This window comes from Prosopis cineraria, unplaced genomic scaffold, assembly GCF_029017545.1.
Source record: "Prosopis cineraria cultivar Desert tree isolate PC_DT_omini unplaced genomic scaffold, ASM2901754v1 PC10, whole genome shotgun sequence".
NCBI classification, from domain to species: domain Eukaryota; kingdom Viridiplantae; phylum Streptophyta; class Magnoliopsida; order Fabales; family Fabaceae; genus Prosopis; species Prosopis cineraria.
This window is the reverse complement of record NW_026555341.1, coordinates 9,072,469-9,130,168: the sequence shown is the minus strand read 5'-3', so window position 1 is coordinate 9,130,168 and position 57,700 is coordinate 9,072,469. Positions and strand designations below refer to the sequence as shown.

At 32.3% G+C, this 57,700-nt stretch overlaps 7 protein-coding genes across 8 annotated transcripts; 4 read left to right on the top strand and 3 right to left on the bottom strand.

Moving 5' to 3' along the window:
• Positions 1-10,528: 10,528 nt before the first annotated feature.
• LOC129322695 (60S ribosomal protein L13-1-like) lies at positions 10,529-13,132 on the top strand. The gene is made up of 5 exons (XM_054969031.1): positions 10,529-10,599; positions 11,593-11,708; positions 11,830-11,963; positions 12,470-12,628; positions 12,757-13,132. The coding sequence occupies exons 2-5, from the start codon at positions 11,600-11,602 to the stop codon at positions 12,976-12,978; spliced, it is 624 nt and encodes a 207-aa protein (XP_054825006.1). The 5' UTR covers positions 10,529-10,599; positions 11,593-11,599; the 3' UTR covers positions 12,979-13,132.
• Positions 13,133-15,334: 2,202 nt separating this feature from the next.
• LOC129323027 (acyl-CoA-binding protein) lies at positions 15,335-17,045 on the top strand. Its single transcript, XM_054969554.1, has 4 exons — positions 15,335-15,467; positions 16,317-16,434; positions 16,533-16,595; positions 16,687-17,045. Exons 1-4 carry the CDS (start codon positions 15,456-15,458, stop codon positions 16,764-16,766), a joined length of 273 nt encoding a protein of 90 aa, XP_054825529.1. The 5' UTR covers positions 15,335-15,455; the 3' UTR covers positions 16,767-17,045.
• A 5,535-nt stretch (positions 17,046-22,580) lies between these two features.
• LOC129284646 (RING-H2 finger protein ATL52-like) lies at positions 22,581-23,608 on the bottom strand. The gene has a single exon (XM_054920170.1). The coding sequence runs from the start codon at positions 23,312-23,314 to the stop codon at positions 22,763-22,765; it is 552 nt and encodes a 183-aa protein (XP_054776145.1). The 5' UTR covers positions 23,315-23,608; the 3' UTR covers positions 22,581-22,762.
• A 1,679-nt stretch (positions 23,609-25,287) lies between these two features.
• Positions 25,288-29,284, bottom strand: LOC129321590 (uncharacterized). Of its 2 annotated transcripts, none has more exons than XM_054967425.1 (4): positions 28,404-29,284; positions 27,336-27,391; positions 27,054-27,246; positions 25,288-25,790 (listed from the first exon to the last, which is right to left on the bottom strand). In XM_054967425.1, exons 1-4 carry the CDS (start codon positions 29,073-29,075, stop codon positions 25,455-25,457), a joined length of 1,257 nt encoding a protein of 418 aa, XP_054823400.1. In that variant the 5' UTR covers positions 29,076-29,284; the 3' UTR covers positions 25,288-25,454. The 2 variants fall into 2 exon arrangements, with proteins under 2 accessions (XP_054823400.1, XP_054823399.1); XM_054967424.1 differs by having other exon boundaries at positions 25,288-25,793; positions 28,404-29,283.
• A 2,122-nt stretch (positions 29,285-31,406) lies between these two features.
• LOC129321640 (urea-proton symporter DUR3-like) lies at positions 31,407-34,893 on the bottom strand. The gene is given in 10 exon segments (XM_054967482.1): positions 31,407-31,918; positions 32,002-32,651; positions 32,803-32,893; positions 32,896-33,040; positions 33,169-33,431; positions 33,532-33,752; positions 33,825-33,907; positions 33,994-34,089; positions 34,326-34,433; positions 34,624-34,893. Coding segments are annotated over 10 exon segments (2,139 nt in total). The 5' UTR covers positions 34,810-34,893; the 3' UTR covers positions 31,407-31,622.
• Positions 34,894-47,571: 12,678 nt separating this feature from the next.
• Positions 47,572-51,178, top strand: LOC129284320 (ubiquinol oxidase 1, mitochondrial-like). Its single transcript, XM_054919745.1, has 4 exons — positions 47,572-48,094; positions 48,195-48,323; positions 50,036-50,524; positions 50,852-51,178. The coding sequence occupies exons 1-4, from the start codon at positions 47,711-47,713 to the stop codon at positions 50,909-50,911; spliced, it is 1,062 nt and encodes a 353-aa protein (XP_054775720.1). The 5' UTR covers positions 47,572-47,710; the 3' UTR covers positions 50,912-51,178.
• Positions 51,179-54,186: 3,008 nt separating this feature from the next.
• On the top strand, positions 54,187-55,469 carry LOC129321430 (ubiquinol oxidase 1a, mitochondrial-like). The gene is made up of 3 exons (XM_054967191.1): positions 54,187-54,674; positions 54,788-54,916; positions 55,386-55,469. The coding sequence occupies exons 1-3, from the start codon at positions 54,405-54,407 to the stop codon at positions 55,419-55,421; spliced, it is 435 nt and encodes a 144-aa protein (XP_054823166.1). The 5' UTR covers positions 54,187-54,404; the 3' UTR covers positions 55,422-55,469.
• The last annotated feature ends 2,231 nt before the right edge of the window (positions 55,470-57,700 follow it).

The following is a 57,700-nucleotide window of genomic DNA, read 5'->3' as shown; positions in this document are numbered from 1 at the left end:
ACAAATATCCAATACAGAAGTTGAAATTAAATTTCTCTTCGCAGAAGGTACATAAACTACATTATTTAAATGTAAAACATAACCAGAATTTGAATACAAAGAAATAGTTCCAATGCATTCAATTGATGCCTTGCTCCCTGCTATATCAAAAATTGACCTCTGTGCCTCACTTGAAACCTTCTGGTTTTGTAGCCCCTGTAGAGAATTCACAACATGTACAATGGTGCCAGAATCTAGCCAATATGAGTCAAAAAAAATTTCAATAATGTTAGATTCAAAACAAACTAGAGCTACAGGGATAGTTTGAAGAATTGTGCCTTCACTTTCTTGTTTGTTCTTCAGTTTAAAGCAATTAGCTTTAATGTGACCCAATTTCTTACAATAATTGCATAACCCCTTAAAGAGTTTCTTCCTTGACTTCTCACTCTTATCACCATCCTTCTTAAAAGTTGGATTATTAGGCCTAAAGGCCTCATGCTTCTTTTCCTTTTTCTTATACAACCCTCCAGATTTGTTGCTAGATCCATGAGAAACATAGTTCACTGAGTGAGATGAATTCTTCTTTATAGCTTCCTCTTCTAGAGTAACTATTGATATCATCTGGTCAACAGACCATTCAGCTTCTTGTGAGTTGTATGAAGTCCTCAAGAATACATACTCTAATGGCAGTGATTGAAGAACACGATAAACTAAGGTATTTTCATCCAAATCAATCCTATATGACTTAAACTTGTTATAGTAATGAACAAACTTTAGAATGTGCTCCCTGACACCAGAAACTCTATCATATCGAGTATTATCAAGAAGTGACAAATAGTAATTCTTTTGAGTTTTGTCAATCTTCTTGTATTTATTGCCAATAACTTTCAAGTATTCCACTGCAATATCCTTCTCAGGAATGCTGTCCCTAATTTTATTTTTAATTGTGTACTTGATGATCGTTAGACAAATCCAGTTAAACTCACTCCATTATTTATGGAAGGATATTTCAGAAGCACTGGATTAGAAAGAGAGATCCTCAGGCTTGGGTTCTCTCAAAGCTAAATCTTTTTCAGAAATGATCAGATACATATTCAAAGACTCTTTTTAGTCATCATAGTTAGTCCCATTGAGAGTATTCTTAAAGGATAGTTGCGCAAAAGCGGAAACTAAAATTGCAAAATAGAAAATAGGAAATATTAATTATGTGTGCACAACATAATTATAAAATAGAATTTTCTAACAAGCGATTATCAATTATGCAGCTATAATCATGCACCAAGAAGGCTCAAATACCATAAAGATTTAGCTTATACAAAGGTCCATATAAAATAATGCATTAAACATTTAAATACCTATAGGGTAAAACAAATATCTAATATATTAAAGGAGTACTATTAACCTATCCTCAAAACCAACCATCAGAATCACACTAATAATGTCACACCTATAGGGCATGTCTATTATCAATGCTACAAGATCCTAAATATCATCAATAATTCACAAAGTCACAAATTTTATAATCTTAGGAGAAAACAAAATTATTTTAAAGTCCTTAAGGTCTTTTGGGAATTAGAGAACAAATTTAGGATTTAAGTAAAATTTTAAAAAGGTGTTTAGGGGTAAATAGGTAATTCTGGAAGAGATTTGGGTTCAAAATGTAACTCTAGAATTTAAAGGAATAAATGTAATTTCCAAAAATTTATTGGGGTCACGGAGTAAATATGATAAATTATGGGAAAAAGGAGGTAATTCTAGTTTTGGGCCAAAACGTAATTAACAAAAACAACAACTTTTTTTTGACATTGATCTAGGCTAATATGTTTTGGGCCCAAATTAGTTTCTTTAAGTGAATGTGAGTTTACTTGCCCCACTTTCCCTTTCCCCCTTTTTTTTTAAATCAGGCCTAGATTTCATCTGGGCCCAACATAATGAAACTGGATCCCTAGGACCCAGTTTCTAACCCGTTTCGTGCTTCTAGCTTCCCCTTTTTTTATCCAGAGGAAATCTAGGTCTATGAAACCAAATCCGCAGGATTCAATTTTTGATCCAACTCGTCCTTCTTCAGTGATGCGAGCTACAAAAGCCATGGGAGAGGGTACGTCGTTAACGGCATCGTGAACTAGTCGACAACCACAATGCCAGCGATCATGCAATGGCGTGCCACCACGCCGGTACTTGCTCCGACAACTCAAGAACCATCTTCATACTGGCTTCAGACGACGGCACGGTCATAGAGACAGTGGAGATCTCAACGCCAGCAGTTAGGAGGAAGCATCTTCGGTGACCAAACAAATCTTAAGACGATGCGAACTAGACCATAGGGAAGGGAAGACGACGCTGTGAAGGATCATCTCCGGTGAAAGAAACACACAGTGAACAGGGAGATGACACCGAAGAGGAGAAATTTTTTTTATAATATAAATATAATAAGATTTAAAACAAAGTTCTCATATTCAAATCTCATTTCCTGAAGAATATGGATCATAAGGAAATTTATCAATATGAGCATGATTCTCTATCAATATATCCTTACATACATTAGAAGAATTGAGATATATAAATTTAGAAAATCGTAACCAGGCTCTAATGCCACGTGTTGTATTTGAATATCTCAATTCATATGAACAAGTAAAGAATGTATGCGTACCTGAAAAATTCATAAGCGCTTGAGAAATCTCGATTACCTCGAATGTAAACAAATGCACAACCCACTAGGCCCTAGAGTCTTCAGAGAGTGCAAAGATAATAGAGTAGTAGAGAATGAGTTGCGTGTTTGTGGTTATCGACTGATCGACTTATAAAGATCAGATCGGTAACCGCCTTATTATATAATTAAAATAATTATATTGCATTATCTTTGACTCAGTCAATTAAGAGATAGTGAATAACTGATGGGTATTGGGTTGTGGGTTGGGCCTTTGTCTATTGAGCTCACTTGTATGATCCACTTATCACGGTCCACGCAAGATCATAAAGACTAATCTGTTTGGGCTTATTAATTAATGCTAATCCATAAATAATATTCCAATATTATATTATGGTTTGAAAAGAATATCTTTTTTAATATTAATTTCATATTACTAGTCATTTTTTGATTATAGGTCCCATACCCACCTTATTATAAAACCCTCATAATATTTTATTTTTACTTACTATATAATAATTTTAAAAATATTATAAAAACATGTTAAAGAAAAGAGGTTAGCAAGTTACTAGAGAACTACAGTAACCATGTGATGCAGAATTCAATGGAGGGGAGATTGTTGGGGTTGAGTGGCAGATTAAAATGAGACCAATTATAACCCTAATTTTTCTTCATTTCTCCCATTTCAACTATTCATATTATTTTATTAAATAATTTTTTTAAAATTATAGAACTAATGAATGGTTGAGATGAGAAAAGTGAATAGAAATAAAGAAAAAGAAATGGAGAGACCCTCCTCCCAATCAGTAGCGGGCCATATCCATTTGAGAGGAGAGAGGTATAGGAGTATGTTTTTTCAATTTTACACCCTCACCTTTTTATATTTTACCTTGTTTAGATATTTTTAAATTTTAATCCCATTTCATGTTACTTTCTAACTCAAGTTTAAAATTATATTTTTTAACTCAAGGCTCAATAAATTTTAGCTACAATTTCATCATATCTAAGTAAAAATATTATTTTATAAAACATTTATAAGATTTTATTGACGTTTTTTCAATTGTTAATGTGTGAATGTTAGGGCGGTCTTTAATTAAGTTTTAAATGTTAAGGGTGGTATATGCATTTCACTTAAAATTTAGTAAATTTTTATTAATTTTGGCCTAAAAAGAATTAACCACTATTTTTATTATAATTAAAATATTAAATCATATGATAATGGAACAAAAGAAATTAAAATATTAAAATCATATGATAATTAAATATTAAAATATTTATGCTTGCATACCTTTTAATTTTTTTTGGTTGCCTACCCAATATCCAGAGTTTCACCCTGATTAATTCAGATCTAACTTGCATTGCACACCTAATTATGATGGGTGAGTCTCACCACAGGAGTTTTTTTTAGCATGCACAAGGCTTGAATTTGAAATTTTATTTAAACAGAACTAAGTCGCTTGCTGCTGAAATCCCATGCATACTAAGACGTGACTTTGCATATATTCTCGTTAGCATATGTATTAAGTAGCGTCAAGTCTAAATTGTTGGAGCTGTAATGGTGTCACATCCACAATGCAACTGTAGTAATTTTTTAAAAAAAGAATTGAAGTGAAATTGGCTTGACAGAGACCGATATTACTTTCAAGATTTAATTTTCTGAAATTGGTTTTCATGAAATTGAGTTCAATATGCATTAATAAAAAATTCTGACAAATTAAAATTGGACTAGCAGAAATCGATTTGCTATTTTGTAGTATCCTGCTAAATAGTTCTCAAATTATAGCATCTAAATAATTTCTTTTTTTATCCGTAGCATTTCAGTGAAAAAGCCAATTAATTTTATAGAGAAATTTTAAAAAAGAAATATTATTTAATTATCTTTAGATGTCTTTGCATACCTTTATTTATAAAAATATTGTTATCTAATTATTTTAAAATTTTATAATACTTTAGTGCACCTACACATTTTTATAACACTTTTTCTTATCTACCATAAATTATTTTCAAAAACTATTTAAAATAAATTTCAAAAATAGTTAGAAATTTTCTTTTTTTTTTCATTTTTGATTATTTTTAAAAATTTAAATAAATATCATGCAATTTCACAAGATAACTTTTTTAAAAAATAGAGTGATTTTTCTTGAAAAAAATTGGGAAAACTATCCTGCAAGTCCTTATATTTTATCTTTATTTTGAATCAGGTCCCTGTAATTTTTTTTTATTTTAATTGGATCCTTATAGTTTAATTTGTCAAGTCCATTAATTCTTGAAAGTTAAATCTACTAATACGGATTAACATAGTTGTTAACATCATTAGAGTAAGTTAATGTGGTAGCCAGGTGGGTTTAATACTCAAAGCAAGGAAGACGTTCATGCTCACCCTCGTGCTGTTTTGTACTTTAATGAGAATGAGGTCAAAGCAAAGCGTTCACGTCCCCTGAGGGCCATTGAAGGACTTTAGGCCCTGTTTGGTATATAGCATTGGAGGGTTGGGATTGGGATTGAGTTTCAGTAATCCTACATTTAACATGTTTGGTATAAGTCACTCACTAATCCTTAGGATTGTTTAGTCCCACTTAGATGAGAATACTCAAACCCACCATCTCCCTGGTATTACAAAATTAATCCTCGGATTGAAATTATCATTGACCAAAATGCCCTCCTCAAATTTGCCCAAATCTGATCCCTCTCGTTCTCCATGGAATTTTTAGCTCAAACATGTTCACCGTGGATGATTCTAACGATGACTTCCTCTCACCATCAACAACTTCCTCTTGCTGTAGACAACTTCCTACTTTGCCGGCAAATCAAAGCAAAGAATAAAAGCACGAACAAAACACAACGACAATGGGCGAGCAAGATTCATTTTCTTATTTCAGATTGGGTGATGTGTGAGATCAATACATTTTCAAATCTGATGATAGGCGAGCAAGAATAGAAGCAATGATGATGAAAGGTTGCAACAGGATTGTCTTCTTCCTCCCTTAATTGTGTAAATGTATACATTTTTAGATCTGATTTGGTGTTAAATTTGCATTTGAGATTGTCTTCTTACTCCCTTCTCACTCGTCGCCTTCTCCTCCAACTCCCCCGCATCCACCACCGGGGAGCTCCAAATTTGAAGTGCAAAGCTCTAGATTCGCCTTATCCTCCCTTAAGCTGTGTGCTGTTCATCTTGATGACTTTATTTTTTTTATTAATAATAAGGGGCATTATGGTATTTTGTTCATTTCTGATGAATTAAAAAAAATTAATATAAGTATTCCCTCCAAATATTACTTCATACCAAATATATTTTTAAAGTCCTAATCCCAACTCTAATCCCAATTTCAATCTCAATCCTAATCCCTCAAAATTCATATCTTTGTACCAAACAGGGCCTTAGAACCCTTCAAACACACAAGTGACAATTGAGACAATGGACGACATAGGTGGGGCCTCCTTTTGATTACTCAATCTATTTATTCTTCACTTTTCACTCATAATATTATAGCAGCTCCCATTCTTTGTTTTCATAACTTGATGCTGCAAACCAATCAATAAAGCCTTGATTACGTTTGATTAACTTTTAACCAACCAATCTCTGCATTTATCCATGTATGTATAGATAACATATGTGATGTAAAATGTAATGATTTTTTACGAACTCGTCACTTCATAAAAGGAGAAAAAAAATCAATAACAGGGAAAACCTGGCATAATTGGTAGACATGTTGATCTTATAAGGGATGAAAACTTTGTAGCAAAAAGGTAGAGCCTTGGTAAATTGTGATTTGACTCTCAAGACTCTATCGACAGTTGCTTTAAAACAGTCACAAACTAACCAGTGGAGTCACAATGTGCTACCACCATGAAGAGCCTTCCCATTATTTATTTGTTACTAAACGAATATTTCTAGTAGAATCTTATTGAGCTTACAGTGCTCTGTGTGCCAAAGTGAAAACAAGGCATTGTGGGATCAATGTTATCTCATCTTCAATCGAATGTACAACTTAAAATTAAATTAATAACATAAATAAAATCATTTAGGAGACACTAAAAAATGTATCAGGAACAACATATAAGGAGAAATCGAGGCATAGATTGCTGGTGGAGAGAAAGGTAGGAGAATCATCGTGGTGAAGTACTAATTCTTAGTTGTTGAAATTGACAATGTAGTCAAAGTTACACGTTGAGGAGGACATATAAGAATAGCCATGTGGCCGACAAACTAAAGTGATGAAACTGACTGGAAAAATTCAAGTGTTTGGAATAGGCACTAAGATAATTGAATTTAGAACAGTCATGATTAATGGGTAATTGTTTACATGACCCTCTCAATGAAACAAGACAACCTTCTCATTTTTGTCGAAGTACACAACAGCATGAGGTTGATTGTGAACATCTTCCTGGCTTTAAAGTTCCGGTCTAAATGGTCTTCCTTCTAGTCCAGTGTGTCAGCGATCAAACCCACTTGACTGCTGCATCAACTTATTTTAATGGTGTTAACAACTCTGTTAATCCTTGCAAACATATTTAGCTTCCAAGGATTATGAACTTGATAGATCAAAGTATAAGGACCTAACTAAAATGAAAAATATTATAGTATGCCTTTAAGCATTGCACCCACAACACATAGGCTTGGTGAGTAGACCCAACATAGTTTCATAATGAAGGCTTCATTTTGGGTTTGAAGATCTTTTATGCCAAGTCCTCCTATGTGCTTGTGTTTTTTTGTTTTGCTCTATGAGATTAGATGAAGCTTTCTTTGATCTTCTCTGTTAATCGAAAGAAATTTCCTATAATATTTCTCAACCTCTATCAAAAACCTTTAGGAATCAATATGGTTTGCATAAGGTAAGATGTAAGGGAAGAAATGACAGATTTGATTAAAATTGTTCTCCCAACCATAATGAGATAGGTACTCTTCTAAGAAGATAATCTTTAGTGAACCTTCTAGAGAAGGGGGAGAAACATACCTTTACTAAATTTCTTATGAAGAAGAGGGATGCCTAAATATTTACCAAGGTTCGAAGTTAGTCTAACTCCCAAATTTTGACTTAGCTCTGAGCTACACTGGAAGCAAACATTCCTAGAGCAAAACAGTTTAGTTTTATTCAAATTCATACGGTTCCCTGAAGCTTTGCAAAAAAATTCCCATAATTTGTTTAATCAGGGTTGCTTGATCTAATGATGCTTCAACAAACAAAATGAGATCATTAGCAAAGAAAAGATGGGAGATTTGTGGCCCTTTTAAGGATAACTTTAAAGGTTTCCACCTTTTAGTCTCACACAAATGATGAATCATCATACCCAGACGCTTTATACACAACACAAAAATATAAGGGCTTAGTGGGTTACCTTGCCTAATCCCTCTTGAGGGTTCAAATTCAGGGGACTGCTCACTATTCCAATTCACCTTTATCAAGGCTGTACTAATGCAAGCCATTATGACATTTGTAAGGTGTTCTCTTAGACCAACACATCTAAGAGCATGCGTAATGAAATTCCAAACCAGGCGATCATAGGCTTTTTCGAGGTCTACATTTATTGCCATGTGGCCCTCGTGCCTGTTCTTTTTCCTCATCACATGAATAGCTTCTTAGGTAATGATGATGTTATCATTACTTTGATGACCAGTAATAAAGCTACACTGACTCAGCTTGATCAAGAAATCCATATAACCCTTAATTCTGTTAACAAGAATTTTAGTCACAATCTTTAGGCTCACATTATAGAGGAAAATGGGTCTGAATTCTTTAAAACATGAAAGTTGATCAACCTTAGGAATTAAACAAATGTTGGTTTGATTGATCTCTTCAATTCTGTAAGGATTAGAAAAAATTTCTTTCACAAAACTATAGATTTTATCTTTAATGGCTTCCCAGTGAGTTTGATAAAATAGGGTAGTTAGATCATCTGGTCTCGAAGCTTTAAAGGCCCCCATTTAAAAGACAGCTTCCTTGATCTCAACATCAATAATTTCTTTATAGATGTCTTGCAAATTTGAAGTATAATTGCAAAATAGGTAAATATCCAATAGTAATGAAAAAAAATATTAGTATCTCATACCTAGACTAGTATCTGTAAAGTCTGAGAAACTTTCATGCAGGGGGTCAGAAGAAAAGTTAAGAATGGTACTACAACAAGTTTTTGATGGGATCATTGGGCTCCACTAGAGCAACCGTTGATTACCTATGTTTCAGGAAGGGATCATCATCTTGACCTACATGCTAAGGTGTGTGACTTTGTTCTTCCTTTAAGCGCCTGGCACAGAGAGCGTTTACTCAGATTCTTCTCTATGGATATAGTTAATCGTATATCTACTGCCCAACCTTGTCGTAGCATACTTAAAGATGTGTTCTGGTGGAGAGCTAGTGGTGATGGTAACTTCATAGTCAAGTTTGCTTATAATTTCTTAGTTGGAAATGTGGTTGCTAGCCGAAGTTTGGTTTGGAAATGTCTGTGGAAATGGGCTTTACTTGAAAAAGTAAAATTCTTCTTTTAGCAGGTCCTACATGAGAGAATTCCTAATAACCTTATGAGAGCAAATAGAGGGCTTACTTCTGATCCAAATTGTCCTTTCCAATATGGCAAAGAGAGCACTATACATGTTTTGAGAGATTGCATGAGAGTAAAAAACACATGGAAGGAAATTATAAATCTTGTTTTTCATGACCACTTTTTCTTGTGTAGCTTGCAGGAATGGATGGACTGGAATATAAAGCATCATATTAGTGGTAGACAATTCCAAAAATGGCCATGGGTGAAAATCTTTGGTCAAGTTTATTGGTTACTGTGGATGCATAGATGCAAGGCAATATTTGTAGGCACACAACACAACATGAGAAATGTCTTACATGCTTGCAGAAGGAAATTGATAAAGGAGAGAGATTCAGAGATCCTCAATTTGTAGCATGGTACTACCAATGAATTGCATGGATACAAATAGACTCCACCACCACATGGGACACTTAGAATAGATGTTGATGCTTCTATGCTTCAGTCCCAACTTTGTTCAACATGTGGTGGACTAGTTTGAAACTCTGAAGGAAAGTGGGTTAGTGGCTTTCTTTGTAATCTGGGCCATCTACCAATTACCATTGCAGAAATCATAGCTATAAAGTATGGTACACAACTGAGCTTGAGCCTGAACCCCGAACAGGCGATTGTATATTCTGATTCACTTGAAGCCATCTCCCATGTTTATCAAGAAGTCCATACTGCTCATCCATATTATGAGAAAATATCTGAGGTGCAAAATTTGATGTCTAATCATAGAGATCTTAAGCTTCTTTATGTCCCACGTGAGGCTATGTTCTGTGCAAATTTTTTGGCTCATATAGCTTAAGAGTATTCAAATGAGTTAATGTTACTTCCTGACCCTCCTAGAGAATGTGATCATTTGTTGGTGCTTGACTATAGTGGGGGTTTGTCCCACTGATTTCTTGGTTACTTCTTGTGTAACTTATAACCCCCTCTAGCTTGGGCTAGCCTTTGGAGAGGGGCAAAAAAAAAAAAAAATACTATAAGGACTTGCAAAATAGTTTTCCCAAAACAACTTAAATACACGGGCAGCTATATAAAAATGGAGTGCAAGAGGGTAACAAGGATAGCAGCGACTCCCAGAAACTTGCGGTTGGGTCAGGTTATTAAAAAAATAATAATAATAATAAAAATGATGGTTCCAACTTAAATCACGAGCATTTCAGCAATAAAATAAAATTAGAAAGATGTCCAACTTTTTATTACTTTTGGGCCCATTAGGCTAACAAACGGACAAGTTGCCAGACTCAAAATCTGAAGCCCTGTGTTGCTTAGGCCTCGCCCAACAAACTAAAGCCCGGAGGCGACAACGCGATCCTAGCCGTTGATACGATCTAAAGCCCAGTCAGTTTGCTGATCCTTTAAAACCTAGATTGGAAGCTCTATACCTCCTCCAACTCTGGTGCGTCTCTCTCTGCATTGTGCTTCGGCGGGTGGAGAAGCCTCAGGTACTTACGATGTCTCGCTCACTCTGCCACACTTTCCCTCTGTTTTATTCCATCCAATGTTCGAATTTTGTACCTTTATTCTTTGTAATTGCTGATGATCATCCTGTGTACTTCTGTTTGAAGATTTTATTTTCTCTTTCCAACTTACTGCTTAGAGTTTTCCGGGGTTTTGACTTTTGATGTAGAAGATAGCCGGAAGTGAATTAATTAAGATGGATCTTCCTCATGGTTTCTTGGTTTCTGGAAATCTATATCCATGGGATTTATTTTTCTTTCGGCGCCGCGTTTTTCTTTTTCTATCACTTCTATTGACGAAGTATAGTTAGTAGTTACTTGGTGAAATTCCATTCTACTAGTGATATAATTGTTCTTTACTCAGATTCTTTTGATCCTTTCCTTGTATCCTGGTTACACAAAAATAGGAGTAATTCAAACTCTAGCATTTTTGTATCCTTTTCAAAGAGGCTCCCAGATTTATTGTGTTGTACAGCTGTATAACCGCTGAGTGAATTTTGCATGTGTTTATGTAGAAGGTCATTTTTTCCTGTTAAACTTGAGTACAGAGTAGATCTGTGTGTCTGATACATGTTTTTGCCCTGAGTTGAGCTTAAAAGATGGCAAGCAGGAACTATAGCTCACGTGATTAGAAACATTGTCTCCTAATTAATCAGATGAATGAGGCCGTGAAGATATAAATTTAATGTGCACAATTTGAAGCATTGTAATACTTGACATATGCGAAAATTTCAGTCTTACTTGGTGAATGTAGATAGAATGCACTTCCTTTTGCCTTATTTGTCATGTTACTATCAAAATAGATATCCCCTTAGGGGAATGCTCGAAGATCTTTTGTTCCTCTGCATCAAGTGGGATCGGTTTTGCTTGATCCATGTAGTATTTCAGGGTTTTGAGTTTTTTCTGTGTTTATATAATTGTAGGCTTCTCTTATTCCCTCAATTTTTTCTTTTTATTTTCTGTGATTGTCACTGTTAGGTAAGCCATGGTGAAGCATAACAATGTCATACCAAATGGTCACTTCCGGAAGCATTGGCAAAACTATGTGAAGACATGGTTCAATCAACCGGCAAGGAAGACGAGGAGACGAATAGGTAATTTTATATGGTTTCATTCTTTCCCTTAACCTTTGCTATAACGAATTAATGATCCTTTTAGATTTATACTGATTTCTTTTCCTTTTCTATTTTTTTTTTAACTCCCTGGTGATTCTAGCTCGGCAAAAGAAAGCTGTTAAGATTTTCCCTAGGCCTACAGCTGGACCTCTTAGACCTGTTGTTCATGGTCAGACTTTGAAATACAACATGAAAGTCAGAGCTGGTAGAGGATTTTCCCTAGAAGAACTGAAGGTAAATTTTTTGTTGCTAGCGCTTGATGTTGTCTTACACTCTTATTTTGTTGCTCTGTTGATGTCATTGTGTTTAAGAGGAATTTACCGATGCCTGTTTGTTAATCCTAATAAAATTGTAGTTTTCTGACATTACAGCCACTGGCACCTCTCTCTTTTAACTCTTCCCTGTTTGTTAGGTGGCATTAGTGTTTGTTTACCAATTCGTGTTTTGCGATTTGTGTTCCATCTTGTTTTAGGATGCTAATATTAGAAGGGTTGTTCTGGAATATTAGGACAGTACGAGAGCAAATGAGTGCTTGTTTATTATTGGACGTGGCTACGTGCAATGACCTCCTTGCAGAGTAGTTTTATATATTCTGGCTGGAAGGATGTGTCTAGTGTATATAAATTAATTGAGTGAATTAAGTATTTTGTTTTGCTCCTTTGTACGAGTATTAATGCTTGTAAAATTTATGAGGTTAAGTCCTTCTTATGATATTTTATATATATATATATATATATCAGGCTGCAGGCATTCCTAAAAAGCTTGCTCCAACCATTGGCATTGCTGTTGATCATCGCCGGAGGAACCGTTCTCTGGAGAGTCTCCAGGCTAATGTGCAGCGGCTGAAAACTTTCAAGGCCAAGTTGGTTGTGTTCCCAAGGCGCTCACGCAAGTTCAAGGTAAATAAGATGGTTCGGATGTTTGTTATTTTATTTTATTTTTGTGATGACTGTTACCCTTTCAAGAAATAAGGGGGAAAAAAAGGGTTTTGTTTGACCTTTATGAATGTTACCTTTTGATATTGCAGGCCGGTGATTCTACTGCCGAGGAGCTTTCAAATGCCACTCAAGTGCAGGGACAATACTTGCCAATTGTGAGGGAGAAGCCATCCGTGGAGCTTGTTAAGATCACAGATGAAATGAAGGCATTTGATGCTTATAAGAAGCTTCGTGTTGAACGCACAAATGCGCGCCATGTTGGTGCTAGGCTAAAGAGGGCTGCCGAAGCTGAAAAGGAAGAAAAGAAGTGATATTCTTTCGGCACCCATTTTGTACTCCATTTAATAGATAATTGATTGCGTGCCATTTTATTTTTGCATGGGATTCAGCATCTTTGGATTTATTTAGAGCTTTCTAGTTTCAAATATCATGTGAACGGTTATTAATTTATAGCCTCTTGCTTTTGACTGTGATGTGTTTGGATGATACTCGTCCTTATATATAAAATATTTTTTAACTGAATTACATAAATTAATAAAAATTTTATTTAATTAAAAATATTACAACATTTTAATTTTGTTTTTAATTATTATAAATAAAAAATATTTTTAAAAAAAATTAATGAGAGTATTTATATTTTTTTATTTAATAAGAGTATAATAGTTTTTTCATTAAAAAAATGTTAATAACTTTTTATATTTAGGAAAAAATTAAAAGATTTTTTATATATAAGGGTAGAGGGGGTATCATTTATGGCCTAATGTTTTCTGTTCCAGTTTTTGTTTGCGAGATCCTGAATTTTACATGCGTGGAAGGGAACACTTGGGAGTCGTTCTCTTATCCGTACAAGCGTTCTAGTTCCATATGGATGCAAGGAGGAAGGAACGATAACGCCTGCACGTAAATTTCTTAGTGTCTCCAGAGTTTAGCAGCAGATAACCAGATAATGCAAAAGCACACCTACAACGATCAGATAATGGCAGGAGAAAATAGAATAATTTCATTTATAATAAGTGCTCAAATACATGGGGAAAATAACGAAAAATCAACAGATTAATAAATCTTCAGGCCCACTCCAACGAAGCTTCTCATCAAACTATGGATGTAAAATTACTTGCAGAACCCCAGGTGTTGGTTTTTTTTGTGTTGATTTTAAAGGAAGGGACTTACCTCTCAAGCATGAATTCTTGAGTTCAAGTTCATATGACATTTTTGAAAGAGCTTCTTCTAATTAAATTTGACGATACTTGACATGGTCGGGCAGCTGCACAGTATTGGACAATCATCGACTGCCAAAAGCCCAAGTGAAGAGAGAGAGGACTTGCTTGAGTATGCATGATTGATTACCGAAGTTCCAAGAGAGGATAGGTTCTTGAAGAACTTGGACTGGGTATTCATGTCATGAGCTGTGGAAGCCGATCAAGTCTTGTAATCTCTTTCATGACACTAAAAGCTGAGTGTGATCTATCTTGAATCTTTGAATTGTTACTTAAAACTTCCATAAAATCAGAAAACATCCTAACTTCCCCAAAACCTTGTTCCCAACTTGATGATGAAGCAGCTTTTCCATCGGCCATTCTTGTCCTGTATGAATCCTCCGCATGTGGCTTCGCCCTTGTGGTCCACCCTAATCCATCCTATTTCAGGTTTCCTCCAACTCAAATTTTCCTCTTAGGTTTGGTTTTTTGCCTTTCTTCCAAAACAAACACTTGAATCAATCGGATCATGTATTGCACATCGCATAGGTTGCACTTTTTAAAATAATGCATATATATGAGTGTGTGTCTATATAGCAATTTCTAAAGCATAGACTGTAGAGGAATATAGGCAACATGGGCATACAAAAAATTTAATATTAAGTCAAATAATTTTTATTATTAATCATGACCAAAAAGTTTTCTCGAGCCTATTGTTACGATAATTTTATAAAAATTGGATTTTACCATTCAAAATCATCGAATGTCATGTATTAATTTTGATATCACCACATAACATATAATTTACATGAAATTAAGCAATTCACAGAGCATGAATATTACAATTATTTTTAAATTCATTTCAAGATATGAAAAAAAAACATGTCTGGCATATTACATAATACATACTATTAAATAATTATATAATAAGCCACAAAATTTTTTAAAACATTAACGGCCTGTTTGGATTTCTATTTGAAATCAATTCTGAAATTAAAATCATAGTGCTGCAAAAACTTATTGAAATACTCACAATTTTGTAAAATTTTGTTTAGTTTGTGAAACTCCATTTTGGAGAAGTTTTTTTTTTTGTTTTGTCTGCTTGAGAATCAATTCTCAATATTTGAGCCGTTTTCATTTCACCAATTTTTATATTGATTCTGAAAAATCATTTAAACATCTTCCAATATCAAAATCAATTTTAAAAAATATTATTAAAATATCATCATGTTTTGCTAATCAACCTTTGTCCGCTGTTATCCAAACATGCCCTAAAATTTTTAGAAAAATATATTATAATGTATAACAACGCGATGAACAAAGGAATTTTGTGACCATTTTCGTGACCAGTCAAAACGCATCGATTCTTATAAATATAATAAAAGAAATTTTAATTGATTGTAGTTATGGAATTCAATTTTCAAAAGAGGGATGGGAGGAATATGCCTAGGTGGAATCATGTGATTGGCTTGTGGCTACTGAAAGATCAACGATGCTCCACCACCCTGCTCTGCGACACATTATAAAGAGGCCTCGAACGTAACGCAATTCATCATCTTCTAGCAACAATCTGATTAGGGTCGCAAAACCAAATGGGTCTCAAGGTTTGCATCCTCAATCTCTGTCTTCGCCCATTTTCAATTTTAATTCTTCGACATATTATTCACTTCTACACTTTCGATATATTATTCACTTCTACACTCTGTTCGATCCTTATTTTTACCTGTATAAGCAAATCAGCTCAGATCCGCGCCTTTCCCTGTGTGATTTTGTCGATTTTTCTTTAGTCGGTTCGTTTCTCGGATCTGTTCTTCTTGTGATTTTTCTCGAGTGATCACAAATTATTTGGTTGCTGCATGTTTGTTCTGGAAAAGAAGCCCTACTTTCCTCGTTAATCTTGCTTGGCTGGTATATTATAACTTTCAAGTGGCGTCCTTGATTTGTTTGAAAGTAGTGCTTTGTGTTGTACCTGAAATGAGAATTATAGCTGTATGGACCTGCTCTTTTAAGTATAGGCTTTAAATTACTGATTACGGATCCTGGGATCATTGTTCTCTCAAGTAATAATGAGTTGGTGTAGTGAGATGAACAAAAAAATTATGGAGTTCAATGATTTTAATCAGAATAGAAGACGTTGAGATAACCCTGTTCCTGAAATTGTGTAATTGCCCCTTCTTTTGCCACCACGAAATCTGTTTCATGTTTCATCAGAAATTCAGAACTGCATGTTAGAACTCGGTCAAGGCCAATGATATTCAACTTTTGGTCAACAAGGATTGTTTTAGCTACAAGTTCAGGAGCATTAGAATTTCACCTTTTTTTTTTTGGAACTTTGAACTCCTTCAGATTCATGCTGCAAAGTTGCTTCTTTCACTTTATTTTTCCTTTATGAGTGATTAGCGTGAGGACTTGCAACTTTTAAGCATCACACTCATTGGGACATTTTTATGCAGGAGGATTTTGAGCAGTACGCCGAGAAAGCCAAGACTCTTCCTGAGACTACAACAAATGAAAACAAGCTTATCCTCTATGGATTGTACAAGCAAGCCACTGTTGGACCTGTTAACACCAGTGAGTGCTTTTCTTTCAACAAGCAAGATTCAGCAACTTTAACTTCAGAATTTATCTGGGATTCTCTTTAATGTTCATGAATTTGTGTGTTTTTCCAGGTCGTCCTGGGATTTTCAACATGAGGGACAGAGCCAAATGGGATGCTTGGAAGGCTGTTGAAGGTAAAAGAAAAAAAATAGTTCATTACACGGATCACTTGAATGCTGGCTAGACCATCTTAGACTGAGACTTATCACTTTCTTTGTCTTACAGGGAAATCCCAGGAAGAAGCGATGAGTGATTACATCACCAAAGTGAAGCAGCTTCTGGAAGAAGCAGGAATGCCTGCTTGATAAGATCTTCATTAGCCTTGCTTTATTTCTATTTCGACGTGTTTGCAAATAAGCATTTATGTGCAGTGTTTAGGCTGACACTGCCAAATGTTTCCTTTCATTACGTGATGAATCAATTGTTACTTTGTTCATTTAGTGTGCTAGCAGCTTCCAATGTGGAAATTGGTTGTGGCTGAGCCAATGGGATGGAGACAACTAGAAAATTTATGGTTGGAACTAGATAATTTATTTATGGTTGGATTGAAATTATTTCTGCTTTCAATCCATTTGACCCGTTCAGTTGCTGATTTGCTTCGTTGGTCTTATTTCCTTCTGCCCCCTTTGAAATGGGAGCAATCAAATCAATAATTAAACATGCCCACCTGTCCTTGTGTAAATAAAAGACGTGTGAATCAAATTACATGTTGCACTAGTGAAAGTGAAAATGATCCATATGTCTATTATAAAAAGTCTAATAAACTACTGTATATTATTCAATAATTGTAAATGATTTAATTCCCACATGACTTGTATTGATCTTTTTAAAAAAGTGTAAAAGCAAATGTAGAAGTGCCATTTTCAAATATTTTCAAAATTGGAATATGATTACAAATCCAGTGGGGGTGTTTGAGAAATCGATTTAATAATATGTGAACAAATAAAATCAAATCCTCTAGAGTAGACGAATAAATTTAATTTTTAATGAAGACAAGTAAAGCATTGGGATTCTCTTACACGTTGAATTTCCGTGTAGCACGAGGCGGAGAGAAACACAGCTAAACAGAGTACGAGTATTTGCCTGTTTCGTTGGGCACTTTAGCCTTTGTTATGTTGTGCGTGCTAATAGAAAAGCCGGATCAAACATGGTGACTTTTATTGTAAACTCGAAACACTTGGATTAATGCTTGTGGTCTCAACATTAACAGGATCTTGGCAAAATTATATTTATAGATCATGATGTTATACAACACATGGCCTTCCTTGAACAAGAAAATTCTACCCTTGTGGCTTTATGTGGACAAGAATCTGTTCATCTAATGTCACAAAAAAAAGTCTCTACAATCTAATCATTTTTAGGAGGAGCTTCTTCTTGAACATGATAAATTTTTGTGTGTGGAAGAATTACATTGAAATCCCATATAAAAAAAATTAATTACCACAAGGTTCATTGATAACTAAATTAAATTGTATTGATAATACAACCAGTCATCAATACACTTTAATTCAGTTATTAATGGATTCTATAGTAATTAATTTTATGTGTGGAATCTGATTGTAATTCTCTCTTTTTTTTAATAAACTCTTCATTTCTATTTTTTCCCCTCTCGGCCATGCCCTGTAGTTTAATTTAATTAAAATTGTCTTATTATTAAAAAAAAGAAAATCTCACTTAGGGCCCCTATAGCATAAAAGTTTACATTTACCAATGCAATCTAAAAACTCTCTACAAGCCTAAGGGCCTTAAGTGGAAATATGTTTTAACGGCAAAAAATGCATTTGCTCTTGAACATTTTGGTATCAATTACAAGAAATTATATTGAAAGTTTATGAACATTGTGTTGTACATTTATAGATATTTTGTTATTTTTCCATTCTGTGCAACTTGTACATTTCAAATTAAATCATTTCCACGAGACTAATTGTACATTACTAGACATTGTGTCGAGATTTTATGAATATTATATTGTGCATTCATGAACATATGTTATTCTTTCATCCTGTGCAACTTGTACATTTCAAGTTAAACCCAATGTTGTGAAAACCGAACCGGACGGTCCGACCGTCACCCGTTGAACAAAACGGTCTGATTCAACCAATTAAACTAATCTGACCTTTGACTCAAGTTGACTCGGATTGAATCGGCCGATTTTGAGAGAACTGGCGTTGACCCGGAAACCGGACCCGAGTCAACCCGGGTCAACCAGGTTCAAAGCTAAAAAAATAAAAAAAAAAGAAATTTAAGTTGAGTTGCTTAGATTCACAATTTCTCTTCTCTAATTACTAATTCTCTCTTTTTCTCTTCTCTAATCTCTTATCTCTCCTTTATGGCCCAAATTCAATCTCTAACTTTTCCTCCAACATCTGCCTCCAACTCTAAAGATCCAACCTTTAGTATCGAGATCGAAAGCTTATGAGTCATGATATGACGGCATGCCTCCAGCTCCAATATTTTCCTTTGAGATCACAAGATTGTACTAACATGCCTCTACCTCTAGCTCCAACAATCCAAGCATCTAACTTTTGAGGTCGAAATCTCAAGCACCATTGACAAATTAATATTTTATTTATATAATTACGCATATAAATTTTATTTTTTACTTAATTTTTATGTCACCGATTTGACTGCCGGTCTAATCGGTTTGACTATAAAAATTGCGACCCGTTGCTCTTTCCGGTTCGATGTTCGATCCGGGTTTCAAAACATTGGTTAAACCATATTCACTAGATTAATTTTACATTATAGGATATGGTGTTGAAAATTTATAGATATTGTGTTGTCCATTTATAGAGAAAAGAAAGGCAAGCGCATCTTTTCTCATTAAAACATATTTCTACTTAAAACTCTTGGACATGCAAATAGTTTTTAATTTGTATTGGGCTCTAAATGCAAATTTCTATGCTCTAGGAGCCCTAAGTAAGATTCTCAAAAAAAAAAAGGTGCTCCTTGCTTGCAGTGCTAGTGTACATGCACAACTTTTTAAAACATGCAAGGCCTTGCAAATATCTATAGTTTATACATTAGTATATGTGCACACCTTTTAAAAACATGTAAGGCCTTACACATATACTAATATATAGGGGTGTTCATGAAATATGATAAGATCAGGACACTCCTATTTCATGTCTAGTCTTGAAAATGATCAAAATTAATTTTTTATCCCGTGCCCCGTTTCATTCCACAAGTCATCTCATCCCGTTAAGAATTGAGATGTCCTATCATCTTGATAAAGTAGACAATGTGAGAGAAAGGTTTGGATAATAACATTCATTAAAATTTTAAATCATATAATTTATTAAATTTAAGATTAAAATAACACGAGTACATATAAGTAACAATAATTTACTGTCAGTTATTGAATTACATTAATTACAACTACAAATGTATAACATATTATGATAGTAATTATAAATAATTTTTAGGCTATAAGAGTAGCATAACAGATAAGTTAGGCACAATATAAAGTCATTATTATTCTTCTTTAATTGAGATATGTTAAGCTAGTTACTTTTTCAAAAATAAAGCAAGAAATACGATATAAATAAAAGTTATTAAATAAATAAATATAATAATAAATTATATTAATATAATTAATATATTATAAATAAATATATTATCCTATACTATTTACTCTATGTCATTAAAATTATAAATATAAAAACTTTTACTTTTAAATAAGAATTGCACGTATTAAAATTATAATGAAAAAATATAACTTTGAGTTTCTACACTTTGTATATATTTTGCTATTGGTCCTTGTATTTTTTTAATATTTTAAGTCCTTACATTTTTATTTTTTAATATTTTAGATCCCTTCATAAACAAAATATAGGAATCTTAGGAGACCTAGAACGCAAAAAAATAAAAATATTAAAATCTAAAACACCAAAGAAAAGTACAAAAATCAATGGTAAAATACAAGCAAAACACGGTGACTCAAATTTATGTTTTTTCAATTATGATTAATATAAGTATAAATTATACTAATATAATTAATATATTTAATGTATATTTTTAAAATAAAATAATATATAAATAATATATATATATATATAATATTTGGGATAAAATATCCTGGGCAATCCCATATTTTGTCCAAAATTTTTTTTCTATCCCATCATACAAAATCTTATTTTAATATGATCAAGATGAAATTAAATTAACTAGAATAGATATAAGTTGAATAGTTTTATTAATGTTTATGCAATCACATGGAAGGCCCTACAAAACTTGAAGCATCGCTCACCCAACTGCATGAACTATTTATTAATGACTTGTCAACTTCCTTGCTATAAATATCTTCCCTCATGCCCCCACCACGCCTTTTATTATTATTATTATTATTATTTAGTTTAATCTCAGAGCCCCCTTTGTGATACAATGCCTTGGTGCTCGGAGCCAGGCAGGAACGAAGCTTCTGTAGGTTTCAATTCTTATGGTATGAGTTTCTCTTCTTTTTCATTTAAAAATCATCGTGTGCTTCAAATAAAAATGATTTTTGAAATAGTAACTAGTAAGTTATGCTATTATTCTATCCATTTAAAAATAAAAGATATTTTAATTGAATCTCACTTTTAATAAAATAGTTATTTATTTTTAAACTAACCTTATCTTTTCATATTTACCCCTATTAAATATCTTACAATAAATATAAAGTTATTATTAATAGAGACACTTAAAAAAAGGTAATGATTACATTTCAAAAGATTAAAAATGTCTTATATTTTTTAACATCTAATTCTTCAAAAAATGTCTTACATTTTTTAATGGAGAGAGTATTTATTTGTTTTAAACTTTGAAAATTATCTCTTCATGTTTTGATCAAGTATATATATTTAATATTTCTTATTATTACATACATGTTTAGTAGATAAATAACAGTATTCTAGTGGAAATGTAAATGTTAAGGGAATATAATTTATGGATAAATTATATATTTATTTAAAATCAAGTTTTTTTTTTGAAACTTGACAGTATTTATCTAATTTTCTATAAATCTTACTTTTGTAAGTGCACTAACACTCCAACATGTTGGATATATCCAAAATAATGGAATGCGTAATAAAGAAATGATAATAAGGATAGGAATGGAAATGAAGTAAGAATAGAAATATCATTACTTACAAACTCGTTTGGGGTGTTTTAAATGAGGCTGGAATATTTTTGTATATTATGTTTGGTAAAGTAGAAATATAATATGAATAGGAAGATGGAGTATTAATTGACCAAAGTACCCTTATAGGCGAAATATTTATTGGTAAATAAGTGGCAAATATGGCTTTTTCATACTTTATTCGTTTTCGTTCAGTGTTTTTCCATCATACTTATTAAGGAATGGTCAACACATTGTCAATGAGAAAATAAATGGTAGAGCCGTGGACGGAAATATGATTTTTTTTCTTGCCAACTGAACATTGCAATTTTTGGCACGGTGAATTTTTTCCCATTTCATTGGCTTTCAATGCCTATAAACCAAACAAAACGTGAGTCAATATAAATTTAGAAAAAAAAATGTAGAGAAATAATCCATTTGAAACAATAGAAGAAATATAATTTTGGCAAGCTCAACCTATCAATTCCGAGGCCTGGCCGAGCTCAACTAAACACACCCACATCAGATTGAAAAAAATTTCTTGGCTTTGGAAGTCTTGCAGGTAAATGTTATTTTTCCCCCTCTAGCATTTACAAATTATAACATATTTCAACTAGAAGGTTTTTTTTTTTTGGCCAGAATTAGAAGAATTCACATTTGATACTTTCCGTATGGACAATTATTCAAGAAAAAAAAAAACAGATTTTGCATAAAGTCTACGACCTACATATTTCTCTAACCTATCTATAGGACAAGAAGATGCTATTTGTTTTGGTATTATTTACAAAATATTTTAATCATTATTATATTCATCTTTATCATCTTATCTTTATTAAAGTTAAAAACTTTATTAAATATTAAAATATTTTTTAAATAGGTATATTTAATGAGATAAAGTTAAAAACTTGTTAAATTTTTAAACAAAGTTAATAAAATTTAAAACTTTTCTTAATTTTTATAAAAATACTAAAAGTGATTTATAAATTAAATTATAGATTATTATATTATGCATAATACAGAAAAAAATCCAAAAAATTCTAACTGCACATTTTTATTTGAGTAAATATTAAATTATCTCAAAACAGGTTAACATATATTAAAAAAAATTATGTGCATTTTTTTCATCTTTTTGTTTGATGTGCTATCTATGTGCGTGTGAGAGCGAGAGGCCAGCAAGGTTCGTTTGGGCACAAAATCGATGACATCTCACCGTCGCAAAAAGACACTCTGGATCAAAGCATTTTGCACAATATCTATCCGGTGCTCATGCGCGTTCGATTCGCCGGGAACACACTCCGACACAGCGCTTAGAACCTCCGGAGATGGCATGGCATCGGCGCGGCAGACGGGACAATTCGGGTGAGAGAACAGCCACATATCTATGCAAGGCACGTGAAAAGAGTGCGAGCACTCTGGCAACGTTCTCACCTCTTCGCCTTCCTCGAAATCTCCCAAGCACACCGCACAGGTCACCTCCCGAGCACCTTCGACTTCATCGTCTATCTGCTTCTTGTACTTGTGAGCCGGAATAAGCTGCGCCAAGGAACTCTCGTCTGTGAAGCTCGACGCCTCCGGCGTTGGTCCGGCTCCGTGAACATTGCGGTGCGGCCGATGGTCCGAGTTAGGGTCAGTGAATTGGTGGCCGCAGAGGCAAACGGCAATTAGATGGTACATTGTGACGACGAAGGCGGCGGAGCCAATGGCAATGAGTACGACGGAGATGTTGCTGGCGAAGAGAGGAGGATTGTCGTCGGCCATGGATGATGTGAGAGAGAGAGAGTAGAGATATTGGACTGAGTTGGATGAGATTGAAGCTATAAAGCAGACGACAGCCGGCCCAGTGAATGTAAGATTGTCGTTATAGGATTGGTCTCTTTGGTTCTGATGTCAACGTTTAGCGTTTTATATATTTCGTTTTTTCTACGTATAGATTCATCAGCTGAAGATAAGAACTAGGTAGGACTAATTGAGATAAAATAATAGTGATAATTTTATTTAGAGAAAATCATGTTTTTTATTTTAAATTTTGAAATTTGTAATTAATCTACTTTGTTTATGAAGCATTTTTATTGAAGTTCAAGGGCGTCCCAAATGAAGTAGAGTGGTTTGAGTTGAGCCAAGGCCGTATTGTAGGACACTCTATCCACATGACCTATAATTGCGGGCAATAATAACGTAACATTGACGAGTTGCTTTGCCTTTGTTTTAGGCAAGACTCGAATCAAAGAGTGTGGTTTCGACGTTTCGTTGACGTGAACCGGATAAAAGATTCAACCTACAAAATAACGACTCAATTATGTATTATATATAATCAACAACAGACCATCTTACTCCTAAAGCCTTGAAAAAGGAAATCTATGACAATTAGATTCAATAATACTATTTTAAGACATCTCCAAATATTTTATAGAGAGAGGTGACTAAGTTATTAATTATATTTAAAATATAATAAACTTTTAATTTCATCCATATTTAAATAAAATTTTTAAATTTGCATTATATTATCTCCCATAATTAAAAAGTTTAAATAGGGGCAATATTATTAGAAAAGCATGATTAACACCTCATGAAATGATTTGTATTAAGAATCAAAGAATATTATAGAAGGCACTCTATAATATTATAAGGACTAAAGTGAATAATATTCACGTACTTAAAAATAATAATTTCATTTAGGATTTAAAAATCTTATTTATAATTGGAGTTCTCAAATTTTCAATTTCTTAAATCGATATTTACTAGTTATTTTTGAAAAAACTGTTATTGAAATTTGACCGTCATTAATTCACATTCACTTACTTGAAATTTACTTTCATTTTTCCTTTCTTTTCCTATATTATTATTCTTATTTTTTTTTTGGAAGAAATGATCAACCAACTACTTTAGTAAAACGTGATAGAAGAAAAGACTTGACAAATTGGACGTCTGATTCTCACTCCTTAATTCAACTTAAGTAAGTGCATATAATGAACTAAACATGACAAAACAAAGCCTCCGATTTCCTGTACGTAGGGACGTACCGGAGCATCCAGCTTCACTTGTTTTTGGCATTTGAACAAGGAAAACTACTCCCAATTTTAAAATATAATTAGATAATTAAATTCATGTATCATGCGTAGCATGGTTCTTGCATTTGAAATGGTGTGAAAATGATAAATTAATGGTGACACCACAATGTAAACACCCCAACGTTACAGAGCACACAACAAAAGGTACTTCTTGCCTCATTCATCCTGGAAATTTGCTCCTAATTTTATACTTTTTTCTTATCAATTTTAAAAATAATTGATTGAGTTATACTTGACATTTCTTCTCTCTCTCTCCCTAATCTTTTATCAGAAAAAATGACGTGCTGAACCTGCTTTTCTTTTTTTTTTGGAAAATTACAAATAGAGACCTGCAAAAATCAGTAATAATCATTGAGGATCATAAAATCTTGAAATTGAATTTAAGCACCAGAATCCTTTTCTGCAATTTGCAAATTATTGTTATGATTAAAATACCCATAAAAATAAGTTTCTTAATGAGTTAATATGCACTTCAAACATGAATGTTTACTCAAAACACTATTTTTTAAACAGCAAAAAAAATCATGGCTCTTAAATTCAACTTCAATATACTGAATGGTTATTACTGATTTTTACATGTCCTTAATGGTGATTTCCCCATGCCTTTTTTTTTTTACTGTGCATTTGTGTGGTTCAGCAGTGTCAGCTAATAGGAGAGGAGCATTTAAGGATGGAGGGCCATGCCACCAAAAACACAAGTGATATATATATAATTTCATTTGACTAACATATTCAACCACCACCACTTTTATGGCTTTCTGGAATCAAACATACCAAACTAACCGATTTCTTAGGTAAAGAGATGCCCTCCTCTTCAGATCAGTGTCCTACTACTGAACAAAAGGATATCTAGAGATATAATACTCTCTTACTCTAGATGCTCCATCCCTTGCCAGAATACCTTCAAGATCTCCGATGATTCTGGCCAGCCATATCTCCAGATTTCTCTGTATCTCTTTCAAGTTGTTCCTTATGGAGTCTAATGACCTCCTCGTGCCGCCTAGCTCCTCCCTGTAATAGCTCTTCCCAACTTCACTCTGCAATGCAATCAGCTTCTCCCCTGTTTCCGATGCCCTCTGCTGAAGCCGAAATGCCTCCAGCAAAAACTCGGTTTGTCGCTGTGTTCGGAATTCTGTAGTCAGGGTCGGTTCACATGGATCACTCCCCTGCTATGAGACAGACGGGCATGTCAACGTAAGTTATGAGATATCATCTCAAATAAAAAGAGGAGAGAAAATCAATAAAGGACTTTGAAAGAAATTTAATATCTTGAAAGGATTTCTAACAAGTGAATTTATTGTTTCAACAAGTCCAATCTTTATCAGATAGTAAATTCTTTCAGAAGTCCATCATTATTATTCTCCCAAATTACATTTTTTTTGGGGGGGGGGGTGGAGCCCACATCTTACACGCAAATAGACAGGCGAAGTGGTTGATCTACCACTTGGAAGTAAATTTTCTTCAAGACAAAGAAAACTAGCAAGTGGGATAATAGATGATAAAGATATGTCCAGTTTTTACAAATTTGGTGCCCATTTGATTTGTGGTCCAATGTATCATAAATGCTTGCACGAAGGACATGGTTTTGGTTCTGTTATAAGTCTTGATCACTAGCAAACTACATCCTTGCCTCCTTTAGATGGAAACTGTTGAGAGTCGCATAAAATTTAACTACAAATAAAAGAAACAGACAAGTGATTGGGAAAATATGATACCATACCAACCCAGATCTCCTCCGATTAGCTAAAGGAAAAACTGATGTACTTAACCTTATATAGTTGATATACTTATTCCCAATCAAATCATGACAAATAGATCTTAATGTGTTAATAAAATTAATAACAAGAATTCGTTATAAGACACATAATTTATACAAGATACACACATATTGATTTAATTAGAAACAAGCACATTAAATATATAAGGTTAAGTATATAAGTTTTCCGCTAAATATGTGCCCCATACACATTAAATCATTCATTTAATTATATTTATATGAGGTCACACTATTCATTAATTTATGAACAATGCAACTCGGCTTAGACTGTGTGCAACATATGGGACCCACTCGCTAGTCTGATATCAGTTTGGATGAACACCATTTTGGGACCATTCATCAGTAATATTAGCTGGTTGACATAACAGACAACTTATCATTAGAGCATGACCGAGATTCTTTGTCCTCCTGTCCTGTCCTCCACTAAGGCACAGACTTCCCAGGGACAAGAATTTTATCGTGTGGTTTTTGACACCCGTTAGAAGACACAGATGTTCACAAACCCAACTGATAAAAGATAATAATTGGATAGTACCGTGTTTCAACCTAAACACAGATGAATGATTATGAGTTTCACAGATGACAAGAAGATAGCAACAAAAAGCAATAAAGTTGTAGGTTCTTTTAGCCAGTCAAGTTGGAGTTAACTTACTATTCTTCTGCATAAGTCATCAATCTTTTCTGAAAGGGCTTGATATCTCTTGGCCTGCTTCCTCATTAAAGATGGCACCTTTGATAGATCACCCTTACCAATGTTTTCAAGATTTAACAGTTCCTGTTCAAGTAATTTGAGTTTGGAGGAGACTCCAGCTGAATCACCATCTACCTTCCAAGGGGACTCCCTTCTGTGTAAAAGAAGATCATTTACCCTTCAATTACTGGAAAGTTGATCGTAAAAACTTAGAAGTTATCATCTTTTGGACTGTCAATTTACCTTGCCACAAAATGCTTCGTGTTATACATTGATTCATGGGATTCATGCTGCACATCCTGCAAGAGTTAACACTCAAAGATCAGAACTAGTTGTTCATACAACCCACAAAGAGTATGGTTCTAATTTATTACTGGCTGAAACTATCCGCAGTGTGAAGTTAAACGAGTTTGTGTGTTAACTTTTTACTAGAGATAGAAAAGCCATCATTTAGTCGTGTGAAGCTGCAATTTTTAATAGTTGAAGCAGAATATTACTAATTTCAGGCTAATCTAAACAAGATCCCATTGCAGTCGATCGTTCCTTATTGTCTCTCATAAAAGCTACCCTTCAGAACCGCCCATGAAGGTTCTAGGGACTGTAAGAAGAAGAGAACAAAGAGAGGAAAGTGAGCTAATCTATCAGTTTTACTGGTAATCCAGCTAAACTTGAAGAATAATTTGCAGACTTGCTTTTCTAGTTTCCAACAGATCAAGTCATAGAAATTAACGGCTCCAGCAATAGCAAAACCATGCCAACAGACAATAAATAAAAATGATGTCCATCACACGTAAGATAAAGATGGTCCGGTTAATAATGTTGAGCAGAGAAAAGGACTAGCACCCTGTAGCCTGGTGATTTGAAAGTGGGTCATATATGCATGGTAGCATATATGTATATCAGCAGACAAAGGACAAGTTGCAACAGGGAAGAGGCAAAAAGAGACAAATAAAAAATGGTTGTCCGATCCCACGAAGTTGATTGCCCTCTCAACCCAATCATAGCCCTTTACCAAGTTAAAGGAGTGAATTTGAACGTCACAGTAATCAAGAAACCTTGGGCCAACTATTATAATTCTAAAGCATGAAGCTAGAACAAGTGGGGAGAGACCAATATACAGCTTAGAAGGGTCTCAAGAGCCAGAATCCCAGAGCAGAAAGAATAAAGAAATGATGATTCCTCAATCATTAGCTGAGAAAGTAACCCAATTTCCATGACCTATACTTGAAGTTGTAAATGAAGTTTAAAGGTTTTCTTTTCTCAAGAAACTCAGAAGGAAACCAAAAGAAGAAGAAAAAAAAATGCTCAAACCTGCAAGAGTGTGGCTCTTTCTGCCCAAAACTTTGAAGCAGAGGCCAGAAACTCAGAATCAAACCCATTTTCAAGCGGTAGATACCTCTGACTCTGTTCATAGAAAACATCGACTTCCTCGACATTGCTATTTGTTCCAGGCATACACTCCTTCGAGTCCCTCTGAAACCACTCTCTATGGTCGTCCCCGCCGTATTCCCTGCTCTGACACGCATCCAATTCCTCCCCTTCGTCCTCCCCACCGTGCCCCCTCGACATGAAGCTGAGCATCTCGTCCCTTTCTCTCACTTCCCTCTCCAATTCCTCAATCCGAGCTTTCGATTCCGCCTCGGACATCTCGAATTCCGCAACCTTAGTCCTCAAATGTGCGATTTCTTCGGTGGCGGAATCGATTTGGTGAAGCAACCGCTTCTCCTCCGCCTGCCACGCGTTGCGGTGGCTAGCAAAAATCTCGACGACCCTCGCATTGGCCTTGGAATCTTCTTGCCTCCTCGATCTCATTATTCTTAGCTGCTCTTCAGCCTGAAAAAGCTTCAACGAGAGCTCCCTCAGGCGAGATTGCAGGGTGTGAACCAAAGGGAGTGCATTTCTGGGCAGAAATGCGAGAAAGAGGGAGAAGCTGAGGCCTACGAAGGAGGTGGTGAGCTTCTTGAGGTCGTCATCTTCCTCCATTGCTAGTTGCTATTAGCCTACTACAACCTGGGCGATTTGATTTGTGAAATCTCAGAAAAGAGTGACAGAAAAAGAAGAGCTTTGTGTGTTTTTCAAGGTGAGACAGGAAAAGGGGCTCCAGTGGAGTGAGTATGTGGGTGCTGCATCTGCGTGAGAGAACAGAACAGTAATTGTCATCTTGCGAAGCTTCTTTCTCTGGATAGTTGTAGCAGACACAAAAAGGGGTCGTGTTATGAGGTTATTTACAGAAATAGGACCCCACCATCACCGCTCCCTCACATTATCGTTTCATTATCGGATTGTGGAGTTAGTTAATCACAGTCACAAAAGGCCAACAAGGTTATTAAGAAAAGGGTTAACTTTTATAAAACATTTTTTATCTACTAGTTAGTGTTGACCCAAAATATACTTAACACTTTTAATTAAATTATATCCTTAATAAATTTATTAATTATTTTTAAAATTAAACATTCTTTTTCATATAGAAAGATATTTATATTTAGTGATCAACTATCCTTCAAATAAAATTATCTCTGATAATAAAATAGTTATGAGTAATAAAAAAATTACATACCTTTTTAATATTTTCATATTTTTTATTTAATATAATATTTTAATTAAAAATATTATTAATTATATATTTAATTAAGGCTATTTTTAAAAAAAATTTCATTAATTGCATTTGGAAGACTCAATATATCTTCTACATATATATATATATATATATATTTTTAGCATTGATAGTTGTTTACATTTTAACCATACAGGCCACCTTTAACTATTTTGTTAATTGGTATAAAATAATTTAAAGTGTCCTATATTTTTTTTTAAAAAAAGTGGTATTAAAATTCAATCACGTTTTCAAAATGCATTTATAATGTAATCAAACAAATTTTACGTGCATAGCACTTTTTAAAGTGAACAAGGGCACAGACAAACAATGTAGGAAAAAGGAAACAATGAACAGCTAGATCCAGTGTTAGGGTCCCAAAAATTAGTGCCTGGATTCAAAAATATGTTCATGTCGAGTTAGACAAATTCATATGTAATTAAACAGTTCTTCGTGATAATGCTTCTTATATTGTCTATGGCATTTCTGAATTAGTAGATGATGTCTTGAATATTTCGTCAATATTTGAAATATATTTAAACTAAATTAATTTCATATTTTATATTTTAATTATTTAATTATATATTTTCAATAATTATTTATTAATAAATATAAACTTTTATGAGTTTGCAATTTAAATTTACATCAATGTCATGAGTTTATTTAAGTCAAGAAGTTTGACAACATTGTCCATGGGTGAAGTCCATGCAAAGAAATGAACTTTTTACGCCGCAGGCCTAACAAAGATTAATAAACAAAATAATTATTTTTTCGTATTTTAATAAACAGTAGTTTCACGTGGAGTTTTGTGCTTGTCCGTTGTCTAAATTATTGTTATTCTTTGTGCTTTTTTTGTTTTCCAGTTTTCGCTACTTTCTTACCTCACATTCTATTGTTCCTTATATTGGAGCGTCAGAGAAATATCTAACCAGTCTTTAATGTTTCAACAGTTTAGGCAGTTCATTGTATCCCTTGTATAAAATTTATTCTAAAAACAAAAGTTTATTAAAATTATAAAGTGTCTAGTTAGAATATCAAATTATGTTTCATTTTTATCCATGTAATTTTTATAATTTTCTAGTAACTTGAACAATCGTGCTGAAGTTCATTAAATTAATAAGAGCATAATTAGAATATTATGATGTTTTTGAACAAAAAACTTAAAACAATTAAATGACTTTTCTCAATTTAGGTGAAAAATACATGAAACACCTTGTACTAGAGAATGAACGGAATAATTATCAATGGTGATGTGATATAAAATTAATTAGATTTATAATTTTGGTTTTACTAAAAATGATATCTTGGATTTAGATTAGGATTTTGTTTGAATAAATTTAATTTTTTAGATTATTGTAAAATGTCCGTATTTAATTAGTAATGATAAGGTCACTTTGTACTCGTCCTTCTTGATTTATACTTTCTCATGAGTGTCGGGAATGATATGATTCTTGTAGCTTTTTTTATCCTAAAGTCCAATTATGTTTTTTAGTTAAGACAAAAAAAAACAAAGATTTTATTTCCAAGTAATTGGAGGCATTTTATTCATACATGAGGTTGGTTTAGCATTTATTCTTTAATTTTCACAATATTTGATACTCATCTGTCCTTTTAAAGAGGTTATTTATTGATTACACATGAAAAATTATATAAATCCATATAACTTTTGCATTCAGATTCTAAAATTTTAATAATAGTCGTCTCCAACATACGCACCTATATTGATATTAAAAATTTAATAGAAGTGAAGATAGATATCATATACTTTGAACGTTTGTAGCATTGGGCAAGCAAGGACCAAATAGTATGAGGCAAGCAATCAATTAAAGCTTGTTCACTTTGCAACGTCTAGTTCCAATGTACTTCATGATTTTGTCTTACATTTCCATTATTCTTGCAGCTACATCTTTCAGAGGTTCTATTTGTCCCAGAGAATTTCAAGCAGGAAGAGAACAAGCTTGTTGCGCTGAGGCCTCTGCTTTCTTGGCTTTCTCCTTCTCAAGCAAGTAAAGTCTCTCTGCTTCTGGGATTGCCTGTATGATTGTCTGCAGCTTCAAATTCAACTCCTCCATTTTCTCCATGATTCTGTCATTTGTAAACATTCCCAGAATCACAGTGTGGATGGTTTCCCAACTCTCTATCAGTGGCAAAGCTATTATCACTGCAGAACCAATGGTTCCCCAACCTATAGAAATCACAGCCCAGAAATAGAAGTACCCCTCACTAAACTGCCCTGTTCATATGAACAAATCACACCAACAGTTTCAGTGAAATATGCTTTCAATATGTATCCTTATGATTAGAATAAGAACTTACCTGCTGGGAGGGAGAGGATAGGCCATATTATAGCTATCAAAACAGTGAAGCCTATGCCCCACCTCACTATCCATGCTTTGGCCATTAACAGCTTCTCTTCTCTGAACTCTTCTGCTGGAAGATCAGTTTTTTCCTTCTCAACAATTGTAATTTGTCTAGTGGTAGTCCAGTCATAGTTCTGAGGCCATAACATGCTGCTGATTGCATGAATTGCTCCTCCAGTTAGGATTGAGACTAGGTTTCCAGCTAGCATAGGCGCATTTCTACCGGTTGTATCGAGGTTTACTGAGCCATACTCAATCTTTGTAACAGACAACCATGTGATGATTCCTAGGACACAACCAACAACTGTTCCAAGGATGGCCCCAATTGCATTTGCTCTTCTCCATAGAAGCATAAAAGCAATGGGAAGGACTGCTGAACCAATCAGAACTCCCATGGCAAGGTACATCCAACCCAGAGAAACACCAGCTTTGTTTAGTATAACTGCTAACAATCCCATGAAACACCCAAAACCCAGGACTACCCCTCTTGACACTTTTAAGATTTTCTTTCCACTTGCATTGGGATTTATGTAAGCACAGTAGATATCATATGTGCATAGAGAGGACACTGCAATTAGTTCTGATGAGCCAGCTGAAGTCACTGCCCTGATCAATATACCAAAATCATCAAAACTTTAATAATGATGCTTGACAGTTGATGGCTTCTAATTGTATAACAATTTGCCAATCTTCATCATTAGACATGTCCCGTAAGTTGGTTTCTAGCTACGTTTTGAAGAAACAGATTGCAACTTACATAAAAAGCATTGTAAGAAGAAGAATAGATCCTCCTTTTCCCATTAAAGCCACTGCAGTAGCAGGGGGAACTAGTCCATGACCAGCCTCGCTTTTGTTATCGGCAAATCAAGGGCTAGGGCTCCCAGACCCAATGAAGTGGCCAAAGAAAATGGCACAGCAAACCAGACCAACCCTCCCAACAAATAGCCCTTGTGAGTTGATGAAGGTCTTGCAGCAATGGCACTCACCCAATATCCCTAAACATTCCCAGTTGAACATTCAGTAACAATATCAATTTAAACTTAGTTCATAGATCCAGTCAATGCAAGTTATATTGGAGACTTCCATACAATTAAATGAACAAACATCTTTTGGTCATGCTTACATTATCCACAAAGACAGTGCCAAAGTTGCCAACAATATTTATAATCCCAAAAACCAAACCACCTGAACTCAGCATTGTCAAATAAGATCCTTTGTAATTCCCTTGAACAGGACCACATGATTGGCCATGGTGTGACATGGGCTCCTGACATGTTCTTGATCTGCTTGCAACCTCTAGCAAACGGTTGTAGATGACACTGGGGCTGCCAAGGTCATTGCTTGCCGTATAGACAAGGTACACAAATATGACCAAAACAATATGAACTGAAAGTTAAACAAATTACCCAGTTAATTATTGATAATTCTTAATGATAAAAACACATATTTTGTTGAAAGGGGTGAAAAAAATCTTAAAATGAACAACCTATGACAGAATGTATATAGCTTGCCAAGAACGTGGCTTTGAGGCCTCCAGCTAGAGTATAGACAATTACTCCAAGTGGTATTAGGAAGCTAGCAGCATAAATGTTAACACCAGTCAAAGCATTTACAACAGCAGAGCCGCCGAGAAGTAACATGGCTGTTACAATTATGTTTGTCAAGAAGCAAAAAATGAGGAATACAATGTGTGCAGCTGTTCCCCATCTGAAACAAAGAAGATGTTGTCATTAAAGTGACAAGAAATCTTGTCAATTAATCCAAACCCAATTGGCTTACCGAGCTTTGACAATTTCACAAACAGTATGAGCATGAGGAGCTTTTCTCTTAATCTCTATGGCCATGATTCCAAACAACAGCACCTGTTCATTGTAATTTCAGCCTCATTTTCACAGTCTGATGTCATTAAAGATTACAAGTTATGTTTGATGAAGATAAACTTTCATGCCTGGATTGTAGCTCCACTAGCATACCAGAAAGGTCCACTAATTCCATACTCCCAAGCAACGTTTGAACTTTGCAGGATTGTCGCGGCCCATGTCCACTACACAAAACCATAGTGATTAAAAGAAATAGAAAACTAGCAATTTCACGATGAAGTACCAATACTTTAAAACTATAGTTGTATTATCATACCCGACATCTAAACATGAAGCAACACTTCAAATTAATTTCAAATAGTTGTATTGTCTCTCTTGTGTAGCATTTTATAGCTGTATTAGTGATTCTTAGTTATTGAATAGTGCAGTATCAGTATGAGGCTTTGAGTGAATATATTACCTGAGACACAATTACACTAGCAATCAGTCCAGTTTTAACACTTCTTCCTGCAGTATTGAACCATTCAGAAGTATGGCGGGACCCAACATATCGCTTCTCTAGCCATACCTGATTCATAAGCTCGTTTAAGAAAATCAATAACTTGATTCTGATGCCATGAAAGTCAAGAGTTTTCGTACTGACAAGCAAACATGGAGTCGAAAGGAAGAGCTTGAGTTCATAACCTAACAGCGACATGACAGAACAGAAGAACAGAGGAATTAAAGAAAGGAACGAGCTTGCAAGGGTTATTACTGACCAAGAAAGAGGTGAAGATAGCGAAGAAAGCACCAAAACCAAGAATGACAGAGTATCCAACTCCCTGATTAAGCACAGGTTTGCCTTCAAAGAAACTGCTCTGCCTCACACAGTCCCCTCCGTTTTCAGAAACATGATAATAATTTGCAGAGAATTCAAAAGGTGGACACTGTGATTGAGAAGCCATGAGGGAAGAAGGTGGAGGGTACAAGAAGGTCCTGCTTTGCCCTAGAGAATTGCAACTGAATCTTCCCTAGCCTCCGTTTCTTGGGGATTAGTGGAAATTTAAAGGCCTTGCAGCCAATTGTCAGTCATTTTGCACAAAAGACGAAGTATTAAATAATTTTTTAAGTGACCTTTATTTACATTTTTACGGAACTTCTTTTATTAAATGCATGTTTTTAAATAATTTTAATGAGTTAACAACTTTTTTTTTTTATTTCCTCTCAGACAGCTGGAAGAAGATTCTTGTAATTAAGACCAGAGGCACAATAATGGGTTTGGTAAGTCAAAGTAAGAAAGGTATCTCTTGAGACCAGAGGAATCTTTGATTTGGATTCAAAGTTCAATCAATCATGGAAGTATTTGGAGTCGCAAGTGCTGAATTTTGGAAATAGATGTTTGACGTCATGGGAAAGAAGCCAGTGTAAAATTGCTCATTCATTGGTTGCCTGAGTTGCCAAAGCATTGCGTTCGACTGTTTGTGTTTTTTTTTTTTTTAATAAGATCACAATTTTTTATTGGTCAATTTCTTTTTCGCGAATGATTGGTCTAAATTTACCGCTCGTTTAAGCTGAAAAAGATATCACACAGAATCTCCAGCTAAGACGGAATGGAAATTTTTTTAAGGATAAATCCACGTGACCACGTCCAACGGAACGATTAATACTCAGATCATTGCTATTATCCATATGTTCATTATCGCAGTAAGCTGAAGGGCAATGGTAAGTGATGTCTGCTGACTATCGATTGGCTTAAACTGAATGTAGATAAAGCTTTTGCTGCAAATCAAATTTTTGCTGACTGTGGTGGCTTGATTCGTGACCATAATGGTGTATTTAAAGCTGGGTTTATGCACAAGATGTATGACAGAGATCCCCTAAGTGCCGAACTGTGTGCTTGTTTATGTGGCCTAGAAATGGCATGAACTCATCATTGAGACTAATTCTAAGGCTAATGAAGCTATTATTAGAGATGTAATAGATACCCATTAAGATCATGAAGCTATCTCTAAGATCAAGTTCTTACAGGCTTATGATTGGGTGGCTACTATTCAGAAGACCTGGCGTGATGAGAATGAGATTTCTGATTCTCTAGCCAAGCAGGTGCTTCCGTGTGTTGTTAGATTTCAATTTCATCCCCTGCACTCTCACCCTCTCGAGTTAATTCTAGTTTTGCAGCAGGACATTAAATCTGCTTTGTAGGTTTTTTTGTTTTTTTTGTTTTTAGGTTTTATCATGCCCCTGATATGAAAAAAACAGAATCTCCAGCTAAGTGATGCAAGATCTCATTTATTATATGATTAATCTATTAATAGGCTATACAAGATATCCAGCTAAATGTAATAGAATATCATAAATTTATTGGTGAGCAAACCTCATAAATTTTAAGTTAGGTAGGTATATATATATTTATCCAATCAGGTGCACTCTCTCAGTCTCTCACTGTTCTTAAAAATAAGGTTGATTTGAAAATTTTTAATTTGTTTTTAAATAAATGGTTTCATTTTATTTTATCTCTTGTATTAATTTTTTTTCTTTTCTCACTGTACTTTTATTTATTAAAACTTTTATATCTCCGGTCCTTAAATTTTTTTGCTCATAAAAGTTTAGATAAATTAGGTCTTGAAGTTTGTCAAGATGAGAGTATATTTTTAAGTACAAAAAACACTTATAAAAGTATTTAAAGATAACTCATCAACAAAGTCCTTGCATTAATAACACATTACAAAATTAATTAATAAATGGTAATATATTTTAAAAAATGTATCACACATTCTCTACATATTAATTACATAACTAATTTATTTTGATAAGTTATTTGAAATAGTTTATAGATAGAATCTTTTTTCAACAAAAACCTTCATGACTAGCTTGACATTCTTCAAAAAACTTAAATACTAAACTTAACTAAAATGTTGTTTTCATTTTAAATAAACCGGCCATTGATTTGATTACTAATATTGAGAAAACGCTTTCGTTTTCTAAATAAAGTTTTTCGTGACAATCTGTTGCAGCATTCTACCCGCCTACACACACACACACCAATTTACTAATGGGAAGGTTATTAAAGTGTCTACAATAAAAGTTCATGAAATTTAAAGTTGTTATGAAAATAGAAAGAAGAGAGACAGTAGGAAAAAAAATAGCAAGATAAAAAGAATTGAGAGAGAGAACAAGTGAATATATTTTATTTACTTGATACTCAATACTTTATATATGACCTCTATTTATAGGCCTTTAATCATTAAAGTCTAACTTTGATATTGCAAATCAATAAAGAAGGATATCATAGTATAGTATGTAACCTTTTGCATCATTCTTCATTTCTCATAATCTTCTAATGAATGGCTTAGAAAGAATTTATCAAAGTTAATATCTTATAGCCTCTAAAGGTTATATATTATGCTATGATCTCCTTTTTTATTCATTTGTAATATTAAAGTTAAATTTTAATAGTTGAAGGCTTATAAATAGAGGCCAAATACAAACCATTGGATACCCAAATGAATAAAATATACTCCCTTGTTTTTTCTTCCAATTATTCTTGTTTTGTTATTTTCTTTTCTACTCTCTTTCTCCTTATTTTCATAACAAAAATCAACATTTTAGACTCCTTTTTTTCCAAAAAAAAAAAAACTTCTAATCCAATCTTTTTCCATAGAAAAAGAAAAGGCATACAACCCATGTCAATGCTGGCTTTAAACCCAATACCTCTTCTAAGAGAAAGAGGTGATATTACCACTAAGACAATTAGCCATTGACAAACTTAAAGTCTCAAAGAATAAATAAGTTTCTATGAAAAATTTGAACCAAGTTTCATATAAAAAAACTTATGAGTTAAATATTCTCACCCTCTTTTTATTTTGTCTTATTTATACAGACCTTATCTTTATTTTGGAAACACATGACTTAGCCCAATCCATTAATTCCATCAATAATAATCCATGATTTCTAGCCGATTAGCTTTCGTAATGTGGTGTATAAGGTTATTGCGAAGGTGATTGCTAATAGAATTAAAAATATAATGTCTTGTATTATTGCTCCTAATTAGTATAGCTTTGTGCCTAGAAAGGAGAGCTCAGATAATATCATAGTTGTCTGGGAGGTGATTCATTCTATGCTTACTATGAGGGGAAAAAAGATTCATGACCATTAAAATTGATCTCGAAAAGGCATATGTTTATGTTCAATGGACTTTTATGCAGGATTGTCTTAAGGAAATGAGGTTTCCAAGTGAAATGGTGAACATTATTTCGAGCTGCCTCAAATCTCCCAAGATGCAAATTCTTTAGGAAGGGTACAAAGATGGAGGAATTCTTGCCTACTCGTGGACTACAACAAGGTGACCTAATTTCTCTTCATATTTTTGTAATTTGTATTGAGAAACTTGTGTAGCTTACAGCATGCTTATCTATTGAATGGGCAAGATATAGTTAGATGGAAGTTTGAGAAGAACAGCTCCTTCCCCATCAAGTCTGTTTATGTTTTATGTTGTGAAGATGATACACCTCCTTCAACTTTAAGTAAACAACTATAAAAGCTTAAGGTTCTCCAGAGGTGTAGGACTTTTCTATGGCTTGCTATGCAAGAGTGATTACTTACCAACAATTTGTGAAGGAGTTGGGATATGTGTAATAACTTGAACTGTTTAAGATGTGGGTATGAAAACGAAGAAGTAATCCATATTCTTCATAACTACCCCGATTTCTAAAGAGACCCGGATTGCTGTTCCGCTAGAATTTCTAGAGCAATTTTTCAAGCTCCACGCCAAGGCATGGTTTAAATGGAACCTGAGTGTGAACACCGGAAGAAATGTCGATGACTAGGCCGCACGATTTTTGGTTATTTGTTGGCTTATGTGGAGAAGGCGTAATGAATTTATTTTCATAATAAGGATACATATAGTGTAAATCTGGCAATGTATGCTAATGGTATTTTCATTTGTATGAAAGTTGGGCATTTAAAATTTGGTACGTCTAACTTGAATTAACAAGGGCTGATACAAAGGCTGGTTGAGATTATCAGTGCCCCTTCTGTTGTCAATATATATGTAGATGGGGCTTACTTGCTTTCGTACGAGGTCGAGGAATCCTTAAAGATTGGAATGACAAGCTGAAGGGTGAATTCATGCTTACGCTAACAGAAGGTGATGCTTTTTTGGCTAAGCTTTGGGCTTGCATCATAGAATTGAAATGCACTTGGGGATAAGGGCTTTCGAGGAGTAATTCTACACAATGATTGCCAAAGGGTAGTTAACATTCTCCGTAGTGGGAATATTGATCCTCATGAGCACTATGATGAAATTAAGGAAGCACATGAGCTGTTGCAACGTGAATGGTGTATTATTGTCCAGTTTATTTCTAGAGAAAGGAACTTAGAAGCCAATCTCTATGCTGAACGGGCGTTGGACGTTGCTCCTCGCTTTCACTATCTTCAACTTGAAGATCTGCAACGTGTCATGTCGTTAGAGCCTCCCTAGGTGGTTGTTTGTTCTGTTTTTGTTTTCTTCCTTACAACAAAATTATTTACTAATTTACCCCTTACCCTAGTAAATCCTAAATTATATTATTTTGACAATTACATAATTTCATTGTCAAAATATATTTATAAATTTTAAATTTTAAATTTAAATTATTTATGCAATCTCTCAAACTTATATCATTTTATGTTATGTGATGAACAAAAATGTGTGTTTAAAATATGTTTTTATCAATTTTAAAAAACATAAATAAATAAGTTTCAGTTGATTTAATAAAAATTAAAATTTTATAATATGATAAAAAATAATAAATTTTCTAATATAATAGAAGTTTCAAAATTTATTTACTATATTTTTCTAGTTGTATACAAAAAAATTATTTTTTGGAAAATATAGATTTATAGATAATTCATATGTTAAAGTGGGGTATTTTGTCAAATTAAAAATTTAAAAGACAAACTTAACGGTTGGATGAATGAAAATATAATCTTAAATATACAATAGAGGTTTATGTAATATATATTTTAATTTTAATGGAGGTTTATATGAGTTTTCAAAAGGAAAAAACTTATATACTTGGCTTTAAATATTTAATGTGTTCATTTTCAATTAAATCATCACATGTAGATCTTTTTATAAATTATTTATTTTGTAATAATTTTTTTATTAATTTTATTAATATATTAAGATTCACTTATCATGATTTGGTTTGTTATAAATATATAAAGTTAAGTACATAAATCTTATTTTTTTAAAAACAATAGGGGGAAGATTTGTGTAATTAAGGCATAATAAAAGAGCAATCAATGTATTTTACTCAAAACTTATTTACAAATAATTATCATGAATTTGTGAAAATATATTCAAATCTCATGGGATTTGGTTGTAATTAGTTTTCCATGTAAAATGACACAAATGCTTTTAGACTCTCATTCCTTTGAATGGTGTTAAACAACCAGTAATAGTCGTTGATCAATCACTTGCTAGAATTAATCAATCCAAAATAGTTTTAAAAATTTATTTTTATTAAAATATTCATGTTTGAATGTTTACCAGTCAAACATCACATATCAACAAATAAATATTTGAGATTTATAAGTAAAGCTTCTTACATTTATAAGTCAACATTTTGCAATATTAATACTTTAATATTTATAAATTAAAATTCACTAATTTACAAGTTAGATTTATAAATTAAGGTGTTTCACTTGTAAATCTATGAAACTTAACCTGTAAATTTATAAAATTGACTTGTGAATATTAACCTATTAATAGTGTTGTAAATGTAAAAAGTTTGAGCAATAAATCTTAAAGTTTTTCTGATGTTTAACTTATAAATATTAAAATATGAATAATATAATTTTTTTTTTAAAAAATCATTTTTGATTGGTCAACACCAGCAAGTGACTAGTCAATGATGGAGGTGATTGGTCAAATCTAGTCAATGCCAATCAAAGGGGTTAGGGTAGGAGTCCAATGACATTTATATTATTTTTTATATGATAAATTAGTTATAACCAAATCTCACAAAACCTAAATGTGTTTTCATAAATTAGGGACATTTATTGTTTTTGGTAAAATGGTGACACTTATTTTATTTGTAAATAAATTTTTTATAAGGGATATGTTTGTAATTTTTGCCAAGTTTTTTATACCAATTATCAAACTACCCTCACTAAATGTATGGTTAAAATGAAGAGGAAGAATTCAAAAAGGAACCTCTACCTACATTTTCAAGCATTTAATAAGAGATGCAAATTGCAAGAGCGTAGAAATTAGAAAGGGGTGTTAAACAAAGACTCTGCCAAAGTGGGACATCCATTCTGTTTTATTTTCATTTATTTATTATTTATTACCTAATTATAAACTAATTAATTTTTTGCCAATGATAATAAATTTATAAAATAGTTTTATTTATTTTAATGTGACTGGATAAATTATTCTTAAATTAAACTTATCCTTAACATTGATAATTAAAATTGTTATATTTAACTTATGATAAAATTGAGAAATAATTATTTTATCAAATTTTATTTGTAATCATAAAAACTGATTACTGTATTAGTATCACATTGATTTACTATACTCTATTTTCTTTTTCCATTCCATAATTATTCTCACCCAACAAAACATGAATTTATAACCAAATTTTTGAAGGTGGTTTTCCCCCCCTAAATGTCCTTTTAGATTATGTATAGATTTGTTCTTGGTAAATAGTAAAATTTACATTTCATCCCAAAAAAGAAAATTGTTTTTGACAACCGCTCGTGGAAAAACGTGACTCCCGTGGATTTCTCTTTCTTGTGATCCGCGTCGTCATTATAATCACTACCGTTTTCATCCAACTGAAAGAAGAATTCTATTTCAAGTTTTGTAGGGAATATGACGTTTGTTTGCCGTTTATTGTTGACCTTGTAATATTGTTCAAGTGCACTTGAATACAATATAAAAATGACGTGAGAAAAATATAATTATTTGTTTTTAAAAATAATAGAAAGTAAAAATAACTATGGTATATTAATAACAAAAAAGCATATTCTTATCATTAAAAAATATAAAGTATTTTTAACTAAATTTTACCCTAATAAAATAGTTATTTGTTTTTAAAATAATCATATTTTTTTATATTTATCCTTATTTAATAGGGTGCTTCACCCTATTAAAAATGTCTTATATTTATATGATTAAAAATGAGTAAAAATGTCTTTAAAAAAAAATGAGTAAAGATACTTTTAAAAAAAATATGATTACACCTTAAAAGATTAAAAATATTTTATATTTATAAATATTTAATCTATTAAAAAATACTTTATATTTTAAAATGGAAAGAGTAACATTTTTTAACTGAAAGATGCTTAATTTAATTAATTGAGAAAATTGAATCAACTTATCATATATCTTAAGTTCATATCTTGAATTATACATTCGTGTTAAAAAAAATATGTCAAGGCATCCCCAAACTATTCATGAGATAATAACAATCATATATACATAGTAGGGGTTTAAATTAGTTCAAATAGAAGGTGATAATACTCTGAAGTTCTATAGAATACCGAGCCATGAAATCAAGAAAATGACAACAATTTTAGCATCTACCAGATTTTTTGTGTGCTTTTTATATTTTCATTATATTGGGTATTGATATATGAGAGAATGATAACAAAGTCCAATAGAATTAATTAATTCAATTTAAATTTTAACTAATTTCAAAATATCAATATAGTCCTGTGCATTTTTTTGACAAATATGACTTATAAAGGAATTGACTTAAATTCTCTTAAATTAAATATATGATTAAAATTTATATAATAAGTTACAAATTTATCCATTTAAAATCATAAAATTGAAAGGCAAACTTGCCTTGAAACAACTTTCAAATCTTTGGAATTGTTAAAATATTGACTTCGTTATTTTTCAACTTTAAGTACTAACATATATGTTTTCTCTTAAAGTTTAAAAAATAAATTTTAAATTCATCAATTCAAAATTATAAAATTAAGAGCTAAATTTATAAATTATACTGCTTGTTAAAATTAAAAAAATAAATTATAAAGTCATTACAATTAAATTATAAAATTAAAATATAAAGTTGCAAATCCTTGCATCTATAAGTGACTATTTTGTTTTGGAAAAATGATTACTTTTTTTATCCGTGATTAGAATAGAATGACAAACTATAAATTGCTTTGTAGATCAACTTTTCTTTAATAAATTACTACTTTTCTTTTAGTGAATGACTACTTTTTTAAGAAAAATAACTAAAATAGAATAATAAGTTATACGTTGTGTTGAGTAATATTTTTTTATTAGTAAATTCCAACAACTAAAAATCAATTATCACTTTCTTTTAAAAAATGACTAGAACGAAATATCAAATTACAAGTTTTTCAATGAAAAAATTTGGACAAAAAACTTGTAATTAGTTATTCTGTTTTAATAATTTTTATAAGGAAAGTAGTCATTTTTTAAAAGAAAGTAGTATTTGATTTATTAGGATAAATGATTTTCTTTTCAGTAAAACATGTCATTTCACAAAAAAAATGACAAACAAAAATAAATATCAATTTAAAGTACCTAACTGTCATTTATAAATTTTAAAGAGATTTTTTGTTTGTCATTTTCCTATTTGCCCCCTCTAATCTCATTTTTTTTTTTTTTTGTTAAAATGCGGGACACCCTGCCTCTTATCTTAACTTTTGAATCAAATTTTGAATGTCTAGTTTTTAATATGTTTTATTTGTTATCAAAATAAATTCAAGTTTTAATAATATTTTTTTAAAATATTAAATCCTACTCTCATGAATTATAATATAAGATATTGGTAACTAATTTATAATTCTAACAAAATTAGTAAACCATTAATTTTTTAAGAAATTTCACATATTTTCAATTAAAATTCTAATGATTTTTTTTTTAAAATAAATGAAATAATAATAAAATTAATAAAATTATAAAAATTACATAATGCTTTGTATTGTGATACGAGAGAATATTTTAAAGAGTGATATTCTCTTTGGCCAAAAAGAAAGAAAATAAATGAGGGAGAATTTCATCAAGAAACTACATATGTGACATGTTTATGAATAAGGTCCAACACAATCTAAAATTGTACTACAAGATCTTGAGTTTGAAGTGAAATATAATTCTAAAGCAAAGTCATCGAGATATGCTTATTTAGCGTATCGTAATTAACCTTTGAATCACTCTTTTAAGAGAACTTATTAATTTTATAATTTTTCTTGTCAATTTCCTTACATTACTTGTTAATTTTGTGCCAAGCATATGAGATGAACAAGTCTTCTCAAGAATTAATAATTATGTTAACTACAACACATTGGACCTAACAAGTAACGCAGTAGTATTAACAATTAATGTAGTTGAATTCATAAATTATAATAATAACTTAACAAATAATAAATTTAACTCATTACACCGATTTAACACATAAAGTTAGCACCAACATGCTATAAGAGGGATACTTTGGTTACTTTATTTCAATTTGAACTCAACCTCTTGTGGTGTAATTTCATGTTATATTTCATGATACATAAATATATCATCTTGAATGAGATTCTCACAAGCAAGAAAAAAAAAGAAGAAGAAGGAGAATTTCATTCAAAAACCAAATATGTGATTTTATTTTAAATAAATCTCAAATAATTTTGAAATTACATTGCAATATTAAAGGATTAAATTTAAATTATGTTTTGTAGGGAAATAACTAAAATGCTGTCCAATTAATTTTTTGCAACGAGTAAAATTTCAAACAAATAAAATTACTAAAGTAACAAATAAAGTTATAATTTTAATAAGTCCGCATCATGTTGTTACAGAATAGCATTGAATATGCCAAATGTATACTATAACAAGTTTATTTGTTGAGTTAACAAATAACATTATTAAAATACTAGGTTACTTTATATTGTAACAAGTTAATAAGATTGAATATGCAATATGTGTTGTTGTCAAGTTCTTTTATTAAATTTACAAGTAATATTATTAAAATAATAAGTTAATTTAAGTTAAGGTTTTAATAAATCTACTATAGATTGTTATAAAATAATATTGAATATATAAAATGTGTATTTTAACAAATTCATTTATATTTTGGCCACAGAAAAAGTTCATTTATTGAGTTAACAAATAACGTTATTAAAATAATAGGTGAAGTTATATGAAAATTAATTAAATGAAATTTTAGTTCTTTCATTATAAAAATATAATTTTAATTTTTAAAAAATATTTATATTTTTAAGTGAAAGTAATTGTGATTGATTTGAAAGAAAATAATAGATCTGGTCTTATAATGAAATTCTCTAAAACAAAGAATGCTCGGCCAATTCCGCCATCTTGTCAGTTGTCGCTTGTTTTGTTTGTCTTTTTTATTTTTTCGGGTTCACTTGGGGCAATTCCATTATTTTCCATACTTATAAAAATATAAAATTAAAGTATGCTTTTAAATTTTTTAATTTTATATAAAATTTTATTTTAATTCCTTAATTTTAAATAAATATATTTTTAATTTTTAATTCTAATATCATTAATTTCACTATAAAAAATTAACATTAAAATTTTAAATATTGAAAAATATTTTTAAATATTGATTTAGTAAGTTTAATTTTTTTAAAATAACAATCATCGGTGGAAAAAATAATAATTTAAAATAAATGGTGTTAGAGTTAAATGATTAAAAATACACTTTATAAATTTAAATAATTAAAATAAAACTTTATAAAAAATTAGAGGATTAAAAATATACTTTAGCTATACTATAATTAGGGGTGAGTATCAATCAGTTCGGTCCAAAAATATGCAGAATCGATCGACTGAATAATACTGAAAATAAAAATCGAATCAAATCGAACAAACCAATCAAACCGAACAAGGAACGAACCAAAATTTGATGATTCAATTCGATCGGTTAATTTAGTTTTTTAGTTTTATATTGAGCTATTAAAATTGGGCTCATTTTTTTAAATATTAAAATAAACAAAAACACTACAAAATTGAACCTTTTTTATTTATTTTTTTAATATGAGCCCATTTTAATTATATCCATGTGACATAAAGTCCAAATATTATAAAGGCATAAATAATTAAATAAATAATTTATAAAAAATAGGGTTGAAAGTGACTAACCGAAATAGGGTTTTAAGTGATGTTATTATTTTTTGTTCTTTATTAAAATAAAAAATAAAAATAAAATAGAATAATTTATAAATTAATAAATTATATGTAATTCAGTCGATTTGGTCTATTTAATTTTAAATTTTACTAACCGAATTGAATTAATTAATTAAAATATTTAAAATAAAAAAATCGAATCGAACCGAAAAATTAAATAAGCCGAATTAAATAAATAAAATTTAATTTGATTCGGTTCAATTTTCAGTTTTGATTTGATTTTGCTCACCCCTAACTATAACAAATTAATGACACACTTTTATTTTAAAAAAAATTAACTTGATAAAATAATTTTAAAAGTTATAATAAAAATTTTTCTAAAAGAACGTTGAATAACTTTTAACGTGATATATAGCAACATTTTTCTTGATCAGCGATGATACTATGAATATAAAAATTATATACGTTGTATCGTTATCATCTTCCAATTACCAAAAAAATAGTGTTCATTAAATTCATATTACGTAGCAAGTGTTGCTTAAATTAAATTATTAAATTCATTTATTAAATTCGTATTATAAGGGGAAACCAGAATATTCGGCCTCGTCCACGCAAACTGCCTGGGCTGTGTCTCGCCGCGCATTTGGTGGCTTTCGTCGACCACACGAAAACCTAACCTTCTTGTCTTGGTCCCCAAGAAATGCCAACTTTATTTGACCAAAATTGTTAATTATTAATTAATACTTGTAATTTAACACACTAAGTACTTCCGATTTGGTGTAATGTACTCCTTCGTTGAAAGACGCAAGGTTTTTTATTCGGAGTTGACTTCTCTCCATCTTCTCTCCTTTCCATTTTCTCTCCACTTTCCATATTAATTATTGAATCTATTTTTCAATGAATCAGATTTGATGTTTTATAAAATTATTATTAAAATATAAAATTTTATGAAAAATAAATATAATAATAATTTTATAAAATATTAAATTTGAACCATTAAAAAATAAATTTAATGATTGATATGGGAAGTAGAGAGGGAATGTAAAGAGTAGAAAATAGAGAGAAGTCAACTCCTTTTTATTCTCTTTAATTCATTAATTAATCATCTTTAAAACAACACAATCTTTTTACCTTTATATGTCTTACTTAAAGTTAAAAATAAATGATTGAGTAGTTTATTTATTAAAATATATTTTTTAATCTCATTAATTATATATTAAAAAAATTAAAATACCTTACTTAAAAATATGTCTTATTATTTTTTTATTGGAGGGATTAGATGTGGAGTAGAACAACCGCCAGCCAGGAGCTGGAATGATGTACTGCCAAAATGATAAAAAAAAAAAATTACCAAAAAAATAATAATTGAAAATGTACCCTGGTCGCGGTCTTCAATTACAAAATCGTCAAACCTGTTGTCGTTATTTTGACCTGGGCTGCGAAATTATCCCCAAATATGAGGACCAAATTTAATTAATCACAAAGGCGGGTCTAGAAATATCGGGACGAAATATCAAGGATCTTACCTGGGAGTCACGTTTCTAAGGTTCTAAATCTCTCGTAAACCCCAAGCCCTCCAATTAGCATTTAATTACTTCGAAACCGACTCTCTGTATGTTGTATAAAAGCCAACTACAAATTCTTCCCTCGCACAACTGTGACCAAACAGCAAATACTTTTCCTTCTACTTTCTTCTATTTCCTTGGAAAACAAACGCTCTTTACAGGTCCTTCCATATCCCACAATCTTGGGTTCCTCTGAAAATGATGAGCCATGGTGTTGTTACCCGCAGAGTCGCCGTAGCAGTGGGCTCACGTTTCTTCTCAACCGCTGGTTCAACCACTCGTGCTGTGGCCAGTGAGCCGGTGTTCTCTAATGTAGCCAACGGCTTTGGTGATCAGGTTGGGGCAAGCCGAGCGAATCTGGGTTACTGGCTAAGGGTTCCGTTAATCCACGGTGGAAGTGTGCGGAATTCGAGCACTTTGTCGGTGGAAGAGAAAGCGAAGCAGGATCCGTTGGCCACTGCTTCAAGCGATAGCAGTGTGGGTGGGAACAAAGACGAGAAGGGGGTGGTGAGTTATTGGGGCGTTGAAAGCTCGAAGATCACGAAACCGGACGGTACGGAATGGAAGTGGAATTGTTTTAGGGTATGCATTTCATTTGTCTGGTTTCTCTTTGCACGCTTTTCTTATTGATCGATTTGGATGGGATTATTGATAATTTGTGCGTGATGTTTTTGATATGAAGCCATGGGAGACGTACAAGGCTGACTTATCGATTGATCTGAAGAAGCACCATGCGCCGGTGACATTTATGGACAAGATGGCTTATTGGACCGTCAAGGCTCTCAGATGGCCCACGGACATATTCTTCCAGGTATGCACAGTATCTCTTCTGCAATCATCCAAATTCCAAGTTAGACCGTTTCTCTCCGTAGTCCTGCTTCTATTCATACACAAAATGGCTTATAAATGATAAGTATCTGCAAAATTTTCTTGATTTTTTTTTTTTAATTCCCCTAGAATCGTGATCTTGCGTATTCGGTTCAGTTTGTCATTTTGAAACAGAATGTATATAATTTGATTCCAGAACGACCTAATGTAGCTCATGACGTATGGAGGTATTAGATGACTGCAAAATTCTATTCAGTTATCCACTATAATCGGGCTGAAGTCTGAATCGATCGAGATTGAAGACCGTTTTTCCTTAAAAAAATCTTGTAAAATTTTTATTGGAGATTGAAGGTTTCTCAACCTAAATTATAAACCGTGAAAATAAATATTTTTAACAATAAAATTGAAATAAAAAGTACCTAGGATTGGCTTTCAAGTTTCAATCTAGTCCAAGCTCAGAAAAGTTAAGATTCATATTAAAAAGTAAAGTTTATAAAATGATTATTAATGTGTATATATGTATAACTTACATGTTATACACTCTCTCAAATTTTATTTATAAGGCACATTCTAAAAATATATTTGATTTTATTTATAAATTACAGTGCTATTTTTTAGATAATATTTAAAAAGTATTTTTAAAATTATTCTTCATGAGAGAGAAAAATAATATAATATTATTTTTAGATTTATTATATAGAAACATATTTGAAATTTTATACATTTTTATTCTTTATATTTTTTCACATTGTGGTTGATGAAATTGGTAGAAATAATTTATAAAGAGAACCGAAGGGGTAGCATTTAATCGGTTGGTGTTTGTATTGTTATGTTTAGAATTAATATTTGGAAAACATAATTGTAAATTTTTACACTTTACTCGTATTTTTTTATAGATTTTTATACTTTTTTTCAATGTTTAAGGTCTTTATATTTTTATTTTTCAGTATTTTAGGCAATACTAAAAAATAAAAATGTAAAGATTTAAAAACTAAAAAAAAAATGCAAGGTCGTGTAACAAAACGTGAGAAAGATGTAGGGGTTCAAAATTATATTTTTTTCTTAGCATTTTAAATAGGTCAGTTGATTCTTGAATTTGATAAAGTGATGGCTTACCATTCTCTCGGATGTTTGTGATTATACTTTATTGTCGGTTGCAAAAAAAGTTGCACAGCAGGCCCAATAATTTTTGGATCGAGTCTTGACTCTTAAAGAGGTATTATCCGTCGGCCCAAATATGTTGATCGAGAAGGGAATGACTAAACAGTTTATTTAAAAAAAAAGGAAAAAAGAAGGAATAAATAGACTTCTTGACCTTCCTTTTATTTCTTTTATGTGGACACCCGAAAACACAAATTACAGAGTTGTTGCAGGGAACTCATTTGTCTCTGTCAACTTTTCTAACAACTTTGACACGAGTAGGAACACCTGTAATCCAGTATTCAATGGTTAAAGTATCATTTCTGTTCTTTCTTATTAGATTTTATAGTGGGTTCTCTTAGCAATATATCTGACATTGGAAGAAAACCATCGGATCATATCATTTTCTCCTGTTAAAATTTCTATACTAAGCTTAAAGATTCTGACCTCAAGCTATACAGTTCTTTAGCATATTGTATAAAATTCGGAAACTCTATTTATATACGTTCTGTATCCTCACGTTGCCTTACAATGGTGTGTGGACAAATCTAACAGACACGGTATGGATGCCGAGCAATGATGCTGGAGACAGTGGCAGCTGTACCGGGCATGGTAGGAGGGATGCTCCTGCACTGCAAGTCGCTGAGACGGTTCGAGCACAGTGGGGGCTGGATCAAGGCACTGTTAGAAGAAGCAGAGAACGAGCGTATGCACTTAATGACGTTCATGGAGGTGTCAAAGCCCAGGTGGTATGAACGAGCCCTGGTCATAACCGTCCAAGGTGTGTTCTTCAACGCTTACTTCTTGGGCTATCTGTTGTCCCCTAAATTCGCACACCGCATGGTGGGGTACCTGGAGGAGGAGGCTATTCACTCCTACACCGAGTTCCTCAAGGAATTGGACAAGGGCAATATAGAGAATGTCCCAGCCCCGGCCATTGCCATCGACTATTGGCAGCTTCCGCCTGATGCCACTCTGAGAGATGTCGTCATGGTCGTCAGAGCCGATGAAGCCCACCACCGGGATGTTAACCACTTTGCTTCGGTACGTTTTTCCTCTCTCTGAATATTTAAATTGCTGGATTGGTATAGTCAGATACCTTTCTGGATCTAGGATATGGAAATTTACAATGGGCCAAGCACTTGAGGAACTGGCCCAGTTGTCGAGCGATGTGTGCTATTTTATAGTATTTACAGGTTTTAACATTCGGCTGGTCAGCTTTGTTGCGAAGTGTTTTAACCTTGAAGTGATGTTTGACTGGAGAGCTGGTTCGGATATTGTGGGGGCCCAAATTACCAAAAGAATAAATTGCTTTGGTTAATGTATTATGGGATTATAGTACTGACGTTGTTTGTGGATGATGAATTGCAGGACATACATTGTCAAGGGCGAGAGCTGCGGGAAGCTCCGGCTCCTATTGGTTATCACTAGAACCTGAGCATGGAAAAGCTGGTCATTATTTGTTTTTGGGTCTGAATAAAATGCTCTTTGCACGTGACATTTGTTTGTAGTGTCATTATGTAGAGTGGGAAGGATGATGTAAATATGGAGCATGCGTTATGTCAACAATCCTTGGACTTGAAGGATGTAAAGATATCTTTTGCCAACATTTCTACGCAAATCCTTTAAGCTAGTTCATACTTGCAACACTTCCAAGAAGTCAACGACGCAATATAATCTCTCTCAGAGGCTTTTCCATTTCCTCTTCTTTAAGTAATGGATCAATTACATAAATATCAGGGAGACATGCATGAAAATGTATGATCATTAGCCACACATTCAGGATGGGCATGAAGCTGCCATAAACAGGGAAGACATTGTCAAACATGCGGAGCGTGATTCTATCAAAGATTCATCATCAATAATAGCCTTGGGAGGGTATAATTTGATCCCATTCCTTGTTAAGCTTTCACTGCATCCTTTTGCACTGTATGAGTGACGAGTTCTAGTTAGGAAGGAGTGATTTCCTCCGGGTGAAGCTGTCACTATTACGAGTGCCTCAACTTCCACCAACGTACTACGTTACCTCAATCTCGCTTGCAGCCTTAATGTGATCATGCCATTTCGAATTAAGCAAGATCGTCCTTCTATATAACTCTTCATCTCTATTTCAATTATTTTTCTATCCTATGCAAAATAGAATAAAACGAAACAAATACTTATATATATATATATATATCTTTTGCACAACTGATTAAAACTAATAACTGTGTATAAATATTTTTTGAGTTGCCTACACTTTCTCATGGAAAAGCCCCCCAATTTCTCTCAATATTTACCTGAACACTGCTAATTGGTTCAAACACATGACCTGCTCCATTCGAAGGCCCCTTGGTGCCTCTAGGCTAAAAGGTCATTGGCAATCATTGATCATATTTGACGATAAATAACTGATAATGAGGTTGTGATTTTATTGTTCTTTAACAAATGTGCTGTTTTTTTCATTCTAGTTAAAAAAAAATTAGGTTAGTTGAATCTTAATTTTCGGCTACTCATGAGAACCATGGCATATTTTCAAGTACAGAATCCTTATAAAAATGCTTATAAGTTGTTCATTTTCAGAATGTTTACATCAACAGTGAAATTTACATTGCTCCTTGTACCGTGTTGTGTTATCTTAAAAGGGGATGCATCTTCAATTTGGCCTCGTGTCATATATTTTGTTTTTTTTTTTTAACTTGAGGCAATTTGATCATTCTTATACCAGACAAAGCCGATGATCAAACTAAAAGAGAACCTTCAGTTGAAGTAAATTATTTCAAAAACTACAATTTTATAATCCAAAATTTGCTTAACGTAAGTGATGACATTATGAATCTTAAAAAAATTATATATAGCATCCTTATTATTTCATTTAGAATAAAAATCCATGTTTATTAGTAATATTTTAGTCCTAAAATGAAACCATTCATTGAACATTCTCACCCGCCCACAGAATCTACATAGCTGTAAATTCGGAGGCTTCCGTGACCCACACGAGAACCCGGCCTCCTTGCCCCAAGAAATGCCAACTTGCTCATAGGCCTACAAAAATGCCAACTTGTTCATTATTTTTTAATAATTTCAAATAGTAATTTCGATAGACATTATCAATTTGTTATATATGTCTCCATGAAGTAATAAAATCGTTGTGCAATTTTTTGAGAGAACCAAAACTCCTGATACAGCCATACAATTATCCTGAAAAATTGGATTAATTGAAACCTTGAAAGGAATTTCGGTTCTCTTTCAGATAAAAATGATCTCATGGGGAACGAATTAATAAGCTCATCGTTTTTTATTATTACATGAAAATGAATATATGTAATATTTATTATATCTCCGTAATAATTTCTGAATAACAAATGATATCTTACATTTAACAAGTTTATTTTTTTAAATTTCCATTTTCGTCATAGTCCATTTTACAGACCAGATGAGGTTTTAAGCTTTCCTTCCAATAACCATCTTGTCGTGTAGAGAATCAAACCAAATTGACAACAAAATTGAATCAAACTAACAAAGTTGATCTAATTAGTAACAATTTGGCTCATATCACACAAAGTAATGGGTCTAAACATTATTGTCATTGTAAGGATTTTGTTAATGAGTGATTTGTAAATACTTTTATAAATTTTCTTTAAATTTGAAACATAACCCAATCATGATAAATCCTGAACACAACTCACCTAAGTTTTTTATTATTGAAGAAGAAAAGAAATTGAATTTGTTCAGCATCTCGCAAATGTCCATTAAATATATTTATCATTTGCTGCAACAGTAATAAATTAAAATAATATTAATTTTAATGTTATGATTAACATTTTGATTTGAATTGAAAAATGTCAAAGTAAAATAAAAAATTTGAATAGACGAGAAACACGAATGGAATCAACTCAAATTTAAGGACAAAAGTGGGTCCAAATTCTAGAAACATCAAAGATATTTTCAAAAATAAAAATAAAAAATAAAAAACTAGTAAACACAATGCCCACCATCACCAAATAAATGCTGATTCCATTTTTATTTATAAATACTTTTAATTGATTAAAATTAATTAAAAGTCTCAACTTTTTTAAAAATATTTATAGAAATTCGAAGTTATCTTGACTTAGTTTGGATGGAGGAAACATAAAAAAAAAAGAAAATAAAAAATATGAGAAGAGTTTTATAAAAATAATAAATTTTTAACTATTTTTAATAGTTTTTTGTTTTCTCTTTAGTTTTATTTCATTTATAATTTTCTTCCTATTCAAACAAAAGGTAATTAAAATTATTAATTTTGCCTTTAAATTTTGTAGCTATGTTTAAAAATAATTAATTAATATTTCATCAAACTTTATAAGGTGTCATGGATTAACTACCAAATTTTTTTCCACACAAAAAATGTTTTGAGGACAGAGGGAGTGATAATTAATTACTCCTCCACTCTAAATTATCAGTAACTTAATTTAAAATTAAACGTATTAATAAAGTTAATAATGACAATTTGCAAATCAATTTTTTTAAAAAATAAAATCTAAATTTTTAAAAATATTTTTTATTTGATATAAGTTTAAATCTATTATCATTTTAATTTTCTATTTAAGTATGATATTATAAAAATATTATTAATAAAATTTTATTTTTATTAAATTATCTCATATTTTAAGATAAGGAAATTCCTCCCATGTTATTTTAAAAGCAAAACCCCATTATAAAAACCCAACAGCATAACCCCTGCACGACTGAAACCGAACGGCTAGTAAGTCGTAACTTTTCTCTCTGCTCTCTCTCCAAATTTTCTCTCTTCACAGATCCTTCCATATCCCACATCCTTGGATTCCTTCGCAAATGATGAGCCGTGGTGTTATTACCTGCCGAGTCGCCGTCGCGGCCGGTTCACGTTTCTTCTCCACCACTGGTACAACCGCTCGTGCTCTGGCCAGCAAGGCGGTGGTGAGTAATGCAGCCATGGGTTTTTAGTGATCAGATTGGGGCTAGTAGAGCTAATCTCGGCTACTGGCTTAGGGTTCCATTGGTCCGCAGCGGAAGTGTCCGGAATTCGAGCACTATATCAGTGGAACAGAAAGAGAAGCAGTATGTGTCAGCGGCTGCTTCAAGCGAAAGCAGTGTGGTTGGCGACAATGACGGGAAGGGGGTGGTGAGCTTGGGTATTGAACCGGCGAAGATCACGAAAGCGGATGGTACAGAATGGAGGTGGAATTCCTTTAGGGTATGTAATTAGCATTTCATTTCTTTGGATTTCTTTTACACGTCGTTCATAATTGATGAACGATTGGGATGGGATTTTTATATTGTCTGTGCGTGGTGGTTTTGATTTTGAAGCCGTGGGAGACGTACCGAGCGAACGTGTCAATTGATCTGAAGAAGCACCATACGCCGGCGACATATTTGGACAAGATGGCTTATTGGACTGTAAAGGTTCTCCGATGGCCCACTGATATATTCTTCCAGGTATCACTCCTTCCATCACCCGCACACGATAGTCGATAAGAGAAACACTTCCTTTCTTTATACGCCCATAGTGATTAATTGTTTCATATTGCAAAGTTATCCATCTTACATTACATTCAATAAAATTAAATCGATTCAATTAAGTAAAATTTTATATATCATTATTTTTAATAATTTTATTTTTATAATAAAATAACATATTTAATTTTTACTTTTCTCTCCTCCCATCATCATTAATATCATAATTAATTTATATTTAATATCATCTCTATATCATGTTTTATTGAATATATCATAGATAAATTGGTGTAGCAAGTTTATCTATAAATTTCTGGTACTAGAATTGTGGTCCTTCTCATTCATATTCCACATAATTTTTTTCCTATTTTTTTTTATTTGCCTTGATTTTTTTTTTGGGGCCATGATTTGCCTTGAACGTGGGTCATGTTCGGATTTGGGTGTTTGGCAGGTTGTGTATAAATTTGGATCCAGTAATTCCGGATGATTGGAAAGTTAAATTCTTCTTCTTCAATTAATCCAGAGAGAATTGGTCTGAGCCCGACACGATCGAGTTAGCTGTTCAAGAACGAAATAAAACCCGAAAAAAATTCGTAAAAGATGGAATATTTTTTCCAACTAAATTCTTAAATCATTGCCCACAAAAAAAGCCCGAATCCCAAGCCATGAATATAAATATTTTTTACTATGAAATTCAAATCAAAAGTGCTTTTGCATGACTTATTGACTTGCAATTCAATCCACCACAAAAACATAAAATAAAAATTATTTCATATAAAATGGATTTTTATAAAATAATCAATACTCCACAATTTTAATTGATCTGTAGATTCATGTATAATTGATAAGTTGATCTTGATTCAGTCAGTTGATTGGGATTGGATTACTTGACTTTGCTGAACACAATACTTTATCGTGGTCTTTCCACAAAATATTGCGTGTAATATTTCGTGGGATCTCCAAAACTGGAGTGTAACTGTTGTTGAAATTATGCAAGATATTATTTTATCAAAGTTAAATAAAATGTTAAAAAAAAAAAACTTAGCTCATGAGTGATAGAGATTCAAACAAAGTGGTCAAGGAGTTAAGGGTCTGAATCATAATTTTGTGTACTAGCTACTAAGCAAATTTGCTTCGTCCCAATTACCCTTTGGTTATAATCTCTTGCCAATAAAATAAAATAAAATATCAATGATTCATATTATTTTGAATATTTTAATTCCTTTCAATTTTGTTATTGCATATTTCTTCATGCCTATGCATTTAATTATTATTTTTTGATGATTCAGTTTATTTATAACAGCGGCAAAACCCAAAAAAAATTAAGGGAATTATAAAAATTATTATTTAAAATTGATGGCAAAAAATATTATTTTAAATATTTATTAGATTAATATAATAAAAAATAGCTTCAATTTAAAAAAAAATTTAATATAAATTTAAAAAATAACTTCATAATAAATATAAGTAAATATATTAGGATGATAAAATATTTTCGCATATATTTATATTTTTAATTTTAATTTTAGTTTTAAGATTTTTTTATAGGTTTTAATATTAAAGTATTATTCATTAGTTCTTACAGTAATAAGATTTCTCCATAATCTCCTTACAACAAAATTTTGATCTTTCTCTTACTGTATAAAATAATACTTATTGTGGAAAATTCATTAATAATTTATTATTCAAATATTTATATAACGAGTAAAGAATATCACTATTTTTGATCTTATTACAAATTTTCTTTGAAATATATCAGTTTTTATTTATAAATATGCAAAAGTTAATTTTAGCTCCTCACTTTCTTGTAATGTTTCATTTGGCCCCCATGTTTCAACTTCTGGATCCGTCCTGGTTGCATCAGGGATTTGATTTTAATCTTTAACTACTATCCACGTACAATAATTCTACTTTGCCACTTGAACTAGTTAGCTATATCATTAGTTATTTTATTATTAAGAATGAAGATAAAATTTTCCTGAAAAGACTTTAATTTACTTTAATATATTTTCCATTTCATACAATTATTTCTATGATTAATATATATGAAATGACTAATAAGCATGTTTCAAAAGAAAATACGCGAGGCATTAAAACATTTTTTTGGGGGATAAAAAATTGTCGGAGGGGAAGGATTTAAAATTTGAAGTCAAAAGGATGTTGTTCGCACTAATTAGATTAACTTGAATTTGATTATTTGATGCTCTCCATTCTCTCGGCTGTATGTGATTATACTAAATTGTCGGTTGGACCAAACGTTGGACCACAGCGCACTACTTTTTGTATGTGAGCCCAAATCCTTGGAATTCGATATTGGTCGAGAAAAAAACTATAACTATCTAGACTTCTTGACCTGCCTTTTATTTCTTATATGAGAACACCCCGGAAAAAAAAAATTGCTGAGTTGGGACAGGGAATTCTTTCCTTTGTAAACTGCCTTGAAACGAGAACACTTGTAATCCAGTATTCCTTGGTTAAATATCATCTCTGTTGTTCTTCATCAGATTTTATAGTGGGTCCTCTTGTCAATAATCTCTTATTAATTGGAAAAAAAAACTATGGGTTCCTCCATATATAATCAGTTTGCCATTCAATCTATGTTATAACACTTGCTCATGTTTAAAAATGTGGAACTAAATTCTAGGGAAAGTTATATCTGTCTGACATGGTGAGCACACAATGTAACAGAAACGGTAATATGATGCCGAGCAATGATGCTGGAGACAGTGGCGGCTGTACCGGGCATGGTAGCAGGGATGATACTGC

What these genes read in the sequence shown, in the direction of transcription:
- LOC129322695 (XM_054969031.1), top strand. Translation starts at nt 11,600, where the DNA reads ATGGTGAAGCATAACAATGTCATACCAAATGGTCACTTCCGGAAGCAT. An exon ending in TTTCCCTAGAAGAACTGAAG is followed by an intron (nt 11,964 to 12,469) that starts GTAAATTTTTTG and finishes TATATATATCAG; the next exon opens with GCTGCAGGCATTCCTAAAAA. An exon ending in GGCGCTCACGCAAGTTCAAG is followed by an intron (nt 12,629 to 12,756) that starts GTAAATAAGATG and finishes TTGATATTGCAG; the next exon opens with GCCGGTGATTCTACTGCCGA.
- LOC129321590 (XM_054967424.1), bottom strand. Translation starts at nt 29,075, where the DNA reads ATGGAGGAAGATGACGACCTCAAGAAGCTCACCACCTCCTTCGTAGGC. An exon ending in ACGAAGCATTTTGTGGCAAG is followed by an intron (nt 27,247 to 27,335) that starts GTAAATTGACAG and finishes TCTTTTACACAG; the next exon opens with AAGGGAGTCCCCTTGGAAGG. An exon ending in ATGACTTATGCAGAAGAATA is followed by an intron (nt 25,794 to 27,053) that starts GTAAGTTAACTC and finishes TCTGTCTCATAG; the next exon opens with CAGGGGAGTGATCCATGTGA.
- LOC129323027 (XM_054969554.1), top strand. An exon ending in TGTTGGACCTGTTAACACCA is followed by an intron (nt 16,435 to 16,532) that starts GTGAGTGCTTTT and finishes GTGTTTTTCCAG; the next exon opens with GTCGTCCTGGGATTTTCAAC. An exon ending in TGCTTGGAAGGCTGTTGAAG is followed by an intron (nt 16,596 to 16,686) that starts GTAAAAGAAAAA and finishes TTTGTCTTACAG; the next exon opens with GGAAATCCCAGGAAGAAGCG.
- LOC129321430 (XM_054967191.1), top strand. Translation starts at nt 54,405, where the DNA reads ATGCAGCCATGGGTTTTTAGTGATCAGATTGGGGCTAGTAGAGCTAAT. An exon ending in GGAGGTGGAATTCCTTTAGG is followed by an intron (nt 54,675 to 54,787) that starts GTATGTAATTAG and finishes TTGATTTTGAAG; the next exon opens with CCGTGGGAGACGTACCGAGC. An exon ending in CCACTGATATATTCTTCCAG is followed by an intron (nt 54,917 to 55,385) that starts GTATCACTCCTT and finishes GGTGTTTGGCAG; the next exon opens with GTTGTGTATAAATTTGGATC.
- LOC129284646 (XM_054920170.1), bottom strand. Translation starts at nt 23,314, where the DNA reads ATGGCCGACGACAATCCTCCTCTCTTCGCCAGCAACATCTCCGTCGTA.
- LOC129284320 (XM_054919745.1), top strand. Translation starts at nt 47,711, where the DNA reads ATGATGAGCCATGGTGTTGTTACCCGCAGAGTCGCCGTAGCAGTGGGC. An exon ending in CCACGGACATATTCTTCCAG is followed by an intron (nt 48,324 to 50,035) that starts GTATGCACAGTA and finishes CAAATCTAACAG; the next exon opens with ACACGGTATGGATGCCGAGC. An exon ending in ATGTTAACCACTTTGCTTCG is followed by an intron (nt 50,525 to 50,851) that starts GTACGTTTTTCC and finishes GATGAATTGCAG; the next exon opens with GACATACATTGTCAAGGGCG.